Genomic DNA, 72,089 nt, shown 5'->3' on the forward strand with positions numbered 1-72,089 from the left:
GGACCTCCCAGCCTAAAAATAGCAGCCCACAGCCTCTCCAAAAGTGGCAAATCCTTTAGATGTGCCAATTCTAGCACTTTGCATGGCTTTTTCTAATTGCTCTGGTGTGGTGGCAATCGGGGTGATACTTTTGGGGTTGATATCAGCTGTGAATTGATAACACTACTCTTAAGACATCAGGGGGTTAATGAAATTAATCACATGTGTGGATAACATATATAAGAATAAGGCTGCACATCAAACTTAGATAATGGTATAATGCCTCAAGCATATGGAAAAATATTGGAATATACAATGAAAAATGCTACTTGCTAATTTGAACATGTGAATAATGAATTGCATACCTGCTATGAATATTAGGAAAAAGGAGATATTTAGCAATCGCATTGATCAATGTAACTGAGCCCCAAGGCCTCGTCAAGGCATATCTCTATATTGGGGTCCCTAGCTCTGTGACCCTAACTGTGTGTCATCTCATTGCAATTAAAAACTGCTATGGGTGGAGAGGGGTAACTAAGGACTTTCTTATATAGGAGATGGAAAAAACATGGCCGAAAGGGGCGGAGCTGTGTTCACATTCAGAAAAAAAACTACATATAACTGAATAGGATAACTGAAGTGAGCACTAATATATATATATGAGTGCAAGCCAAAAATACATACTATATATAAGAATAAGGCTGCACATCAAACTTAGATAATGGTATAATGCCTCAAGCATATGGAAAAATATTGGAATATACAATGAAAAATGCTACTTGCTAATTTGAACATGTGAATAATGAATTGCATACCTGCTATGAATATTAGGAAAAAGGAGATATTTAGCAATCGCATTGATCAATGTAACTGAGCCCCAAGGCCTCGTCAAGGCATATCTCTATATTGGGGTCCCTAGCTCTGTGACCCTAACTGTGTGTCATCTCATTGCAATTAAAAACTGCTATGGGTGGAGAGGGGTAACTAAGGACTTTCTTATATAGGAGATGGAAAAAACATGGCCGAAAGGGGCGGAGCTGTGTTCACATTCAGAAAAAAACTACATATAACTGAATAGGATAACCGAAGTGAGCACTAATATATATATATGAGTGCAAGCCAAAAATACATACTATATATAAGAATAAGGCTGCACATCAAACTTAGATAATGGTATAATGCCTCAAGCATATGGAAAAATATTGGAATATACAATGAAAAATGCTACTTGCTAATTTGAACATGTGAATAATGAATTGCATACCTGCTATGAATATTAGGAAAAAGGAGATATTTAGCAATCGCATTGATCAATGTAACTGAGCCCCAAGGCCTCGTCAAGGCATATCTCTATATTGGGGTCCCTAGCTCTGTGACCCTAACTGTGTGTCATCTCATTGCAATTAAAAACTGCTATGGGTGGAGAGGGGTAACTAAGGACTTTCTTATATAGGAGATGGAAAAAACATGGCCGAAAGGGGCGGAGCTGTGTTCACATTCAGAAAAAAAACTACATATAACTGAATAGGATAACTGAAATGAGCACTAATATATATATATGAGTGCAAGCCAAAAATACATACTATATATAAGAATAAGGCTGCACATCAAACTTAGATAATGGTATAATGCCTCAAGCATATGGAAAAATATTGGAATATACAATGAAAAATGCTACTTGCTAATTTGAACATGTGAATAATGAATTGAATACCTGCTATGAATATTAGGAAAAAGGAGATATTTAGCAATCGCATTGATCAATGTAACTGAGCCCCAAGGCCTCGTCAAGGCATATCTCTATATTGGGGTCCCTAGCTCTGTGACCCTAACTGTGTGTCATCTCATTGCAATTAAAAACTGCTATGGGTGGAGAGGGGTAACTAAGGACTTTCTTATATAGGAGATGGAAAAAACATGGCCGAAAGGGGCGGAGCTGTGTTCACATTCAGAAAAAAAACTACATATAACTGAATAGGATAACTGAAGTGAGCACTAATATATATATATGAGTGCAAGCCAAAAATACATACTATATATAAGAATAAGGCTGCACATCAAACTTAGATAATGGTATAATGCCTCAAGCATATGGAAAAATATTGGAATATACAATGAAAAATGCTACTTGCTAATTTGAACATGTGAATAATGAATTGCATACCTGCTATGAATATTAGGAAAAAGGAGATATTTAGCAATCGCATTGATCAATGTAACTGAGCCCCAAGGCCTCGTCAAGGCATATCTCTATATTGGGGTCCCTAGCTCTGTGACCCTAACTGTGTGTCATCTCATTGCAATTAAAAACTGCTATGGGTGGAGAGGGGTAACTAAGGACTTTCTTATATAGGAGATGGAAAAAACATGGCCGAAAGGGGCGGAGCTGTGTTCACATTCAGAAAAAAAACTACATATAACTGAATAGGATAACTGAAGTGAGCACTAATATATATATATGAGTGCAAGCCAAAAATACATACTATATATAAGAATAAGGCTGCACATCAAACTTAGATAATGGTATAATGCCTCAAGCATATGGAAAAATATTGGAATATACAATGAAAAATGCTACTTGCTAATTTGAACATGTGAATAATGAATTGCATACCTGCTATGAATATTAGGAAAAAGGAGATATTTAGCAATCGCATTGATCAATGTAACTGTGACCCTAACTGTGTGTCATCTCATCCTATATAAGAAAGTCCTTAGTTACCCCTCTCCACCCATAGCAGTTTTTAATTGCAATGAGATGACACACAGTTAGGGTCACAGAGCTAGGGACCCCAATATAGAGATATGCCTTGACGAGGCCTTGGGGCTCAGTTACATTGATCAATGCGATTGCTAAATATCTCCTTTTTCCTAATATTCATAGCAGGTATGCAATTCATTATTCACATGTTCAAATTAGCAAGTAGCATTTTTCATTGTATATTCCAATATTTTTCCATATGCTTGAGGCATTATACCATTATCTAAGTTTGATGTGCAGCCTTATTCTTATATATAGTATGTATTTTTGGCTTGCACTCATATATATATATTAGTGCTCACTTCAGTTATCCTATTCAGTTATATGTGTGGATAACAAACCTCAATGACAAAAAGCAGCCAAGTGATTGATGGACAGTTACTGGTAAATATAGAGTTACAAAAAGGTTTCAGTAAACAGGAATTGTATATTACCTAGTGGCATCTCCTCCTGCAGGTGCTGGCGCCTGTACCCTACACGTGTTTCGGCTTTCAGGCCTCTGTGTGTGCCCCTGCAGCCGCCCAGGCCACTGTGTGTGCCCCTGTATTCTGCCTGGGCCTCTGTGTATGCCCCTGCAGTCTCTACAAGCCTCTGCATGTGCCCTGGCAGCCTCCCCAGGCCACTGTGGGTGTGCCCCTGCAGATTCCCAGGCCTCTGTTTGTGCCCAAGTGTGACGCCCCTTGACTATCGGGTCGTCACAGGATATTGCACAATCTGCCCTCCCATGCAGTATTCACCTCCTTCTTGGTTTTGGGTCCCTAACTATATGGTGTTGCCTATATCAGCCAATCAAATCCTAGATACACCCTGCACCACACCCACCAAACACACCAGTGGATGGCTTGAGTGAAATAGAGCCGCCTACTTGGGGGTTAGGAAGGGGAGGTGAGGAGTGAGTAGTGAGATAGTAGTGAGTAGTTTGGAGTAGAGGAGTGAGGAAGTAACCCTCGAGCTGTGAGGAGCTTAGAAGAGGTTGGGAGCGGGGCTCCTTAAAAGCTGTCTAGGTTGCAGACCTAGGTTTCACACTACCGGGACCACCAGAGAAGTAAACTTAGTGCCAGGAGGCAGGTCACTGATCACCAGGCAGCTCCATTCGGGATGGGACCCGAACTAGCTCCCCTCAGCGGCAGCGGTGTCCAGAGACTTGGTTTACCAGTTGTCGGCTTTCTGCTTTCTGCTTAATGGACTGAGTGAATACCAAAGTTACTCCCCTTGCACCCAACGGCATCCCCCTCAACTACCGAGTCCCGGTGTATTTCCCCCTACCCGTGGAGGGTTCTAACACCTGGCTCCCCCTTCCATCACCCCGGGTTCTCCAAACTGCAGCGGTGGTACTCCTAATTACCACACACCATGGGTGGCGTCACAAACTTTATACTATCCCTTGTAAATAACACCCCTTCATTTCAGAGGCCGCATGACCCCCAGATCCGGAGACCCTTGAGCCACTGAGAACCCGGATCCGAGCAGCTCGAATTCTGTCATGAGGGCGGTACACCCTCAAGTTACTTGGTGTCACAAACAGGATACGAGCAGGACCCACTGACCTGGGTGACGTGCGCCTTAGAAGTCGAAACCGCAAGTCAAAATTCCCGTTTCCCGCCTTTTTCGCCATCTTTTGGCACCAAAAAGCCGTCTTCTCCATCGAAAGCGCGCAAGGCCGAAGCCCCGCCCTTCATCCTGAGAGTCAGCCCGGAACCGGAAATTCTCAGAGAGCCACAGCACCGACGTGAGTGGTGGACGAACACCAAGGGGGAAGGTAAAGATGTCCGTGCCGGATGATGGAAGTGTCGCAGCGCTACCCTCCCCAGATGCGGGCGATGCAGAGGCCACGAGCGCTGCTCCGGTCACAAAGGCAGCGGCACCGGGAGCCGAGGCACTCATCTTGCCCTATGTGCCTGGTGCCGCCTGGCTCCCGCAGTATGATGGCCGACCAGATGCACTGCAGGGGTTCAAGAGGAAGATCTGTACAGTCCTCGACATGTACGCACTGACCGGACGGCAGCGGGCGTCTGTAGTACTTAGGCAGCTGATAGGCGCTGCTGAATTAGAAGTAGAAACATGGACTGAGGAGGATCGGGTCTCGGTATCTGCCATCTTTAAGAGACTGGTAGCTGCATTTTAGACCCGCACTGAAGCTGAGCTGAGGATGAGGTTCTATAGATGCAAACAGCGCCCCCAAGACAGCATTAGGGATTATGCCCTGAGACTACAAGCGGCGCTACGGACTCTGAGGCTGATCAACGACATCAGTGAGCCAGAGGGGAACAAGATGCTTGTGGAGCAGTTCCTCCAGGGCCTGGGATTGGTGGATGACCGTAAGCAGCTCCAGCTGTGGGCCCTGGAACATCCTACCTTGGACTTCACTATCCTGAAAGAGCGGGCAATCAAAGCACTGCAGCCCCCAGAGGCTCCTGATTCTACCCACCCATCCTGGCAAGCCGGCACCTCTCCGCTGCATGTTAAGCCCCCAGCCTTAGCGCTGCCTGAGCAGACCCCCCCAATAGTACCCGGGAGCGGAGCAAGTGATTTGTCTGCCCAAGTACAGCAACTGAGTAGCGACGTCGCAAGGATCTTGGAGGCGATGCAGCTCAAGTCAAAGACCACCCTGTCGAGGGAAATCCAGCTAGCCGACTGCCCTGAAAATGTCCCATGAATGAGGAAGAGGACCCCGGCGTATAAAGGACGGAACAGTGACCAGTATGCACAACCTGTCTGTTAAAGTTTAACAAGACTGGCCATTACGCACGGAGCTGTCCTGTAAACGGGCAACCCCTGGGGCCAAGGGCCAATCCCCAGAAAAAACTTTCAGGGCCCAGCAGACTGGCAAGAGCAGTATGTAGGGGGACGGCCCATCGTTTCCATCACCTTGGATGGGATCCCGACTTCTGCACTCCTTGATACCGGCTCCCAGGTAACGACTATTCCCTATGTACTGTATAACAAGTTTTGGCTGGATGATGAACTCACCCCACCAGATGATAGCATTACCATCTATGCTGTCAACGGGTTACCAGTGATTCAAATTGGGTTCAAGGAGGTGATCGTTAAGGTGGGCCGGTTAGATATGACGAGGCAAGGCCTCATAGTCATACAGAATGACCCTAGTGATCGGAACTATAAGATTATTTTAGGCACAAATGTCATTGAAAACTGTATGGGAGAAGTGTTGTTTTTGCTTAAACAGCTGTCTGAGACTGCAGGAGCAGGGCGGCAGAGAGTCCTGCAACGTGAAATCTAGGCCCTCCTGCAGCGGCACCAGGTAAATCTCTCCGGAGGTGAAATTGGTGGTGTACGGGTGATGGATGTGGCCCCTCTTATAGTACCCCCGCAAAGTGAAATGATGATATGGTGCAGGGAAGCTGTAGTTTCCCGTGGACAGGATTACCAGGCAGTGGTAGAGCCCCTACCCTCAGAGCATTGGCCCACAGTGTTGACGGCCAGGGGGGTGGTTGATGTCTGGAAGGGGAGAGTGCCCGTGCGAGTGTTGAATTGTGGGGAGGAGGAGATTACGTTACCCAGGTATGCCACTATTGCCGAGCTGTTTGTAGTAAATGCAGATGCCATCCATGCAGCGAGTCCCCCAAGCCAGTCCAATCAGTTCCCCAGTGACAGCCCCCAGGGACCGTTAGAAAAGTGGTGTCAGGAGCTACATGTGGGCACCGACTCTACACCTGCACATCATAAACAAGGGGTCTACAGGGTTATCCAAGAGTATGAGCAGGTCTTTAGTAAGCACCCACTGGATTTTGGGCGGATAAAGGGAGTACAACATCACATACCCACGGACACCCACCCACCTATTAAAGAGAGGTATAGGCCCATACCACCTGCTCATTACCAGTGTGCTAAAGACATGCTCAGGAGCATGAAGGAGGCTGGAGTAATCCGTGACAGTTGCAGTCCCTGGGCCACCCCACTAGTACTGGTGATGAAGAAGGCCGGTACTATGAGAATGTGTGTGGATACCGACAAATCAATGAAATCACGCACAAAGATGCTTACTCCTTACCCCGCATTGAGGAATCGTTGGCTGCCCTGAAATCTGCCACTTACTTACTTTTCAACCCTTGATCTCACTAGCGGATACTGGCAGGTGGCTGTTGCTGAAGAGGACCAGGAGAAGATTTCATTTGCTACCCCGATGGGACTATGTGAATTCAATAGCATGCCATTTGGGCTGTGCAATGCACCAGGAACGTTTCAGAGGCTCATGGAGTGCTGCTTGGGCCACTACAATTTTGAAACTGTCTTGCTGTACCTGGACGACGTCATTGTGTACTCTAAAACGTACGAGGCGCATCTAGAACACCTGGCGGAGGTATTTGAGGCACTATCCAAGCACGGGATGAAGCTCGAGCCATCCAAGTGCCACCTACTAAAGCCGAAGGTACAGTACCTGGGACATGTGGTCAGTGCTGAAGGTCTGGCACCAGATCCTGAGAAGATCACAGCCATCCAGAACTGACCGAGCCCCAACACCGTCAGAGAGGTGCGGCAGTTCCTGGGACTGATGGGGTACTATTGAAGGTTTGTCAAGGGGTACACGCAGATGGCGGCCCCCTTACAAGATCTTCTAGTGGGACAACCCATGCACGGCAAGTCCTCCGGCCCTCCTTTCCAATGGGGCAAGGAACAGGAAGATTCCTTTGAGCAGATGAAGTCAGTCCTGATGGTGGACGAAATTCTGGCGTATCCCGACTGCGGTCTCCCGTTTATATTGTATATGGATGCTAGTAACGTAGGACTGGGAGCCATCCTGTCGCAGGTGCAGAAGGGCAAAGAGAAGGTGATAACCTACGCTAGCCGGAGGCCCATGGAGAGAAACCCATAGAACTATAGTTCTTTCAAGCTGGAGTTCCTGGTACTTGTATGGACTGTGACAGAAAGGTTCAAACATTACCTCACTGCCACAAAGTTTACCAAGTACACGGATAACAAGCCGTTGACCCACCTGGACACGGCGAAGCTGGGAGCATTGGAACAACGCTTGGTCGCAAGGTTGGCGAATTATGATTTTGTCACAAAATACAGGGCAGGCCGCAAGAACACTAACGCGGATGCACTGTCTAGGATGCCCCATCTGCTTGACGATGAGAAGGATGAAGATGAACTGGAAGAGATTGAATTGCCTACGCTCCATCGGTCCACTCATATAGAATAGTCTCAACTGTGACGCCCTGGCAAAACCAGTCACAAAAGTGTACATCCTCCTTGTTACCACCAGAAACCCACACTCAGGTACAACACACAGCCATTAAAGCCTAGCCACCCAATCGCGATAATAGGGACACACCAGTGGGCGGGCTCAGGCAAATGAGATCGCCCACCTAGGGGTCCTGAGGTGTCAGAGGCGGGAACACGACAGTTTAAGTGTGGAGTTCAGTGGAGTCAGTTGAAGTTGAAGTTCAAGTGTGGAGTTCAGAAGGGAAGCGGAGACTGTGCAGTGTAGTCAGGGGTAGGGGCACTTGGACTACCCGGCTAGGTGAGAGACAGTGAGCAGGGCCACAGGCGATGGAGATCCGGTCGCGGGAGACCTAAAGTGGACCGGGTCAGGGTTGTAGCCCGCCGGCGCCGACAGCGGGAATCCGGTCCGGAGGCCGTGCACAGTCGGGGTACCTGGACCCTAGGGTGAGGAAGGTTGCATCCCCCTTGTCAATTGACCAGCCGGGGACAAGGTTTCAGGCCTTGTTCCATAGAAGCCCAGAGATCGAAACAGATGCCCAATGTGGGGGATAGGGTGTCCGTCAGAACCCACAGAGATCCCAAGGGTCAGATTTCGCTGGCCACAGCTCCCAAATATATACAGAACCGAGAGTGGACTTCTCCGTTCCATGCAAAGTCATCCAAAAGGAGAGACAAACACAGCGTGCAGGAGGAAGGGGCACCTGTTCACTAACCAGGGTGTGGGATCCGAATACACCCTCCAACGGCAGCCGGTCACTGGCAACTTGGTTTACTACTGGACTTGTGTGAAATTACTGAACTGTGAGTACAACGTTGATCCCCGGTCCAATCTGGCGCGCCACCTCCAGCAGCCATCATTCCTGTGTACAGACACAGGGCCCGGGACTAGACCTCCCCTACCCGTGAAGGGGATCCCATCAAGCTGCCCCGTTCCACCAGCCCCGGGCACCCCATCACCAGGCAGCGGCGGTGTCACCATCTCTCACCGCAACCCACGGGTGGCATCACAGACAATTCCCCTGTACATAATCCCCTTTTCCGACAGTTGTGAGGACGGGCGGACGTGCAAGCCCGGGTCCGGACACCACTCGAGCTGCAGCAGCGAACCCGGATCTGAGCAGGGCCCCCCTGCCCGCAACACGACCATATACCCATTAGCAAGAAATGACCTGTGATCCATTGCCCCATCACGGTTGGCAAGAAGCCCAGGATGGGGACCCTGCAATCAGATTAGTTAAAGCGTTGCTGGCCAGAGCTGGTGCCCATCTTGAGCCAGGCGCCTCAGAGGAAGCGAGAAAGTTGTGGCAGGACAGAAGTTGGCTTCATCTTCACCATGGCAAACTGTGCAGAAGCTTAACCAGCCCCAAGACACACGAGAGAATCTGCCAGATTGTGATACCTCAAGCGTATGTCCCGGTGGTGCTGGAAGCGTACCATGATGGGGCCGGACACTTTGGATGGAAGAAGTTGGAGATGCTGCTGAGAAGTCGCTTCTATTGGATAGGAATGAGAGACTCCATAGAGGCCTGGTGTAGGAATTGCGGTCCCTGTGCCTTGAGGAGGCAAGATGGCACCAGTCAGCGAGCACCACTCCAGCCTATAGTCACCAAGCAACCCCTAGGGATTGTGGCTTTGGATCATGTTAAGTTAACCCCCAGCAGAAGTGGGTATACGTAAGCGCTCACGATGGTGGACCGCTACTCTCGATTCCTGGTAGTGGTACCCGTAAAAGATTTAACTGCCAGCACAGTGGCGAAGGCGTTTGTAACGCCTGCCTGGATCCACAAACTCAGATGGGATGTAATGGACAGGCTAGAGGGAAGTCACTCACCAAGCAGGACCCCCAGAACCCTGAAACCCTTTAACCCCTATACAGGGATTTGGAATTACACAGGGCCCTGGTGATCACTACCTGTGGAAGGCTGCAGTCCGATGAGAGTAGTCGTCAGGAAGGGTCAAACCAGGAATAGCAGAACAGAGACAGAATCGGCAGGCAAGGACGTAATCAGAAAACGTAGCAGAGGTCAAATCCGGATCGGGCAGCGAGGTACAAAAACAGCAGGCAGGAGAGTAGTCAGAAAACATGCAGAAGTCAGCACACAGGAATCACTAAACAAAATAGAGCGGACCAGGAGCCAGGAAATCAGAACTATCTCTGGCAGAGGTCAGCAGACAGGAGGGGAATTAAGAAGGGTGGGGTGTCTTCCCATTGGCTGTAGCTGAATGATGGCAACTTCAGCTGGAAGACACACGCCACCTATAGTCAGCCAGTGGTACTGCAGATCCCAAGATAACCCAGCCCAGTGGATGATCGGAGCCTGCGCCCACCGGTGACGCTGGCATTGACTCCTCTCCCATTACCAGCACCATCCACGGCAGGAGCACGGCGTCGCTTGGTGATCGGAGTAGAAGTCGCTGGAGAGGACTCCTGTGGTGAGGTAACAGCGTTCCAAGCGCACTTCTGTAGGCCGCATGGATATCCCGATCGAGTCCTTACCGACAAAGGTCCGGCATTTAAGGCTGAAATCTTCCATGAGTTCTGTAGTCTGCACGGGTGCAAGAAGATACGTACAACACCCTATCATGCACAGACGAATGGAATGTGGGAAAAGATGAACCATCTGGTGATCAATCTGCTGAAGACACTCCCTCTAGAGGAGCGGAACCAGTGGCCTGAAAAGCTACCAGACCTTGTAGATATCTATAACAACATTCCTGTGAGATCCACTAAGTGCACTCCAGCTTACCTGATGAGAGCCAGACCTGGAAGACTCCAAATGGACTTGGAGATGGAGGTCGAGTTACCTGAAACCTACTTGCTCGGGGTGGATTGGGACTCACGTCGCCAGATCCAGTATAAGCAGATTCAAAAATGTGTTGAAGAGAGTTTGAATCAAAGCAGGGAAAGGCAAGAGAGGAACTTTAACAAACAGGCAAAAGCAACACCTTTCTCACCAGGTGAAATTGTGCTAAAGAGGAAGAGAAAGCTGCTGAAATTGGATGACCAATGGGAAAAAGAGCCGTATGTGGTACAACCATCCAACTTCGACAATCAAAAGACTTGCCTAGTCAGCAAGGATCAGGGAAGAACCATGGCTACTTTCTCCCAAGACCATCTAAAAAAATGTCCAGAGCCCTTAAGAGTAGAGATGAGCCACCCCCTAGTGTTCGAGTTTGGTTTGGTTCATCGAACGGCAGGTGTGCTCGTCGAACATTTGACGAACGTTCGACGAACACCTTCGAACCCCATTGAAAACAATGGCAGGCAAACACAAACACATACAAACACGTTATACATATACACATAAAGTTAATAATAAAAATTGCCATTATACTTACAGGTCCAGCGTTGCATCCTGCAGACTCTGTCTCCGGCCAATTCTCCTTCCGATCATCACTGTGTTCTCCCGGTAACCAGCATTGATTATAGGACCTTTCCGTGATGTCACAGCATGTGACCAGTCACGTGTGTATTATCTCATTGGCTACAGACTGGTCACATGGCTATGACGTCATGCTAGGTCCTGTGAGTGTATGCCGCCAGTATGCGGTGCTCGCCCGAGCATCTCCGTACTCAGTATACTCGGCGAGTACCGGCGAGATACTCGGACACATGCTTGGCTACCCATTCCTGCATGTCGGCGCTCTTTACAGAGTCAGCCCACATGCACAGACTGGATGCCACAGCCGGTGAATAGCGGCACCGGGAATCGGGTGAGGAGATCACCATTGCTTTAGTAACCTGCCTGTCAGATTACTATTGCAACGGTGGCAGCGGTGACATCACTGCTTACCAACCCGCAGCCTCTGCTCACTCACTGAGAATCTCTGGCTTAATACTAGCTAGTAAAACAAAGCTAGTATTAACCCCTTATTACCCAGCGAGCCACCCGGCATCAGGGCCGCTCAAAGAGTTGGATACAGCGCCAGAAGATGGCGCTTCTATGAAAGCGCCATTTTCTGGGGCGACTGTGGACTGCAATTTGCAGCGGAGGGGCCCAGAAAGCTGGGGCCAACTTGTGCTGAGGATTCCAATCCCCATCTGCCAAGTTGTACCTGGCTGGACACAAAAATGGGGCGAAGCCCATGTTGGGTTTTTTTTTTTTTTAATTATTTTATGAAATTCATGAAATAATTAAAAAAAGGGTTCCCTATATTTTTAGTTCCCAGCCGGGTACAAATAGGCACCTGGGGGTTGGGGGCAGCCGTACCTGCCTGCTGTACCTGGTTAACATACAAAAATATGGCAAAGCCCACGTCATTTCTTTTTTTTTTTTTAGTTTTTTGGCAAAAAACTTAAAAAAAATAAAAAATGCTTCCCTGGATTTTCCATTGCCAGTGAAGGTAATACAAAGCAGTGGGGGTTAGCAGCCAGTAGCTGCTTGGATTACCCTTAGCTACCAATACAAAAAAATGCAGCTGGAGCCCACGTATTTTTTTTTTATTATTTATTTAAATAACTAAAAAAAAATGGGCTTCCCTGTATTTTAATTGCCTGATATCACAGTACTGTAAAAATAAATCATTAAAAAAATGACATTGCGCTCCGCGGTATTTTTGATTCTCAGCGTAGATAAAGCAGACAGCTATGGGTTGCCACCCACATCTGCCTGGCGTTACCTTGGCTGGCAATCAAAATACAGGGAAGCCCATTAATTTTAAATTTAAAAAAATAGTTACAAAAAAAAATGCCTGGGCTTCCGTCGTATTTTGATCGCCAGTCAGGTAAAGCCAGGCATCTGGGGGCTGGGATTCTTCAGCCCACAGCCACCGCTGGAAATGGCACATTGTTTCTTAGTGACATTTCCAGGCACTTTATCCGGCTTGTCCAGCGGCCGTGATGGTGGTGGCTCGCTGGGCAATAAAAGGGTTAATACCAGCTTTGTATTCTCAGATGGTAGTCAGCCCCAAATTCATGGTGTCAAGCCAAAATAGACATGGCCACCATGAATTTCTAGTAAAGATAAAAAAAAACCAACACACAGAAAAATATTTTTATTAGAAATAAAACACAACACAATTAGTGACTCCATCTTTATTGAACTAAAGAACCCCCCCACTTCACTGTAGTCCTGGGTCGAGGGTCTCGTGATGTCCAAACCCAATATCATCTGATCGGTTTGATGTGTCAGGTGTTCAAGGACCTGAATCACATGACACATCAGCTAATTGTATAACAGCCATTTATACAATCAGCTGATGCATCAGTAGAAAAAAAAACCTACATACTTCTCTGCAGACTCCCATCCGATCGCTGCAGGACTCGGCAGTAATCAGCTGATGCGGTCACCTGACAGCATCAGCTGATAGTTTAAGCCGGCCGGGCGGTAAAAAGCCGGCTTCACCGCTGGACTTACACGATCAGCTGATGCCGTCAGGTGACCACATCAGCTGATCACCGCCAGGTCCTGCAGCCATCGGTCGTGTATCGGGAGTCTGCAGACAGGTGAATATGATTTTTTTTTCTACTGTTAACTTTTGATTTCGCAGCTGCTTCCACCTCCTGTCTAGACATGGCGCCGGACAGGAAAAGGAAGCAGGGGTCGCGGTACCGGAGGATCCACTCTTCTGTGTTTACCAACACAAGGAATCCTCTTCCTGTACACTTGATTGTACTACCCACCCCTTGCGTTTATAGCTGTGTTTATAGTCATAAGCTTAGGGTAAGCCATAGCTTAGGGTAAGTTCACACACTGCGTTTTTTTTGACGCTACGTTTTTGTGCGTTTCTTCCCAAAAAAAAACTAACAAAAATGTAGCATCTTAAAAAACGCATCAAAAAATGCGTTTTTGTGCGTTTTTGGCTGCTTTTTGCTGCGTTTTTGCTCACTGCGTTTTTATGCGTTTTTAAAGATTGTTGAAAAAAAAAAGAAAAAAGTCTGATGTCATTTCCTTCTTCAATATGTTCTTCATTCTCCACTAGTGTATGCAGGAGAGCAGACAGCTGCAGAACTACAAGGCTCAGCATGCTCCATCCAGGGCTGTATGCTGGAGGGAGAGGCAGGGAAAGCAGAACTACAAGGCTTAGCATAATTCATCCACTAGTGTATGGAGGAGAGCAGACAGTAGCTGCAGAACTACAAGGCTCAGCATACTCCATCCAGGACTTTATGCTGGAAGGAGAGGCAGGGGGAGCAGAACTGCAAGGCTCAGCATACTTCATCCACTAGTGTATGCAGGAGAGCAGACAGCAGCTGCAGAACTACAAGGCTCAGCATGCTGCATCCAGGACCGTATGCTGGAGGGAGAGGCAGGGGGAGCAGAACTACAAGGGTCAGCATACTTCATCCACTAGTGTATGCAGGAGAGCAGACAGCAGCTGCAGAACTACAAGGCTCAGCATACTCCATCCAGGACTGTATGAAGGAGTTTTTTGCCCCCCCCCAAAAATTATGTGGGCTTCGCCATATTTTTGTATGCTAGCCAGGTACAGCAGGCAGCTACGGGCTGCCCCCAACCCCCAGCTGCCTATTTGTACTCGGCTGTGAACTAAAAATATAGGGAAGTCCCTTTTTTTTTAATTATTTCACGAAGTTCATGAAATAATTAAAAAAAAAATGACGTGGGCTTCGCCCAGTTTTTGTGTCCAGCCAGGTACAACTAGGCAGCTGAGGATTGGAATCCGCAGCACAGGGTGCCCAAGTTTTCTGGGTACCCCCGCTGAAAATTGCAGTCTGCAGCCACCCCAGAAAATGGCGATTTCATAGAAGCGCTATCTTCTGGCTCTGTATCCAACTCTTACAGCTGCCCTGTTGACGGGTGGCTCGCTGGGTAATAATGGGGTTAGGGCTAGCTGTATATTATCAACTGTCCCTAAGCGCGAAATTCATGGTGTCACGCCAATATTATACATGGCCACCATGAATTTCTACTACAGGTAAAAAATAACACAACACACAGAAAAATATTTTTATGAGAAATAAAAAACAACACAATTAGTGACTCCATCTTTATTGAAATAAAGACCCCCCCTCCGCAGTAATCCTGGGTCAAGGGTCCCGCACCGTCCAATCCAGATCCAATATCATCTGATTGGTTTGCGGGAACGTCAGGTTCAAGGGCCTGAATCACATAACCCATCAGCTGATTGTACAAATGGCTTTTATACAATCAGCTTATGCATCAGTGCAAAAAAAAAACACTACTCACTTCTGTCTCACTTCTGTGCAGACTCCGATCGCTGCAGGACCCAGCAGTAATCAGCTGATGAAGTCTCCTGACGGCGTCAGCTGATAGTTTAGCCGGCCGGCGTTAAAAAGCCGGCCTCACCGCTGGACTTATACTGTCAGCTGATTCCGTCAGGTGACCGCATCAGCTGATCATCGCTAGGTCCTGCAGCTATCGGACGCGTCCATTGAGTCTGCACACAGCCGGAACAGGGGTGGCGGTACCAGGCGGGAAAAGGAGCTGGGAGTGGACATGTCTTGGGAGTCTGCAGACATGAATATGATATTTTTTTTTCTACTGTACACTTTTGAATTTGCAGCTGCTTCCGCCTCCCGTCTGGACATGGCGCCAGACGGGAGGTGGAAGCAGTGGTGGCGGTACCGGGAGGATCCACTCTTCTGTGTTTACCAACACAAGGATTCCTCTTCCTGTACACGTGATTGTACTAGCCACCCCATGCATTTATAGCTGTGTCTATAGTCATAGAAACGCTTAGGGTCCTATCACATATAGTGATGAACAAACTATCCGACCAGCGATCCGACCTGGTAGGGATCGTTGGTACGTCGCTACATGGTCGCTGGTGAGCTGTCAATCAGGCAGATCACCATAGCGACCAGCGACCAGCCACCAGCGACCAGTGTAACGACACTGTGCTTGGTAATCAGGGTACAAATCGGGTTACTAAGCAAAGTGCTTTGCTTGGATACCCGATATGTACCCTGGTTAACCAGCTTACCACAGGCTGCCAGCGCTGGCTCCCTGCATACGTAGCTGTAAAAAGCTACAACTACACTTTTGGTGATCGAACCGTTATTGAACATAACCTCGAACTCTCGAACGTTAAGCAAATCGTTCGAGTTCGTCGAACAACTCAAACATCGCCAAAAACAACTCGAACTTGAAATTGGCGAACGGTTCGATTCGAACAACGCTCATCTCTACTTAAGAGTAAGGGGTACTTTGCACACTACGATATCGCAGGTGCAATGTCGGTGGTGTCAAATCGAAAGTGACGCAAATCTGGCGTCGCTGTCGACATCGCAGTATGTGAATCCTTTTACATATGATTAACGAGCGCAAAAGTGTCGTTATCGGATGATCGGTGTAGGGTCCGACATTTCCATAATTTCGTAGCAGCTTTGGTACGATGTTGTTCCTCGTTCCAGCAGGCAGCACACATCACTGTGTGTGAAGCCGTAGGAGCGAGGAACATCACCTTACCTGCGTCCCGGCTGCAATGAGGAAGGAAGGAGGTGGGCGGGATGTTTACATCCCGTTCATCTCCGCCCCTCCGCTCCTATTGGCTGCCTGCCGTGTGACGTCGCTGTGACGCCGCACGACCCGCCCTCTTAGGAAGGAGGCGGGTCGCCGGCCAGAGCAACGTTGCAGGGCAGGTAAGTGCATGTGAAGCTGCCGTAGCGATAATGTTTGCTACGGCAGCAATCTCAAGATATCGCTGCTGCGACGGGGGCGGGAATTATCATGCTTGGCATCGCAGCATCGGCTTGCGATGTCATAGTGTGCAAAGTACCCCTAACAGGAGAACTTCAGCCCCAATCTCGAGTGGTGGAAGGAAAGAAGAGAATGATCTGTACCATTCTAGGTGACTTTCCAGAAGATTGACCTATGCAGAATAGAGCAGTAATAGTCCCTGTGTTAACATTCCCCCAACCCGTGGAAGAACCAGAACAGGAAGGGCTTACAGACATTGCACCCACTTCAGCACCTAGAGTAGCACCTGTACCCTCACCACGCACATGTAGAGTCCTACCAGCTACACCTGTCACTGAGGGCGACGAACCTGTAGAAAGTATTGCCATGTCACAAGTGGGGGAAAGGGGGTCTATAGTTGAGAAGGTCGGCCCAGGTTAACTTTGGTCCGCCCCCATGGAGGTATAGGGAGGAATGTTGATGGTACCCTGCAATGTAAGAGTATAAACTGTTAGTAAATCTGTGTTTTGTTTTATTGTGTTTCAAAGTTTATTATTTTTCATATAGAGTGATGTTATAAAAAGGAAAGTTTTAATCAACCAGGTTTAATCAATGGAGAATGTCACCTGATCAAGAAGAAGTTAAAATAGTGTGTGCACCAGGTGCATGGACCCCATTGTTTATATTGTGCATGTTTACTAGTAAAAATGGACCATGGCCATGGGAATGGTTGTGGCCAACACAGACTTGTGTATTGTATATAGTTGCACCTCCTGTGCCTACCAGAGCCGTCTTTGCAACACTTGGGACCTTAACCTGGTCACGGATCCACAAGTAGGAATGCAGCGGGTCAGGTTGTTTGGGTGGCGGGTTGATGGGATCCGGACGTTGGGACTGGACTGTCGCAGGAAGAGGCTGCAACGGAGCAGGTTGAGCCTCCACTACTAATATAACTGGTAGCGTTCCATTGTTAATATGATGAACTTGAAAGTTACCGTAATGTTTAAGTATATGCCTCCTTAATGTAGGATGAAACCTGTAAATAAAAATGTTCTTCTTTACTATTCAACAGTTTGAAAAAAAATAAATAAATAAACCTCTGATGTCTTGTAGCTTGAGGACGAGCTACGTTTAACCAAGGGGGAATGTGACGCCTGTTATGATCCGGAACCATAAAAGACCACCATAAATCATTGGTAAAAGGTGACAAGAGCATTGGCAACTAATCTGGCCACCATCCCCTTACTAACCATCAACACTAGAAGTAGCCAAGGGGTGAACTAACATCCTGTGCACCGCGAACCGAGCCGGAGAACTAGCTATCCTAAAGGAAGGAAAGATGAATAACTCTCTGCCTCAGAAAATAGATAAAGAATAGCAAGCCCCCCACATTCAAAGACTGCGGTGATATAGGAAAACACAATACACAGATAGATGATAGGGTTAACAAAAGGTGAGGCCCCACTGACTAAATAGGACAGTAAAGGAAAGAGACTGATAGTGGCCAGAGAAAAACCCTGCAAAAATCCAAAAACCTGATAGTACAAAAAGCCCTCAGATCGCTAGATCTGAACTCCGTCCTATACCAGGCGCTCTTGTCATACCAATGAACAGAAAGCAGGAATCATTACAAATTCAAGAAGCAACAAACACATGACCTAATAGGAGCAATACTCCAAACATAGCTGCAGGGATCTTCCCAGCTAAGCAACTGAGAGGGAAGATCCCTGCATGCAAATAAACTGAAAACAACCACAGCAAATGACAAACTCAGATAAGAGCAAAAAGAACCAAACAACAAATAAAGAGCCAAGCACTTATCTGGGGTAGATGTGGTCTGGAGCAGGATGAAGCAGGCTGGTGTACAAAGAACAACTGACATCCGGCATAGCCTGCTATCAGACCAGGGTTTAAATAGGAAGAGAGTTAGCAATGGAAACGCCCATTGCTCAACACACCTGGTCTCTGACCAAACCATTCCTGGCCACAAGAGGGAGCCTCACAGCAGCAAAAGCATAACTGACATTCACAACAGACGCCCCTGGACTATTGGGTCATCACAGGATATTGCACAATCTGCCCTCCCGTGCAGTATTCACCTCCTTTTTGGTTTTGGGTCCCTAACTATATGGTGTTGCTTACATCAGCAAATCAAATCCTAGATACACCCTGCACCACACCCACCAAACACACCAGTGGACAGCTTAACTGGAATACAGTCGCCCACCTGGGGGGTTAGGGGGGGTTAGGGAGGGGAGGTGAATAATTATTAGTGAGTTAGTAGTGAGTAGTTTGGAGTAGAGGAGTGAGGAAGTAACCCTCAAGCTGTGAGGAGCTTAGAGGAGGTCAGGAGCGTGGCTCCAGAAAAGCTGTCTAGGTTGCAGACGGTGGTATGGGCCTAGAGGAGACGAACCCCCGGTCGCAGGGGATCGTGGCAATGGGCACGGATCTATCGAGGACAGCCGGCGGCCTTGAACCATCACCGGTCCAGTACCGAGGCACGACGGGTTACGTGGACCCTTGGTTGGGGAGTAGCATCAGGCAACCCGATAATTTTCCCAAGGAGAATGGAGCCTTCAAGATTCGTTCCCAACTGCTCCAAGATAGGGGCACTAGCACAATGGGGGGGATAGGACTTTCCAATTCAAAACGGTCCAGAAAATCCCAAGCGTGAGCCCTGAGAGCAAGCTTCCACACTTACACAAAATATACACAATCTATATAAAGTGAAAGATGCACACCAAATTCAGAGAAATATGAACAAGCATAACTGCTTTATAATACATAAGGAATGAAAAATACAATTAGCCATATGAAAAATTCCTTATGTATTATAAAGCAGTTATGCTTGCTCATATTTCTCTGAATTTGCTGTGCAGGTTTCACTTTTCAGATTGTGTATATTTTGGCTAGTCTCTGTGTGTGTCCCTGCAGCCTCCCCAGGCCTCTGTGTGTGTCCCTGCAGCCTCTTCAGGCCACTGTGTTTGCTCCTGCAGCCGCCCCAGGCCTCACTGTGTGCCCCTACAACATCCCTAGACCTCTGTCTGTGTCCCTGCAGCCTCTCCAGGCCTCTGTGTGAGCCCCTAGAGCCTCTCTAAGTTTCTGTGTGTGTCCCTGCAGCCTCCTCAGGCCACACTGTGTGCCCCTGCAGCTTCCCAGGCCTCACTGTGTACCCCTACAACCTCCCTAGGCCTCTGTCTGTTTCCCTACAGCCTCTCCAGGCCTCTGAGTGTGCCGCTACAGCCTCTTTAGGCCTCTGTGCATGTCCCTGCAGCCTCTCCATTCCTCTGTGCATGCCCCTGAACCTCCCTAGGCCACTGTGTGTGCCCTGCAGCCTCCTCAAACCTCTGTGTGTGCGCCCGCAGCCTCCCCAGTCCTCTGCATGTGCCATTGCAGCCTCCCCAGGGCTGTGTGCCCCTCCTGTGCTGTCTATACCACCAGCGATGTTTGTGACACCCTAACTATGTCTGTGCCCTCTAGTGATGCATAAACCCTAAGAGATGTCTGTTATCCCAGTGATGTTTATGCAACCCCGGCTTCCCTAGTGATGAATATTCCCCCCAGTCTTCCCCAGTGATGTATATGTGTGCCGCCCCCGCGTCAGCAGCCGGGCTGCTCGGATCCGGATCCGTGGTGGCTCGAGGGATCTTCGGACCCGGGGGAGTCAGGGTCGCGCGGCCACTCAGAATAAAAGGGGAATATTTACATGAGGAAGTATGTTTGAAGTTCGTGACTCCACCCGTGGTGTGTGGTAAGGTGAAGTACCACTGCTGCAGTTGCGAGTACCCGGTGACGGTGGTATGGGCAGCCAGATGTTTAACCCTTCCACAGGTAGGGGGGGATGCCCCGGGACTTGATGAGGGCGACGGGGTGGTGTCGTTGGGACGGTAAGGGTCACTTGTGTACTCACACAGTCTAATAACGCTGACTCCAACAACTGTGTTAAACCAAAGTTCTGGACACCGCTGCCGCTGAGAGGGAGCACGCCTGGATCCCGTGCCCATTGGTGTTTCCTGTTAGCCTGTGACCTTTGCCTTGGCACCTCATCCTCTATTTCGTCCCTACAGTGTGAAACTGGTTGAGTCCTGCTCACCAGTATGGCTAACTGGGTGAGCTTGCTCTCAGGGTTCACGCTCGAGATTTTCTGGACCGTGTGAGAGGTAAGTCCTATCCCCCTCGTTGCGCTAGTACCCCGATTTTGGAGCGGGTGGAGAATGGATTTTGAAGACTCCGTCTTCGTCGGGTAAATTGCCATGACGCCTGAAGCTTCTTCCTGACCTAGGATCCACGTACCCAGTCGTGCCCTGGCCCCTGCCCGGTGATGTCACAAGGCCGCCGGCTGTCCTCCTTGACAATCTGTGCCCCTTGGCACGATCCCCTGAGACCGGGGTACAGCTCCTACCAGGTCCAGACCAACGTCTGCCACCTAGTAGTCTCAAGGAGCCCAGCTCCTGACCTCCTCTCACTTTTACCTCAAACACTACATCACCCCGTGACCTCTCCTCTTGAGAGTCACTGCTCAGATGACTGTCTCCTGACACTCCTGACCTCCCCTTAACCAACCCCCCAAGTGGTCGACCCTATTCCACTCAGGCAGTCCACTGTCAGGCCATCTGGTGGGTGTGGTGCAGAGTGTTCCTAGGATTTTGATTAGCTTGTTCTTGGCAACACCAAAGGTCAGGGACCCGTAACCAAGGAGGAGGCGGAAACTGTGCAGAAGGGCAGATTGCACAATACCCTGTGATGACCTGACTGGCCAGGGCGTCGCATTCCCCCTTGATTTGATCGCCAGTCAGGTAAAGCCAGGCAGCTGGGCCACCATGAATTTCTAGTAAAGATAAAAAAAGCAACACAGAAAAATATTTTTATTAGAAATAAAACACAACACAATTAGTGACTCCATCTCTATTGAACTAAAGAACTCCCCCCACTCCACTGTAGTCCTGGGTCGAGAGTCCCACGATGTCCAATCCGGATCCAATATCATCTGATCGGTTTGCTTAAAGGCAAAGTGATCAGATGATGTGTCAGGTCTTCAAGGACCTGAATCACATGACACATCAGCTGATTGTATAAACTTCTTTTATACAATCAGCTGATGCATCAGTGCAAAAAAAAAAAAGAAAGAGAGAGCAAGAGAGAGAAGGAGAGAGAGAGAAGGAGAGAGAGAAGGAGAGAGAAGGAGAGAGAGAGAAGGAGAGAGAGAGAAGGAGAGAGAGAGAAGGAGAGAGAGAGAAGGAGAGAGAGAGAAGGAGAGAGAGAGAAGGAGAGAGAGAAAGAGAGAGAGAGAAGGAGAGAGAGAGAGAAAGAGAGAGAGAAAGAGAGAGAGAAAGAGAGAGAGAGAAGGAGAGAGAGGAGAGAGAGAAGGAGAGAGAGAAAGAAAGAGAGAAAGAGAAAGAGAGAGAGAGAGAAAGAAAGAGAGAGAAAGAGAGAGAAGGAGAGAGAGAAGGAGAGAGAGAAGGAGAGAGAGAAGGAGAGAGAGAAGGAGAGAGAGAAGGAGAGAGAGAAGGAGAGAGAGGAGAGAGAGAAGGAGAGAGAGAAAGAAAGAGAGAAAGAGAAAGAGAGAAAGAGAAAGAGAGAGAGAAAGAAAGAGAGAGAAAGAGAGAGAGAAAGCGAGAGAAAGAAAGAGAAAGAGAAAGAGAGAAAGAGAGAGAGAAAGAGAGAGAAAGAGAGAGAAAGAGAGAGAAAGAGAGAGAGACATGCAGGCACTACCACCCCCGTCATCATCACCACACACACCCCGGCACTACCGCACTCATCATCATCACCACACACCCCGACACTACCGCACACATCATCGTCCCCGCACACACCCCGGCAGTACCGACCCCATCATCATCCCCGCACACACGCAGGCACTACCGCACTCATCATCATCACCGCACACACCCCGGCACTACCGCACCCATCATCATCCCCGCATACACGCAGCACTACCGCACTCATCATCATCCCCGCACACACCGGCACTACCTGAGCGAAGTTTCCGGTGACAGCACAGCTCACTTCAGTTACTTTCACTTCAGATTAATCATGGAATGTATCTCGGGGAGACTGGGGCTGCTGGCTGATATTGGTAGGGTGGTGTGCTCCCCATAACGTAGCGCTTCCCATCCTGACAATACCAGCCTCCAGCCATGTGGCTTTATCTTGGCTGGTATAGATATTGGGGGAAACCGCAGGTTTTTTTTTTTTTAATTATTTATTTATTTTACTGCATGATATAGACCCGCCCTCCGGCGGCTGTGATTGGTTGCAGTGAGACAGCTGTCACTCAGCATGGGGGCGTGTCTAACTGCAACCAATCATAGGTGCCGGAGGGCGGGGAAAGCAGGGAATACCAGATTGAATAATGAGCGGCAGCCATTTTCAAAAGAGGAAAAGCCGTCGGAGCTTTGTGACAGCCGTGCAGCTGATCGGTGAGTAGGAAAGAGAGAGGGATTGTGCTGGGGATGCAGGACGCATGCAAATATGCAACGTGCGCACATAGCCTTACTCTGAAAAGCCACGCCTTTGGTGATCGAACCGTTATCGAACGGTAACTCGAACTGTTGAACGTGAAACAAATCATTCGAGTTTGTCGAACGACTCGAACATCGCCCAAAACAACTCGAATTTGAAATTGGCGAAGGGTTTGCTTCGAACACCGCTCATCTCTACTTAGAAGACACTTGTTTTCTCTCCCCTCTGCCTTCTGAACTCACCATCCACTATGAAAAATCAGCTATAATGCTTATAACTCAGATAAAACAGAATCTCCCTGTGGTGTCATGTGACACAGCCCATTATAATCAATGCAGAGAGTAGGGGGCAGGAGGAATGAGGAGCAGGGAGAGGAAGCAAGCAGAGGCAGACACAGAAGGATCATGCTGAGCTCTCTGACAAACTATTTACCTCACCCTAAAGCTTGAGACTACAGCATAATTTCATCCTTTCTGCTGCTGTTTATGTCTTTGTGATTGCATCCTTGTGTGCCATAGGGGGAGACATGATAGCAACTAGTTTCCTTTGCAAATAATAGAGCAAGTAAAGTGAAAAACTGGTAAAAATGGAGATTGAAAGTCATTTAATAGCCAGAAAAAGTATTATTCCTCACGTACACACCGGACAGCTTATTCTGAAAAGTTACTTGAAAGTACAGCTACGTTTTAGGTTTGTGTTATAAACTAATCATTAAAGAGGTTATCCAGTACCATAACTGTTTTTTTTTCCATAAACCTTGCTATTACGTGTCTCTCAGGACATCCATTATGTTATTTTAGCAATATTTATCATGCTCTAGCAGCACATCCTCAATGCTGGCTGCAGCTCTGATGGGGATAATCGACAATATTCTCTCTCCTGGCTTCTTGTGTTCTTTAACTACAAGTTCCATCATGCATTGCACTGACCTGTAATTTAGCAGATATTACACCCACTCCACACCCCACCCAAACGTCTCCCTCCTCTCCTTCCTCTAGCTTCAATATATTGCATCATATTGTGACACAGTGCAAGCACTGACTTTTGATGAGAGTGAGATCATATTAGTGCCACAATCTCAAAATATCAGCACCAAGTACTGCACAACCATAGTAACAGGAGCATAGCTAAAATAGGTGTAGGGGTTGCCATAGCACCAGGGCAACAAAGGCCCAAAAAATCCCTTTGGCCTATATGAAAGATTAATGCTATTAACCCGATAATGACCAAGGGTATACTGGTACGTCCTAAATCATCAAGGGGTAATTACCTCCGGCTGCTGCAGGCAGCTGGCGGTGATTCCTGCACATGTCAGCTAATTTGAACAGCTGACATGTGTGCCTTGCAGGCAGGGGTGGATCTGCGATCAACCCATCACTGTTAACCTCTTAAATCCCGCTGTCAAACTGTGACAGCGCAATTTAAATGCCTCCAGCGGTAAACATGCACTCACTGCATCCATTGGCAGCGCCGTGAAGTGAATATGGGGAGCCGATGGTTGCCATAGTAACACAAGGTCATGTGATGACTCCTGTAGCTCCCAGAACTTACTTCCTGTAACAGCTGGCAGAGCAGTCTCTGTTAAAAGAGATGAGCATTTCTCCTTTTCTGAGCCGTGCAGCTCTGATTGGGAGAAATGAATGAGCAATCAGACTGCTCATCCTTATAGTCCCGTATGAGGACTAGTAAACTAAAAAAAAAGTATAAAAGAAACCTTACTATTTCAAATTAACCCCCCTTTTGCCCCATTGAAAGTTAAAGGGTTAAAAAAATAAAAAAAAATACGCACACATTTGGTATCGCCGTGTTCAGAAATGCCTGATCTATCAAAATATAAAATCAATTAATCTGATTGCAAGCGACGTAGCAGCAAAAAATTCCAAACGCCAAAATTACATTTTCGGTCGCTGCAAATTTGGCGAAAAATACAATAACAGGCAATCAAAACGTAGTATGTGCAAAAAAATTGGAACCATTAACAATGTGAGCTCGAGATGCAAAAAATAAAACATCACTGAGCCATAGATCCTGAAAAATGAGAAAGCTACAAGTAGCGGAAAAAAGTGCAAAAAGTGCACTATTTTTTTGGGAGAAATTTCTGAATTTTTTAAACCTCTTAGATAAAAGTAAAACTATACATATTTGTTATCTACAAACTCAAAATAACATGAGGCACCACAACAACACATCAGTTTTACCATATAGTGAACACATTGAATAAAATATCCCAAAAACAATCATGCAATCACACCTATTTTTGCAATTTTTCTGCTCTTGGAATTTTTTTGCCATTTTCCAGTACACTATATGGTAAAACGTATGGTTTCATTTAAAAGTACAACTAATTCTGCAAAAAACAAGCCCTTAAAAGGTCAAATTAACGGGAAAAATAAAAAAGGTACGGCTCTCAGTAAAAGGAGAGCAAAAGAAAAACAAAAAATTAAAAAAGAAAAATAGCCTGGGGGTGAAGCGGTTAAAGATTTACAATAACTGGGGGCACCATTGAAGTTTTTTCATTGGTGCCCATGAGCTTCAAGTTATGCCACTGCATAATAATAAAGATTTAATACTTTCCTCTTTCAAATGTACAAGTGAAACCAAAAGTTTCCATACACTATCTATAGAGACACATCTGCAAGCTTTTCTCACTATCTGACATAAAGTCAGAATAAACCTTTCCCATTTAGGTCAATTAGGAACCAAAATTATTTATATTTGCCAAATGCCAGAATAATGAAAGAGAGAGAGGGGGAGAGAGAGAGAGAGAGAGAGAGAGAGAGAATGTTCTGAGGTATTTTTATTATTTTCTGCAAAGTCAAATGTTTACATTCACTAAGAGTATTATGCATTTAACAATATGGAACAGCCCATATGATGATGTTATGTCTTTGGAAGCTTCTGATAGGTTTACTGGTAACATCTGAGTCAATTAGAGACACACCTGTGGATGTATTTTAATATACACCTGAAACACACTGCTTTTTTGTGTAGTATCATGAGAAAGTAAAAAAAAATATGCCAAGATCTCAGGAAGATAATTGTGGACTTGCACAAGTCTGGTTCATCCTTGGATGCAATCTCCAGATTTCTGAAGGTGCCTTGTTCATCTGTACAAACAATTATACGTTAGTACAAACAAGATGGGAATATCCAGCCATTTTACTGCTCAGACACCAGACATGAACGTGCTACGATCAGACCAGACATGTGCATATCAACCCAAGAAGAAAAGCCTAAGACCTTTAGAAGATGCTGGTGGAAGCTGGTAAGATTGTGTCATTATCCACACAGTTACACGAGTTCTGTATTAACATGGTCTGAAAGTACACCCTACCAGGAAGAAGCCATTACTCCAAAAGAAATGTTAAAAAGCCAGATTAATGTTTGCAAATGTACACAGAAAAAAAGACCTTATTTTTTGGAGACATGTCCTGTGGTCTGACGAAACTAAAATTTAACTGTTTGGCCATAATGACCATTGTTAAGTATGGATGAAAAATTGAGAAGATTTGAAGCTTAAAAACACTATCACAACTAGAGATGAGCGAACCGGTCGCGGTTCGGCTTGAGTTCGGTTCGCCGAACGGAGGTCTCGTTCGAGTTTGGTTCGGCGAACCGGTTCGGCGAACCACTCGAACCGCATAGGAAACAATGGGAGGCAATCACAAACACATAAAACCTAGAAAACACCCTCAAAGGTGTCCAAAAGGTGACAAACAACTCACAACACAAACACATGGGAAAGTGACAAGAACAAATTCTCATGCGAAAACAAAACAGCGTTACAAGGAAAAGAGGATGAGACACAGATATAGGCATGGCATGCCCTTCTAAAATCATGTAAAACACCGCAAGGTGACTCCAAGCGGAGTCTCCCTTTTTTCCAAAAATTGGGCCCCACACACACCCACCCCTTCAGTGGCAGCACTTGTGCCCCAGTTGTACACTTCACAGCTAGATTTGCATCAAGCACATTCAAAAATATGCCATACTTAACCGTCCCCAGGATGACCCCAGGGTAGGTAGCAAAGTCTTTGCTGAACCATGACATGTTCATCTTGGCTCCTTTTAAAAAACACAGCAAGCAAGGGTTACTCCAAGCAACAAGCACATTCAAAATCCACAAGCATTTACTCTCCCCAGGATGACACAAGGGTAGTAAATTCCTTGTGGATCCATGACTTGTTCATTTTGATGAACGTTAGTCTGTCCACATTGTCACTGGACAGACGCGTGCACTTATCTGTCAGCACACACCCAGCAGCACTGAAGACACATTCAGAGACAATGCTGGCAGCTGGACACGACAAAATCTCCAAGGCGTAAGTGGAGAGCTCTGGCCATTTTTCAAAATTTGAAGCCCAAAATGAGCAAGGCTCCATTTGCAAAGTCATGGCATCGATGTTCATTTGGAGATACTCCTGTATCATCCTCTCCAGCCGTTGACTATGTGTCAGACTTGTTGTCTCAGGTGACCTTACAAAGGATGGTCTAAAAAAATTATGAAAAGATTCAAAAAATTTGCTGTTACCACCACCAGATACGGTGCTACTGGTACGGGTAGACTGTTGAAGATGACGAGACCGTCCCATGTTTGTCAAGTTACAACTGGGAGATTCAATCCCTGCACCATGGTTGTTTGGTGGAAAAGCCGAGCTAAGATCGAGTAACAGCTTCTGCTGATACTCCTGCATACGTACGTCCCTTTCTATGGCTGGAATTATGTCACAAAATTTGGACTTGTACCGGGGATCTAATAGTGTGACAAGCCAGTAGTCATCATCACTTCTAATTTTGACAATACGAGGGTCATGTTGGAGGTAGTGCAGCAAGAAGGCGCTCATGTGTCTTGCACAGCCATGCGGACCAAGTCCACGCTGTGTTTGTGGCATAGAGGTGCTAACCGTTCTTTCTTCCTCTGACATCTCCCCCCAACCTCTTTCAACAGAAATTTGACCAAGGTCTCCCTCGTCCGCTGAGTCTTCCATGTCCATGGACAGTTTGTCCTCCATTTCTTCATGTTCTCCTGCACCTTCCTCAACATTTCGCCTGCTACTATGCGCCCTTATTGATCCCTGTCCACCATGGTCCCATGCCTGCCGCATTAGTGATGATGAACGTCTGGACCTTGGTGATGTTGTTGTGTCTTGCGCATATGAATCCTCCTGTAGTTCCTCCCCTTCCTGTTTTCCCACCCCCTGACTCCGAATAGTGTTTAGCGTTTGCTCCAGCATGTAAATGACTGGAATTGTCATGCTGATAATGGCATTGTCAGCGCTAAACATATTCGTCGCCATGTCGAAACTGTGCAGAAGGGTGCATAGGTCCTTGATCTGAGACCACTCCATCAGGGTGATCTGCCCCACCTCTGCATCTCGTTGGCCCAGGCTATACGTCATGACGTATTGCACCAGGGCTCGACGGTGCTGCCACAGTCACTGTAACATGTGGAGAGTCGAATTCCAGCGTGTCGGCACATCGCATTTCAGGCGATGAACCGGCAGGCCGAAAGACTTCTGGAGCGATGCAAGTCGCTCAGCAGCGGTGGTTGAACGGCAGAAGTGAGCAGACAGTTTTCGTGCCCTGTTCAGAAGGCCATCTAGGCCGGGATAGTGTGTTAAAAATTGCTGGACAACAAGGTTCAACACATGAGCCATACAAGGCACGTGTGTCACCTTGCCCAGGCGAAGGGCCGCACCCAGGTTTGCAGTATTGTCACACACGGCCTTACCAGGCTGCAGGTTGAGTGGAGACAACCATTTATTAAACTCAGTCTGCAGAGCTGCCCACAACTCAGCCGCTGTGTGACTCTTATTTCCAAGACATTTCAAGCTAAAGACCGCCTGATGCCGTTGCGCTCTGCTGCCAGCATAGTAATGAGGGGTGCGTGATTCCTTCTGCTCAGTTAGAAAGCTGGTGGCTTGACCAGGCAAGCTTGGGGCGGAGGTGGAGGACCCAGACGAGGTGGAGGAGGAAGAAGCAGTGGCGGAACTTGGACAGACAGAGGATTGAAACACAAGTCGTGGGGACGGCAAGACTTGTGCAGCAGACCCTTCACCATCTATCACCATAGTTACCCAGTGCCCAGTCAGCGACATGTAACGTCCCTGTCCATGCTTACTGGTCCAAGTATCGGTGGTGAAATGCACCCGTTCATACACAGAGTTTCTCAAGGAAGCGGTGATGTTGTGGCGACATGCTGGTGTAGCGCAGGCACACCTTTCTTAGAGAAGTAGTGGCAACTGGGCATCTGGTACTGGGGCACAGCGACAGACATAAGGTCTCTAAAATCCTGTGTGTCCACCAGGTGGAAAGGCAGCATTTCGGTCGCCAATAGCTTACAGAGGGATAAAGTCAACCTCTTAGCTTTGTCATGGGTTGCAGGAAATGGCCTTTTATTTATCCACATCTGAGGGACAGAGATCTGGCTGCTGTGTGTAGACGGTGTTGAGTAGGGTGTCCCTGGAAAAATGCAGGTTTGTGAGGAAAGTGCAGGCGTAGACATGATGTTGCCTTCATCCAACGTTGGTGCTAACGATGTCTGAGAGAGCTGTACACACGCACTTGTTTCCCCTTCCAAACCAACTGACGACCTACCAAGCAAACTGCCTGTTGCGGTTACAGTGGTGGAAGTTGTGCGTGGAAAACCAGGTGTGACAGCTGTCCCCACAGTCCTAGAAGATGAAGAGTGCGCGGATGCACTGGAAGGGGCAGGCAGTGGATGGTTCACTCCACTAGGCCGCATTGCAGCACGGTGAGCTTCCCACTGGGACATATGATATTTATTCATGTGACAATTCATGGAAGAAGTTGTCAAACTGCTGAGGTTTTGTCCTCTACTAAAAAATCACGACAAATTTTACAGATCACATAATTTGAGCGATCTATTGCTATGTCAAAAAAGGACCAGGCTAGGCAAGGCTTAGAGGGCATGCGACCTGCTGATCCACCCCGACTAGTGCTCAGAGGCACAGTGGTAATCTATAGAAATCACTGCACTCTCCTAGAATAAGAAGGTATCAACAGATTCGTTTTTGTGCCAAAAATCTTTACATGGTCCGGAGAGTTATTAGCAATGCCATAGGTATTGTGGTAAGCTGAGTTTCCTTGAAATAATGGGTAGCCACAGTCTGGGAAGACGGCGATGAGAGGAACTGACCACTCTCTACCCATTATTTCAAGGAAACTCAGCTTACCACAATACCTATGGCATTGCTAATAACTCTCCGGACCATGTAACATCTGACACACACCTTGGTTTGAAGAGTGTACAAGCCAGAATATTTACCCAAGTATCTATGCACAGAAGTGAAACAGGACCCTATAGCAGCTTTATTGAGACCACTCGCTCCAGGTCTGTGCCTGCCAATTCAAGTACTACTAGACTGAACTTTATAAACGATAAGGATTCACAAGGTGAACATAATTGGTCATTGGCCCGGTGTCCAGAGTATCTAATAATTCACTCTAGGAGTGTGTACGTAAATGCCATTAAGGTTCTGGTCTCTAAGACGTCCAGTACAGGAGCTAACAAACTAGAGTGGTGGTCCTTTCTAGATACTCCTTTCTTACAAGATACTCCCTTCTTACAAAAATCTCCTTTCATGCACTGAACCTGAAATAATCACCTCATAGCTACTGAGTGTTTTTTGGCGTGAAGAAGGCCCGTTATTGGGCCGAAACGTCCCATCTTCACTTAGACTATCTAATGATTGAAAGAAATTCTTTTTGAATAATAATAAAAATAAAAAAGATTTTTGGCACAAAAACGAATCTGTTGATACCTTCTTATTCTAGGAGAGTGCAGTGATTTCTATAGATTGTTACTCGGACCTCGGTCCTTTCACTAGCACCTCGATTTTCCCTTTATTAGGGCAGAGTGCACACCAATTTCCCTATATCAGAGGCACAGTGGTGGCTGAGGATGCAGTTGTAGACGTGCTACCAGTACTCCGACTCTGTCCAGGAAGGCGCAAGGTAACTTCGTCGAGTGCCTGACTGTGGGTTGACAGTAGGTGGGACGTAGAACTTCCTCATCAATTGTTGTGTTTGCACTCCCCTCACTCTCAGACCGAGCCTCTTCCTGATGTGAACCAATATTTAAGTTGTCATCCCAATCTGGTATCTGCGTCTCATCGTCATCAGTATGTTCCTCATTGTCTATTACAACAGGTGTTTCAGTTTGTGAATAAGGGTCAACATTATGCTCAGAAACTTGTTCATCATGGCCTGAATCTGTGTCACAAAGGTTCTGGGCATCACTGCAGAACATTTCCTGGTCTGTACTCACTGTAACTTGGGAGCAGACCTCTGATTCCCAGGCTATAGTGTGACTGAACAGCTCTGCAGACTCAGCCATCTCAGTTCCACCATACTGTGCGGGGCGGATGGCGACTTCAGAGCTGGGAGAAAGCAAGTGTGATTGGGATGACAACTCAGAGGACTGGTGTTTTTTGGATGCGGCAGTTGAGGTGGCGGAGAGGGCACTTGTTGGACCACTTGAGATCCATTCAAGCATTTTCTTTTTTTGGCCATCATCTACCTTTGTTCCAGTTGTTCGTGTCCGTAAAAAAGGGAGCACATCGGATTGTCCACGGTAAGTAGTAGACATCTTACTTTTGCTGGAAGATGGTCTATCTTCAGCAGATGTTAATGGAGCTTTGCCACCTTCCCCATGGACAAACCCTTTTTTTCCTTTTCCAACACGCCTCTTCCCCTTTCCACCAGCATCTGTCATTTTGCCACTCCTTTTGATTGCGACAAGATTGTGCACTTAAAATGTGGTAGTAGAAATTGAGAGGTGGTGTAGGTTGCAGTGGTGGTCTACCTTTATTAACAGCAGAATAAATAACAATAACTATCCCTGACAATGCAACTACGGCCCTTAAACTGGCAGCATAGTTTGCTAGTATAATGGCTTAGTAACAATGAGCTTGAGTGTGCAATGCAGAGGTGCTGCAAATAGATTTGCACTAGTGGGACACTAATGGAAGTCCAACAGCCACTTTTAGGATGCCACTAAGTTTCCTCAGTGTTTGCTAGCATAATAGCTTAGTAACAATGAGTTTGAGTGTGCAATGCAGAGGTGCTGCAAATAGATTTGCACTAGTGGGACACTAATGGAAGTCCAACAGCCACTTTTAGGATGCCACTAAGTTTCCTCAGTGTTTGCTAGTATAATGGCTTAGTAACAATGAGTTTGAGTGTGCAATGCAGTGGTGCTGCAAATAGCTTTGCACCAGTGGGACACTAATGGAAGTCCAACAGCCACTTTTAGGATGCCACTAGGTTTACTCAGTGTTTGGTATTATAATGGCTTAGTAACAATGAGTTTGAGTGTGCAATGCAGAGGTACTGCAAATAGCTTTGCACCAGTGGGACAATAATGGAAGTCCAACAGCCACTTTTAGGATGCCACTAAGTTTACTCAGTGTTTGCTAGTATAATGGCTTAGTAACAATGAGTTTGAGTGTGCAATGCAGAGGTGCTGCAAATAGATTTGCACCAGTGGGACACTACTGGAAGTCCAACAGCCACTTTTAGGATGCCACTAAGTTTACTCAGTGTTTGCTAGTATAATGGCTTAGTAACAATGAGCTTGAGTGTGCAAAGGGCAGGAGGGTACAGTGGCAGGGTTGTGGGTCAGTGTACAGGAAAGTAAGCCTCACTTTCTATCCCTCCTAATGGGGAAATGCAGCGATGAAGTCCCTGAGCTTAGCTACACAGACGCTGTTATCTTCTGTAGCTGTTAAAATCTGTTTCCACAGATCTGACTGTCACCTATGGCTCTGAGCCTGCTGTTATTAGCCCTTACAAGGGCTAATAGAAACTTCTATCCCTATTCTGTATAGCGCTGTGTGTAGAGCGTACACAGCAGTATCGTAGACAGGAGCTGCGCCAGCGGTGACTGACACCCAGACGCAGAAGAGATAATGGCGTCCGGACGGGCAGATACCTGTTTTTATAATGCAGGGACATGTGACATGGACATCCTATCACACATGCCGTTGCTCTCTGGCTAAAAGTCCACTTAGCTGTGTGTGTGTCTGGGATTGGCTGACATGCTGGCCCGCCCCACTACACGCGTGCGCTTAGGGAAGGAAGACAACGAAAAAAAAAAATGGCGATCGCCATTATCCCAGCAGCAGTGATCTGAATGCGCTGTTCCCGCACACTATACGCTGAAATTTCATAATAGTGGGAGTCGGAGTGACTTACACTATTACAGCGGAAAGCCAGCTAGTAATTAGCTTGGCTTTTTGCTGCTAGAACCGTTCTCAAACGTAACTAGAACTATCGAGCTTTAGCAAAAAGCTCGAGTTCTAGTTCGATCTAGAACAGCCCCCAAAATCACTCGAACCGCGAACTGGAGAACCACGAACCGCTCTCAACTTTAATCACAACGGTAGCAGCATCATGTTGTGGGATTGTTTTGCTGAAGGAGGGACTGGGGCACTTCACAAAATAGATGGAATCATGGGGAAAGAAGATTATGTGGCAATACTGAAGAAACATCTCAAGACATCAGCCAGGAACTTAGAGCTTGAGCAGATATGGGATTTCCAAATGGACAATGACCTGAAGCATACTGCAAAACTGGTTACAAAGTGGCTTAAGGATAACAAAGTCAATGTTTTGGAGTGGCGATCACAAAGACCTGATCTCAATCCTATTGAAAATATATGGGCAAAGCTGAAAAGGCAGGTGCGAGCAAGGCTACCTACAAACATGGCTCAGTTACGCCAGTTTTGTCAGGAGGAATAGGCCCAAATTCCTACCAACTATTGTGAGAAGATTGTGGAAAGATATCCAAAACATTTGATCCAAGTCATACAGTTTAATGGCAATGGCACCAAATACTAATGAAATTTATGTAAATGTTTGACTTTGCAGAAAGTAATAAAAATGCCTAAATAACATTCTCTCTCTCGCTCATTATTTTGGCATTTGGGAAATATAAATAATGTTGGTTCCTAATTGACCTAAAACAGGAAAGGTTTATTCTGGTTTCATGTCAGATAGTAAGAAAAACATGCAGATGTGTCTCTTTAGATAGTGTATGTAAACTTCTGGTTTCAACTGTATATGCGCCCAATTCACTGACATCACGGCAACACCCCACAAGGCTGCACAATGCTGCTCTCTGTTATCTGGCAATATACACCCACTCATACACAAACACTGCTGTTCTCTGTTAAATGCCACTAAACACACACAAACTCTCACAAACACACTCATACACACACATATGCAGCAAATTCACTAACATCACTGTGCCAAGCACAATGGTGTGTGCTGCTGCTCAATGTTATCTGCCAATACACACACACTCATACACAAACACCCATACACAAACACCCATACACATACACTTATACATATGCAAATGTAAGGGGTGGAGGGACCCCTAGTGTGGAGAAGACGTTTTTCCCCCCCTGAAGACGCCACAGGAGTATGGTGGCACATTGTACCTTGTTATGTGTTATGTACGGTTCTCCCCCCCCAGGTGCCAGTGTAGTGAGTGGTTCCCCTGGTAACAGTGACAGGGAAGGAAGGGGCAGGGCAGCCTAGGAGGGAAGAGAAGGGGGGTTGGGCTCTGAGTGCAGAGCAGTGTGCTGTGAGATGTAACATGGGAGAGAGCTGAGGAGAAGTGCCGGGGCAGAGTGCAGGAGTGGGTGCTGTGGCAGTGGAGCGAAGAAGTTGGAGCTAATCCGGAGCCGGTAGTGAGTACTGGAGCCGTCCCCTAGTTCAATACAAATCCCTGGGAAAGGGCTGGACTAAAATCGGGATAGGAGTACCACTGCTAGGGGGATAACAATTGGCCCCTGCAGGCAAAGGAAAGTGCCCGTAGAGAAAAAGGAAACCGTTTTCGTAGAAAAGGACTTGTAACTTGTAACGTACTAAAGTAAGCCTGCTGCAAACAGAAAGATGGAAGCTTTGTTTAATAAAACGGTGTTTGGTTTACCCGCTGCCTGCAATTGTCTCTTTCCTGAAAGTGAAGAAGGAGCTGGAGAGCACAGAAAGAACGCTGTCATGAATGGGCCCCATGCATCCACACTCTGCCCCAACAACACACCTGCTTTGCAAGTGACGGCCGGGCCGGGTTCAGCCTGCGGCCCACAAGGCGAGGGGACTCGACTACACCCCCTGAGGCGCCCCCTGCCCCCGTTACATTTTGGCGTAGTCGGCAGAACCCGACCCGGTACAGGAGAGGCTGCTGGCCGAGACCGTGGCCCGGGAAATGATGGCCGGTCCCCGGAGTGAAGAATTCGAACGCCAGTGCACCGTCGGGACTGTGGTGAAGTTTAACCAAAAAGAAGGATACGGCTTCATCGAGGACGAAGAGACTGGCAACCACTACTTCTATAATCGGGTGAACCTTAATACCGAGGGCTTACCACAGCGCCTCCACACGTTATACCCGGGAGAGAAGGTCCGGTTCATGAGAGAGGTGGGATGCCGAGGCCTCTTTGCGGTCGGAGTGACCCGGATGCCGACTACGCCAAAATGTAACGGGGGCAGGGGGCGCCTCAGGGGGTGTAGTCGAGTCCCCTCGCCTTGTGGGCCGCAGGCTGAACCCCGGCCCGGCCGTCACTTGCAAAGCAGGTGTGTTGTTGGGGCAGAGTGTGGATGCATGGGGCCCATTCATGACAGCGTTCTTTCTGTGCTCTCCAGCTCCTTCTTCACTTTCAGGAAAGAGACAATTGCAGGCAGCGGGTAAACCAAACACCGTTTTATTAAACAAAGCTTCCATCTTTCTGTTTGCAGCAGGCTTACTTTAGTACATTACAAGTTACAAGTCCTTTTCTACGAAAACGGTTTCCTTTTTCTCTACGGGCACTTTCCTTTGCCTGCAAGGGCCAATTGTTATCCCCCTAGCAGTGGTACTCCTATCCCGATTTTAGTCCAGCCCTTTCCCAGGGATTTGGATTGAACTAGGGGATGGCTCCAGTACTCACTACCGGCTCCGGATTAGCTCCAACTTCTTCGCTCCACTGCCACAGCACCCACTCCTGCACTCTGCCCCGGCACTTCTCCTCAGCTCTCTCCCATGTTACATCTCACAGCACACTGCTCTGCATTCAGAGCCCAACTCCCCTTCTCTTCCCTCCTAGGCTGCCCTGCCCCTTCCTTCCCTGTCACTGTTACCAGGGGAACCACTCACTACACTGGCACCTGGGGGGGGAGAACCGTACATAACACATAACAAGGTACAATGTGCCACCATACTCCTGTGGCGTCTTCAGGGGGGGAAAAACGTCTTCTCCACACTAGGGGTCCCTCCACCCCTTACATTACACACACAGACACACACACGTACTATATATATTGTCAATTCACTGATGTCACTATTGACCACAAGGGTGCATGCGGCTGCTCAATACATACATACAGTCATAAACAAACACAAACACACACTCATGCACACATATGCAGCCAATTTACTGACGTCACTGCACCGACCACAAGGGTGCATGCTGTGGTTCTCTGTTCTCTGCCAATACACACACACACACACACACACGCAAACACACACGCACACACACACGCACACACACAAACATTCTCATATGTATGGCTAATTCACTGATGTCACTGCACTGACCACAAGGGTGCATGCAGTTGCTCTCTGATTTTTTCCAGTACACGCACACATATATTTGGTCAATTTACTGACATCACTGCACCGAGCACATGGGTGCGCGCTGCTGCTCTATTATTTGCCAGTACATACACACTCACACACACTCATACACACAAACACACACACACACACACACACACACATATATTCAGCCAATTCAGTCACATCACCGTGCCGACCATAAGGGTGTGCGCTGCTGCTCACTGTTATCTACCCATACACACTCATATACAAATACTCATACACATACACACACACACACACACACTCACATATGTGGCAATTCACTGACGTCACTGCACTGACCACAAGGATGTGCACTGTTGCTCTCTGTTACCTGCCCATACACACACTCATATATGCAGCTAATGCACTGACATTAATGCGCTGAACACAAGGGTGCATGGTGCTGCTCTCTGTTATCTGCTAACAACACACACTCATACAAACACACACAAACATATATGTAGCCAATTCCCTGATGTGACTGTGACACCTCACGGAGCTCAAGATAGGAGCTTCAGTCCGTACTTTGTATACCCGTCGCCGGGCCAGTGGTTTGTAGAAGTCGTAGACTGACCCAGTTCTGTGACCCTGTGGTGCACAGTAAAGTGAGGCTAGCAAAGATTGCTCCTGGAGAGGTAGTCACCAGTTACGATGGTGACTGGGGTCCTGGCCTCCTCCGCTGCGGACCCTTCCTCTGACCTTTCCTCCTACAGGAGTGGAACGGATGATGTCGACTATGCCACCTGTGGTGTGCAGCCAGGGATAAAGGCCGCCGCTACAGGGTACCTCGCCAGGGGAGATGTTGGGGTGCAGCCGGGATGATATTGCCCCCCACAGGCGGAGTGACCCCCGGGAGGGGGAACGGGGAGCTGGGAATTGCTGGATCACAAGGTGACGATAAACAGAGTCAGAGTCACTGGGTTGCGGGTTTCAGATTTATTTACTCACAAGTTTTGGTGTCGCACCCAGGATGCTGGTCTTTACTGTACTGACTCCGGTCGTTCCCAGGCAGGGCAGAGGTCAAAGTCTGGTACAGCAGCCTGTGGGCTTTCTCCTTCTGTGTTCTCGTGTGGTGGTCCCCTCCTGGTCTCTGGCGCTCTTGGGACCCGCTACTCTGCCACCCGAAGCTGCGGTGGTTTCAAGGGGGCAACAAAATCCTCCACTCTGTAACCCTCTTCTCCTCTATTCCACACGACTACCGGCACTGTGCACTGACCACCGCCGCAGCGACAAAGCACCAGCAGGGCGGGCGACCTGGTGCCTCACAGCACCCATGCTGCGAGGCGAAGCCCCCAAGGCTCCAGGCCGCGCCGCCCCACCGACACGACACCACCACAACAGCAGCCACCACCACACAGCACCAGCACACAGTGAGAGGAGCTGTGCACTCACCTCCCACTGGCTCCCATATGTAGACTGGGAGCAAAAAGAAGGCTGACCCCTCTTGCAGTCTCCTGCTGATTAAAATCACCTGTGCCAAATGGGGAGAGTGCAGATCCAAGCAAAAAAAGAGGGGGATAGAATGTTTTTTAACACACTATGAAGAAAAAGACATGGATCGCACATCCCAAAAATACAATGATCTAAAGCCGCTAGGCAAAAAATTAAATAGAACATGAGGTTCTTTTGTTACCATTCTGATCAGATTGTATTAAGCCCACTGCCACATCACGGCAAACCTCTTGAGTGGGTCCCTAACCTGAACCTTTTTGTGCGGCACTGTGCACTGACCACCGCCGCAGCGACAAAGTGCCAGCAGGGCGGGCGACATGGTGCCTCACAGCACCCATGCTGCAAGGCAAAGCCCCCAAGGATCCAGGCCACGCCGCCCCACCGACACGACACCACCACAACAGCAGCCACCACCACACAGCACCAGCACACAGTGAGAGGAGCTGTGCACTCACCTCCCACTGGCTGCCATATGTAGACTGGGAGCAAAAAGAAGGCTGACCCCTCTTGCAGTCTCCTGCTGATTAAAATCACCTGTGCCAAATGGGGAGAGTGCAGATCCAAGCAAAAAAGAGGGGGATAGATGATAGGGTTAACAAAAGGTGAGGCCCTACTGACTAAATAGGACAGGAAAGGAAAGAGACTGATGGTGGCCAGAGAAAAACCCTACAAAAACCCAAATACCTGATAGTACAAAAAAGTCCTCAGATCGCACGATCTGCACTCCGTCCTATATCAGGCGCTCTTGTCAAACCAATGAACAGAAAACAGGAACAATTACAAATTTAAGAAGCAACAAACACATGGACTTATATGAGCAAAACTCCAAACATAGCTGCAGGGAGCTTCTCAGCAAAGCAACAGAGAGGGAAAATTCCTGCATGCAAATAAACTGAAATCAACCACAATAATTGACAACCCAGATAAGAACAAAAGAACAAAAAACAACATAAGAAATAACCAAGCACTTATCTGGGGTAGATGTGGTCAGAAGCAAGATGAAAAGGCTTGAGAGCTACAGGACAATGATAACCAGCTCAGCCTGCCAGGAGGCCAGGGTTTAAATAGGCAGAGAGTTAGCAATGGAAACGCCCATTGCTCCAGCACACCTGGTCTCTATCCAAACCATTCCTGGCCATAAAAGAGAGCCTCACAGCAGCAAAAGCATAACTGACATTCACAACACACAGCTCTGCTATACACTCATCTCTAACACACATTCACAGCTATGATATACACTCAACTCTAACCCACACAGCTATGCTATACACTCAGCTCTACTACACACACAGTCTGCTATACACTCAGCTCTAAAACACACACACGGCTCTGCTATACACTCAGCTCTAACACACACACACACACCTGTGCTATACACTCAGCTCTAACTCACACACAGCTCTACTATACACTCAGCTCTAACACACACAGCTCTGCTATACACAGCTCAAATCCACTCCAATCAAGATGCACCCATGTTGCTCACAGGACCTGTGGGATGTCACTGTCATGTGATCAGTCACATGATCAAAAGCTGCTTCTCCAGGGAACTCTGCTCTGTGTCTGCAGGACTCTGCTGTGCGGGAGTATGAAGCAGAGCCTTGGGTGTAATGTGCAAGGGGTGGAGATGAGCGTGTAATGTGCAGGGGGGGCAGAGCCGCGCGCGTAATGTGAGGGGGCATAGCTGCGTGTGTAATGTGGGGGGGTGGAGCCGCGCATGTAATGTGGAGGGGTCTATGCCGCGTGTGTAATTTGGAGGGGGCGGTGCCGCGTGTGGAAGCTGCAGTGACGTTTGAACTGTGCCTGCGAAACTGACAGTGGCACGGTGCATGACGGAATAGGGTTACAGAAACTGGAGATTATGTATGTAGATTTTTTTTTTTATTCATTCATTACAAAATGCTTAACGCGTCCTATGGAAAGCTGGGCCAGCACGTGCCCAGTACTATGTTCACGTTGTAGTCGAGTTCTTCAATAAAATGGCACCAGAGTGCGAACATGCAAATTCCATCAACTCTGACGCCATTTTATTGAAAACACTGTGTCTGTGAATATCATCAGTCGCCAGTTTTTTTCAGATTATATGTATAAGAGGAAGATAGAGGGGTATAGATTTAGCTAAAATTGTTAGGCTATGTGCGCACGTGTGCATTTTGCATGCTCTTCCGCAACGTTTTAAACTGCAGCGTAAATGCATGCGTTGTGCGAAGTCTATGAGAATTAAGCAAATTCCATGCGCACGTTGCTTTTTTAAACGCAGTGTTTTGGATGCCAAATATTTGACAAAATCGATGCGTTTAAAAAAGCAACATGTCACTTCTTTTGTGTGTTTTGGATGCCTTTCCCTCTCTGTGGGAGAGCACGCATTCAGAACGCATCCAAACTGCATTCAAAATGCATCCAAAATGCCTCCCAAATGCACTTTTAAACGCACTCGCAGTGTCAAAAGTAAATGCTGCTTTTTATTTGACAACCAGAACGCAAACGTGCGCACATAGCCTTAATTGGTGTGCTGGTCCAGAGACAGGTCCTTATTACACTCGGTGATCTACATGGCCTAATTTCTCTCTGGTGTCTTTCTGCTAGGCAAATTGTGTTCCAGTAGTTCCTGACTAGTGATGAGCGAGTATGCTTGTTACTACTCGGTACTCGCACGAGTATCAATGTACTCGGGCTACTCGGCGGGGACCGAGTAATCTCGCGATACTCGTGCTGTACTCGGGGTCTTCATGTTGGCGCTCTTTTTACAGCCATCCCTTATGCAGGGATTGGCTGGCAGACCACTGCAATGCCACAGCCCTGTTGTGGAATTGCAGTGATTGGCCAGCCCGCACAGCGTGACCGTGCCTTTAGCCCGACACTTCCCCGCTCGGCTACGGCCCCTCCCGCACTCCACTCCGCGTGTATATATATATGCACACTTACACACACACGCACGTTTTTTTTTTTAATTTACAGTTTTATGGTTTCTACATGCTGCCGGGGGTCATTTCAGAATAATACTCGGGTCTCCCATAGGATAACATTGGGCTCGGTGCTCGGGCCGAGTACACGAGTATTTTGAGATGCTCGGCCCGAGCCTCGAGCTCCCGAGCATTTTAGTACTCGCTCATCACTATTCCTGACCTATTGGATAATGGTCCCTAGACCAGCACACTGATCCTGGTTCAGAACCGGGTGTATGTACATTTATTGGTGCTAGTCCTTACTTTTCATCCCAAGTTCCATTTCCCGTTTTCCCTATCGGGTTATAAAGATTTTGCACTTAACCCTAGTCTGGTCTCGTTCCTCGCTCGTAATCCGCTGTATTCTGAAAATAAACTCTCGGCTTCACAGTCTTACAAAATGCCTATTGTAAAAAAAAAAGAGAAAACAAATACGATCCAGCACTATAAAACCTTACTTTTATTGAAGATCCATTAAAAGAGATCTGGAAACAGATCATAGACAAAGGCCACAATGCTTTACCTGTTTAATTTATGTTTTTTACAGTATATGCATAAAGTCCTGTTCCATTGTTTCTTCATTGAACAGTACAGGGTATTATACTCCTCAGTGTCTGAGAATATAGATAGAGATTTTTGAAAATCTGTAATAGCAGCTTGCAGATCTGCTAGTTTGGATTCCTCCTGTGAAACAATCGGTTCCATAAGCTGAATGGAGCATTCGTTAGAATCTCTTTCCATTTGATCTCAAAGGAATCTGAAAACTGCGTAGTAGCAAAGTTTTTTTGATCCTTAATCCACTAGGGATTATTCTCTTCTTTATATACTTTTTCAGAGAGTGATGATCCCACCATGTTTTTAGATCTTGTTTGACAACTTTTTCCAATTTAGACGGAGCTGTTTGCACGTAGCTTCCCCAAGTTTCAAAGGACAATCGGTATCAAATGCCTGTGCTAATCTAGCCAGACGTGCAGCTTCCATATCCCACAAGGAGAAAGAGGAAAACAATGATGTCAGACTAATGGGAGGGGCTTATTGTTGTTAATGTTGGGACACAGATCAGTTTGTTTTGTTATGACTAAGACTTCACGGTCAAAACCGGTCAACGGTATTTGAGCCCACACTGACGGTTTATTTTATGGACTGATATTCAATAAAAAAATATATATATATTTCATGGAACCAGTGAAAAATATTTTCTTTTTCAACATTACCACCATATTTAAGGGAAACTGTAAGCAGATTTTCGATATGTAATCTGAAGACAGGATGAGGTAGGGGTTAAAATACAGAATGCAGTGATGCCTTTCTCATCAACATTTGTGCTGTTGTTTACCTGCAATATTTATTTAGGAGATTATCATTGCTCAGACTGTATTGCTTCATCACAGGTAGACCAACATGCACCCTGATATGATAAGCAGCTCACTGTTAATAGACATTATACATATAGAGCCTAGTATGGGCGAGGCAGCTTTCTCAGCACTGCTGCTTTGCTAAATCTAATCTCATTGTGTCAGAACCGCTGCACCCAGTAAACTAAGGGATACATTGTTCAAATCTCTTTGCCTACAGCATGCTGCTGTCAGATGAGCTAGCAAAAACCTGCTGACAGATTGCCTTTAATGTTAATTGTCAGAAACCTCATTGGTTTCCATATAGGTCAAGTTTCTTTTTGTTTTGCTGCTCAGTCTTCTTAATATTCTAGTAACCTTGCATTCTCTATTGACCCAACATTTCTGGCATATGTTAAAAACGCTACTGTCATGATCCAGGCCATCTTTTCCCTGCTGCTGGTTACACCCAGCACTGGCCTGGTCATGCCATGGGTTAACTTCCCTTACCTCGTTCTGGATCCAAGGACGCTATATGTTGCCTCTTTACCTATGGCTCAGTGCCAGTGATATTTCTGCTTTGCAGCTCATATACTGGTTCTGGTGAGTGTTCCCGATCTGTTCTGCCTTCCTGCTATTGTGTCCTGACTTTGACCCTCCCCCATTTGTCTGCCTGTCTCGGTCCCTGACTTCCCTTTCCTGTCTGTTGTTTGTGTTACCCTCTGTATATCTGATCTCGCAGCTTCTGACTGTGTTCTGTTTTCTGACTTTGATATTGATCCTCCCTGTCAGGTTTCCGGGATTTCCAGTTCTCTTTTGAAAGAGCTTGCCCTCGGTTAACATGGAGTTTACTGTTCTGTTGCCCTACTTCCTGTCCAGCTGCTTAAAAGGCCGCCTCTAAGCCTAGTCCAGTGCCTGAGTATAATGTAATACTATTGTATGTTCTGAGGATTTCGATAGCGTTAGGGCAATGACAACCAGAGACGAGTTCTTGGTACAAGGATGTTTATAATATGTAACCACGATAGGTACACAACGGAACAAACACAGTAGAACAATAACACACGAAATACCTTCCCGAAACGGAGCGAAGGGAATTCCCGGGGCCACGCACCGGACTCCCCCAGGGAGACCACCAAGAGCGAACCCCTATACAGGGACTGTCTGGCAATCACCCCGGAAGGCCTAAATGTGCAGCAGCTGGGACACAAGGGGCAAGTGGTAAAGTCCAGAAGTGTCCGTACGGGATGATAGTCCAGAGTGGCCACTCTGGACTATCATCCTGTACGGACACTTCTGGACTTTACCACTTGCCCCTTGTGTCCCGGCTGCTGCGCATTTAGGCCTTCCGGGGTGATTGCCAGACAGTCCCTGTATAGGGGTTCGCTCTTGGTGGTCTCCCTGGGGGAGTCCGGTGCGTGGCCCCGGGAATTCCCTTCGCTCCGTTTCGGGAAGGTATTTCGTGTGTTATTGTTCTACTGTGTTTGTTCCGTTGTGTACCTATCGTGGTTACATATTATAAACATCCTTGTACCAAGAACTCGTCTCTGGTTGTCATTGCCCTAACGCTATCGAAATCCTTAGAACATACAATAGTATTACATTATACTCAGGCACTGGACTAGGCTTAGAGGCGGCCTTTTAAGCAGCTGGAAAGGAAGTAGGGCAACAGAACAGTAAACTCCATGTTAACCGAGGGCAAGCTCTTTCAAAAGAGAACTGGAAATCCCGGAAACCTGACACACCCTTTGCAGTAACTCGACTTTCCTGGCTAGACCCTGACTGTTTTACTACTCTATTGCCCCCTAGTTGTTCGCCTGTTAACATTGCTGAAGTTACTCTGCTGTACTTCAGCTGCCTTTCTGTTACAGTGTTTCTTTGTCTCTCCTTCATTACTCTGCTGCCACCTAGTGGGGATTACGCTGTACTGCGTCTTACTAGCCTTTGTACAGCGTGACAGCTACCATCTCCTGTTCTATTGTGATACAAATTTCTGAATTCATTGATAAAACCTCATCATTGTCAAAGGCTTTGTTGCCAAGAAACAGCATTCTAACTTGTTGTTATGGCAGAGAGCAGAAAATAAGATCAGTTTTAAAACTCCACCGGTGGGAAATTCATTCAATGGGACCATTTCAAATTTTCAGCTCAACATGCATTTTTTGTTTGCATATAGTTCAATTAACCCCTTAGTGATGGAGCCAATTTTGACCATAATGCTCAGGTCAAAATTTACAATTCTGACCAGTGTCACTTTATGAGGTTATAACTCTGTAACTCTTTAACGGATCTCGGTGATTCTGAGACTGTTTTTTCCATCACATATTGTACTTCATGATAGTAGTAAATTTACAACAATATCTGGAAATTTTGCAAAAATGTTAGAGAATTTAACAATTTTCAAACTTTTATGCCCTTAAACCAAAGAGCTATGTCACAAAAAATAGTTAATAAATAAAATTTCCCACATGTCTACTTTTACATCAACGCAATTTTTGAAATATAATTTTTTTGTTGGGAAGTTAGAAGAGTTCAAAGTTTATCAGCAATTTCTCATTTTTCCAACAAAATTTACAAAACCATTTTTTTAGGGACCACGTCACATTGAAGTGACTTTGAGAGCCCTAGGTGACAGAAAATACCCAAAAGTGACCCCATTCTACATACAGCATACCTCACACTGCTCAAAACCATATCCAAGAAGTGTATTAACCCTTCAGCTGCTTCACAAGAATAATGCAAAGTGGAATGAAGAGTTAATTCAATTTACATTTTACCTATAAATATTGCTATAGCCTCAATTTATTCACTTTTACAATAGATAATATGACAAAATGGATCCCAAAATGTGTTATCCACTTTCTTCTGAGCACACTAATACCCCTAATACTACTAATATAATAATAAAATGTGGTCAGAAACCTCCGTTTGGACAAACGGGAAGGCTCGGAACAGGAGGAGCACAATTTGAGTTTTGGAACATAAATTTGGCTGAAATAGATTGCGGGCACCGTGTTTAATTTGCAGGGCCCCTAAGATATCTACACAGCAGAAACCCCCCACAAGTGACCCCATTCTGCAGCCTAGACCCCTCAAGGATTTTATCCAGGTGTGTTGTGAGCATTTTGAGACCACTGGTACTTCACACAATTTGATAACCTAAAGCGGGCTTTACACACTACAATATATCTTACGAGATGTCGGCGGGGTCACGTCATAAGTGACGCACATCCGGCATCGTTAGTGACGTCGTTGCATGTGACACCTACGTGCGACCCTGATTGTGCGCAAAAACGTTGATCGCATACACATCGTTCATTTTCTAAATATTGTTCTTTTTGTTGAACGAAACCGGTATATTGATACGTGTGACACCCTAACAATGACGAGCCTCATCGTTATTATGTACGTCATATGCAAGGCGGGCGTGTCTCTCCACGCCATGCCTCACGCCCACCGCTATGATTGGTGGTACCAACTGCGTAACGGATTGTCCTTCGTGCTTTATAAGGCGTACGCAACTCATGTAATGTTAATCATTTATCCCTGTCTGCGGTCCAGTAGATCTAACGAGATATTGATTGATATGGCATCGTATAGAATATGAACGTGTGATGGCTCAGAGACGACCTATGTACGATATCTTCAGGTCATATATACGACCAGGGCGTATCGCATCGCATACGAGATCGCATATGAAGTCGTAGCGTGTAAAGCAGCCTTTATATCGTTATATTTAAAATTTTCATTTTTTCAAAAAAATGTTGTTTTAGCTCCAAATTTTTCACTTTTACAAGAGGTAACACCAAATAGTGGACCATATAGTTTTAGATTTAATTTCTTATGAGTGCGCTGATATCCTACATGCTGTTCAAAAGTTCTGTTTGGACAAACAGGAGACCTTGGAACGGAAGGAGCAATATTTGAATTTTGGAAAAGGTGAAATAGATTGCGAGGACCATGTTGCATTTGCCGGGCCCCTAAAGTGCCTGTACAGCAGAAACCGCACACAAGTGACCCAATTTTGGAAACTAAACCTCTCAAGGAATGTGATGGGTATCATGAGCATTTTGAACTCACCCTGAATATGATAACAATTGGTCATCAGATTGAAAATGTTCTCTTTTTTCCCAAAAATGTTGCATTAGCACCAAATTTCTCACTTTTAGGCTATATGCCCACAATTCGGTGACACTGCATCTAGCACGCAATGTCAGCCCTTCTGCAGAGGTGCGAGTTTATCCGCAGAAGAACACAGCTATCCAGAACCGCGATCTGGGTTCGGGTCGCTGCTGACTTTAGCTCTGTTCTCCCTGCATAGAACACTCTCGTCTATGCAGCATAAATTGACATGCTGCAACTCGGAAACCCACGCCTCATGTTAGTTTTTGTTGCAGATAAAAAAAAAAGCACAGGATTTCTATAAATTCAATCTACTGTACAATGCAGCATTTTCTAAGCAGCGAGAATACGTTGCGATCAAAAAGCTGCAAACCCTGATAGTGGTCACGCAGCCTAAAAAGCTAAGAAAGCTTTATATATTGATTAATAGATAGATATGTGATAGAGGGCAAATACATATATAATGTCTCACCCCTTACATATTCTAAGCTGGAACCTCTTAGTGCCTTTCACTTGGCACGAAAGGGTGTTTAGCCTTGTATTCAGCCAAAAAATAAATAATTTAAAAAAATGTAATGTGGTGGTTAAGGGGTTAAACACCCTATTCAGCTATGCTTCAAAGGTGAAAACATGACATTTCACCCAAATGTATGCTAAAAAAACCCACTCTTTTGGCAAGTCTTAAAAGGAATCTGTCAGCGGGTTTTTGTTATCTCAATTAATCTGAGACCAGCATAATATAGGGCAAGAAAGCCTGATTCCAGTGATTTATCACTTACATGGCTGCTTGGTGTAGTTTTGATAGAATCCTTGTTAGGGCTTATGCGCACGTTGCATAGTTTCATGCATTTACGCTGCGTATTGCACTGCAGCGTAAATGCATGTGTCGCGGGCGGAGGAGGGAACGCTGCGCTCTCCCACTGCTCGGGTCCGGCCGCCGCTGCTGCTGCGGCCTGCTGCTGCTCGGTGGCTCGAGCGATGGGCCGGATCCCGGGGACTCGAGCGGCGCTCCTCGCCCGTGAGTGAAAGGGGTTTGGTTTTTGGGATAGTTTATTGCCGTGACGCCACCCACGGTTGTGGTGATGGTGTGGACACCACCGCTGCTCTGGACGGGGATCCCGGGAGTGGTGATATAGAGCAGCCAGATGTTAGTTCTCCACTCCGTGGGTAGGGGGTTGGTTGTCCCGGGGCCCGGTGAGGTAGGTGGATGGGCAGCAGGCGGGTTATGGGGCCTGGCGAGGTGCAGGGTCGCAGGGGCAGCACTGTGCCGCACGGCACGGGGTACTCACTCAGCCAGTAATCACGACACAGTCTACGGTAAACAAACGGCTGGTTGGACGGGTACCTCGGACGGCCACGGTGCTGATGTTCCCTGCAGTTAGCGGTGACGGTCTCTTCCCTGCACCTATGTATAGTCCTGTGGTAGCGATGGATTCCCACCGGTAACCCGCTCCCCGACTTGGATATGGGCCGGAGGAGCCCCTCTCTTGCCCGCAAGCGCTGGCCCTGGGAAACTGGTGCCTTGGCGGTGGCGGTGTCTCCCCTCAACGGTCGGACTGTTGCCTTCAATCGGGACTTGGTTGTTGGGAGACCCAGTGGTCCCCTTCACTGACGGATTTGGCAAATTAGGGCGACTCCTAGCCTTGCCGGGATCCGAAAGGCCCCTGCCAATGGTGCTGACTGTTCTTTGTATACCGCTCCGGTACCGCCGGGTCACCACCCGTCCACGGTCCTTTCGGCAACCTCCGAGCAGTCTCTCCTGCAGACGGTCACCGCCGTCTGTCAACCTTGCTGTCTTAGTCCGGGGCACACACCCGGACCAACTTCAGGCTTCTTGCTGTCACTTTTCTCTTTCTCTACTTTCCCTCCTTCTACTCCACTGTTTACTCCTCACACCTTCAACTCTAAAACTCATCTGCCTGGTTTTCCCGCCTCCAGGGCTGTGAACTCCTCGGTGGGTGGAGCCAACCGCCTGGCCCACCCCCTGGTGTGGACATCAGCCCCTGGAGGAAGGCAACAAGGGTTTCTGGTCTGACCTTGGTGTTCCTGCAGGGAATGTGGGGTGCGTGTGGTGTTGTGACCTGTGACCCCTGGCTTGCCCAGGGCGTCACATTCCCCCTTAGCAAAACGCAGACCGTCCTCGGGCTGCCCGTCCAACACCGGTTTTATTTTCATTTTGTTTTTTGGTTTTTTTTGAAAGATAAAAAACGGTAACAGACATACAAGTAAAAGAACATCATCCCACATCGGGAGGCACATTTCTTAAACGTTACGGTTTTAACGGTTAACGGTTACGGTCTCCGCTCTCTCCCACCCAAGCAACCTGACCCTGATGCTGCCCCTAGAAAACAGGCAGCACCCCTTGACCCCAGTCCTGCACCAAGTTACCCGAGCGGGATCTGTCCTTCCCCTCCAGAGGGTAGCCACCGGTTCCTGTGGTGGCTGGGCCCCAGCCGGCTCTACTGCGGGCCCTCCCTCCAACCTGCCTCTCCGGAGGTGGCAATTGCGGAAACGGTAACGGTAACTCAACTTATTTACAAGCCACTAACGTCTGTGGTTGCCCTGCAAGTTCACGGGCTTGTCCATGAGCAGTTCCTCATGCAAACAACCTTTTAAACGGTCCCCACGGGGACAACGGTGCCGGCAACGGCCGGTTTTCCAAATCACGGTAGGACAATCAGGTAACTGTTCGGTTCCTTTTACTTATCATTTTCATTTTCAACATTTGCAAACTTTCAAACGTTTTCAAACGCACACAGGCTTTCTGGTCCCCTTTTAAAGGACGGTTTCCCTGTACCTAAGTGGGGGTCTACCTAGGTTGGGACGGGTGGACCTCCGGGGCCCGGTGTAAGTAGGACTAGGCAGTGGGGTAGATGGAACAATCAGTTCCTCCTCCCTGCTATCGTGTGGGGCAGGCGGAGGCATAGGGGAGCTGGGTACAGGTTCATCCCTGGGCACTGGCACTGACTCACGGTTGACCGCTTCCATCACTTCTTCATCCACGGGTTGTGGGAACAGTATCACTGGAAGAATCTGTGTAGGCCAGTCCGCTGGGAAGTCTCCCATTACAGTGTGGATCACCTCTTTTGCCTTTTCTGTTGGTAGCGGAACCGGTACTTCAGCCGCCGCTCTTAAGGCTGGTGGGCACCTTTTCAGATGGTCCCGGGAAACCGTGGCCAAAGTGCCCCCTTAGTCACGACTGATTTGGTAGGCCTTCCCATCTTCCCATCCTGTGGGCTGTATGACGTACGGGTCTTGCTCCCATTGATCATCCAGCTTGTGGGCTCTTCTCTTCAGCTTCAGCACGACATCTCCGGGCTGAAAAGGGCCAGCAGACGCCTTTTGGTTGAAGCGCTGCTCCTGCAGTTCCCGACTCCGTCTCAAGTTCTTCTCAACATATTCTTGAATCTGCCGGTATTGTACCCTCCGCCGAGTTTCCCATTCAGCTGTCGAAGGGAGTGCTTCTGGGGCCTCCAGTCCCATTTCCAGGTCCACCGGCAGTTGGCCGGGGCGAGCCCTCATCAGATATGCTGGGGTGCACTTCGCTGAGCTGGACAGAATATTGTTGTACATATCAACCAAGTCGGGTAGCTTCTCTGGCCACAGGTTCCGCTCTTCCAGCGGTAACGTCTTGAGGAGTCCCAGGACCAAGTGGTTCATTTTCTCACACATGCCGTTGGTCTGGGCATGGTAAGGGGTGGTCCGGATCTTCTTACAGCCGTACAACTGGCAGAACTCATGGAACACCTCTGCTTCAAAAGCCGGGCCTTGGTCAGTAAGCACCTTTTCTGGGTATCCATGTGGTCGGCAGAAATAAGCCTGGAACGCTCTAGCGGCAGTACGACCAGTTAGGTCCTTGACTGGGACAACCACCATGAACCTTGAATAGTGGTCTACTATGGTCAACGCGTAGGCGTACCCACTTCGGCTGGGGGTGAGCTTGACATGGTCCAGGGCGACCAGCTCCAGCGGCTGATGTGTGATGATCGGGTGTAGGGGCGCCCTCTGGCTGGCCTCGTCCTTCCTCCTCAGCGTGCAAGGACCGCACTCTCGGCACCAGGCTTCTACAGACTCCCGCATCCCACTCCAATAGAACCGCTCTCTCAACAGCATCTCCAGCTTCTTCCATCCGAAGTGCCCGGCACCATCATGGTATGCCCGCAGAACAGTGGCCACATCAGCTTGGGGAATAACCAACTGGCAGATCTTCTCATGAGTCTTCGGGTTGATCAGCTCACGGTACAGCTTCCCTTGATGTAGATATAGCCGGTTCCGTTCCTTCCACAAGTGTTGGGCTTCAGCTGGGGCGGCAGGGTCCATTCCAACAGCGCCTTGTTCCACCAGGGTCTTGACGAGGCGGACAGCCGGCGCCTGGTTTTGAGCTTCCTGCCACTCCTGACTGGGCAGTGGATCCAGATTCACCCGTTGCTGGTGGACATGCACCTTCTCAGTTGGGGGCTGGTGAAATGCAGGCAACTCGATCTCTTCGAGGTCGTCATCCTCGCACCCTTCTTCTGACAAGTGGGGCATCCGAGAGAGTGCATCAGCATTAATGTTGACACGACCAGCCCTGTACTTGATTGTGAAGTCATAGTTGGCTAGCCTGGCCACCCACCGCTGCTCCAACGCGCCCAACTTGGCCGTGTCCAGGTGAGTCAACGGATTGTTATCCGTGAAAGCAGTGAATTTTGCTGCGGCCAAGTAGTGGCGGAACCGCTCGGTGATAGCCCATACCAGTGCCAGAAGCTCAAGTTTGAAGGAGCTGTAGTTCTCAGGGTTTCTTTCAGTTGGCCGGAGTTTTCGGCTAGCATAAGCGATCACTTTTTCCTTTCCATCCTGGACCTGGGACAGGACTGCCCCCAATCCCACATTGCTGGCGTCTTTGTATAGAATGAATGGGCAGCCATAGTCAGGGTACGCTAGGACCTCTTCTCCGGTCAAGGCCGCTTTCAGCTGGCAGAAGGACTCCTCATGCCTTTAATCGGTCTACCACCTTTGGTCTGTCCCACGAGGAGATCTTGCATGGGGGCAGCCATCTTCGTGTACCCCTTGATAAAGCGCCGGTAGTACCCCACCAGACCCAGAAACTGCCTTACTTCCCTCACGGTGGTTGGTCTCGGCCAGCCTTGGATGGCAGTGATCTTCTCAGGGTCGGGGGCGACACCTTCTGCACTCACTACATGCCCCAGGTACTGCACTCTGGGTTTCAGCAGGTGACACTTGGAGGGCTTCAACTTCGTCCCGTATTTAGCAAGGGACGCAAACACCTCGGCCAGGTGCTCCAGATGGGCTTCATACGTCTGGGAGTACACAATCACATCATCCAAGTATAACAGGACGGTCTCGAAGTTTAGATGTCCCAGACAGCACTCCATCAGCCGTTGGAAGGTTCCAGGGGCGTTGCACAGCCCGAACGGCATACTATTGAATTCACAGAGCCCCATTGGGGTGGTGAAGGCGGTTTTCTCCTGGTCCTCCGGTGCCACTGTCACTTGCCAGTACCCACTGGTGAGGTCAAGGGTAGAGAAGTCATTTGCAGTTCTCAGTGCGGCCAACGACTCTTCGATACGGGGCAGTGGATAAGCATCTTTATGCGTTATCTGGTTAATCTTCCGGTAGTCCACACACATCCGCATGGTGCCATCCTTCTTTTTGACCAGCACCAGCGGGGCGGCCCAGGGACTACAGCTGTCCCGAATAACCCCTGCCTCCTTCATGTTCCTCAACATATCTTTGGCGCATTGGTAATGCGCAGGGGGAATAGGCCTGTACCTCTCTTTGATAGGGGGGTGCTCACCGGTGGGGATGTGGTGTTGGACCCCTTTAATATGCCCAAAGTCTAATGGATGTTTGCTGAAAACTTGCTCATACTCCCGTACCACCCTGTACACCCCTTTTTTGTGATGTATAGGGGTATCGTCAGTGCCCACGTGTAGCTGTTGGTGCCACTCATTTGACTCCCCTTGGGGCGGGTGAGCGCTGGTAGTAGGTGGGGAGACTGGGGGAGCTGCCTCATGGATCATGTGGGGATCTAGGGTGAGCAGCTTGGCAAGGGTGGCATACCGGGGAAGCCTGACTTCTTCCTCCCCACAGTTCAGTACCCTCACGGGCACTCTCCCCTTCTTTACATCTACCACCCCTCGGGCAGCCATTACGGTGGGCCAGTGTTCGGAGGGCATGGGCTCTATCATGGCAGGGTAGTCACGCCCCTGAGGCCCTACTGCCGCTCTACACCAAATCATCATCTCACTCCTAGGGGGTACAATCAACGGAGCAGCATCCATCACTCTCACTCCACCAATCTCTCCTCCTGTTGAGTTTACATGCTGGCGGTACATCAAGGCTCGGATCTCACGCTGCACAGCTCTCTGTCGGCTCCCTGCCACCGTGGTGGCCAGCTGCTGCAGTAGGGCCAACACATCACCCATACAGTGCTCCATCACATTGGTTCCTAGCACTATCTTCAGGTTATGGTCACTGGGTTCATTCATGATCACAATCATACCCTGGTGTTGCAGTTCAGCTCGCCCCACCCACTGTCATAGCCACTTGTTTATACCCCACTTGGGTCAATGGGAGTCCATCAGCAGCAATCAGCATTATACTAGTATCCGGGGGTGCCAGCTCGTCTGTCCCCCAATACCGCTGGTATAATGTATATGGTATGGTGGTTACCTGTGATCCAGTGTCCAAGAGAGCCATCACCGGTATGCCGTCCACAGCCACGGGAATGATGGGCCGGGCACCGATATACCAGTCCCGCCAGTCTGGGGGGCCACGGGGTTCTACTCCTGAGGATTGGCCCGTGGCCCCAGGGGTTGCTCGTTTAACGGGCACTGTCGGAAGTAATGGCCAGGCTTGTTGCACTTGTAGCAGGTTGGAGGTCTGTTCCGTGAGTTGTTAGCACTTCTCCGCTGCATCCAGGGAACATCCTCAGGGCTGTCAGCTAGCTGTATCCTGGGTGGAGGCTGGGATCTGGTCAAAGGTTGGAGTGCAGCGAGAATCTTGGCGAGGTCTCCGTCCATGCGGCGGACCTGGGCTGTCCGTTCTTCCATTGTGCTGCTGGGAGCTGTAGGCATTGGGGAGGCTGGTGGAGCAGGGGCCACCACGACAAGGGCTGTCTCAATTGGCCACGGGGCTGGCTCCGAGGTTTCCGAAGCTGGGGGTTGCAGTGCTTTAATGGCCCGTTCCTTTAACACAGCAAAGTCCACATCAGGGTGTTCCAGGGCCCACAGCCGGAGCTGTTTGCGATCCTCAGAGGACCTCATCCCCTGCACAAATTGCTCTACTAGCATCTTGTTGCTGTCCGCCTCATTGATAGTGTCTACCCGCTTTAGGGTGCGAAGTGTGGTTTGCAGGCGTAAAGCGTAGTCCCGAATGCTATCCACAGGCCGTTGCCGGCACTGGTAAAACTGCATCCTCAGCTCAGCTTCGGTACGGGTCTCAAAGGCAGTCTGTAGCTTCTCAAATATGGTGGCTACAGAGAGCCGGTCCCCCTCGGCCCAGGTCTCCGCTTCCTGCTTAGCCGCGCCGGTTAGCTGGCCCAGCACTACCGCTGCACGTTGCTTATCAGTAAGGGGGTACAATTCCAGAAGCGGATTAAGCTTTTTCCGGAAGACCTGTAGAGCATCAGGTTTCCCGTCATACTGCGGTTGCCAGGTAGCTCCGGGCGCATAGGGCAAGGAGAACGGCATCACCTGAGCGAGAGCGGGGGCCGCGGCACCTCCCGCCAGCACGGCCGGGACCTGGGCAGGCCCATTCCCATCCACGGGTGCCACTGCGGCTGCGACCACCACTCCTCCAGCGGCTCCGTCGGGCGCAGACATCTTGTTTCCGTCCCCCTTAGCTTCTTTCCGGCCCCTCCTCTATCGGGGCGGGGTTTTGGCCTTCGCGCCTCTGCTACTTGAGAAGACGCTTGAGCGGGAACTCTTCGCGCCAAAGATGGCGGCTTCTGAAATTTTCCGGCCGGACGCCTCCGGCTGTCACAAGGCGCACCTCTACCCAACGGCAGAGCGGTAAGATCCTGTTCGTGACGCCAAGTTGTCGCGGGCGGAGGAGGGAACGCTGCGCTCTCCCACTGCTCGGGTCCGGCCGCCGCTGCTGCGGCCTGCTGCTGCTCGGTGGCTCGAGCGATGGGCCGGATCCCGGGGACTCGAGCTGCGCTCCTCGTCGGTGAGTGAAAGGGGTTTGGTTTTTGGGATAGTTTATTGTCCGGGACGCCACCCACGGTTGTGGTGATGGTGTGGACACCACCGCTGCTCTGGACGGGGATCCCGGGAGTGGTGATATAGAGCAGCCAGATGTTAGTTCTCCCCTCCGTGGGTAGGGCGTTGGTTGTCCCGGGGCCCGGTGAGGTAGGTGGATGGGCAGCAGGCGGGTTATGGGGCCTGGCGAGGTGCAGGGTCGCAGGGGCAGCACTGTGCCGCACGGCACGGGGTACTCACTCAGCCAGTAATCACGACACAGTCTACGGTAAACAAACGGCTGGTTGGACGGGTCCCTCGGACGGCCACGGTGCTGATGTTCCCTGCAGTTTGCGGTGACGGTCTCTTCCCTGCACCTATGTATAGTCCTGTGGTAACGATGGATTCCCACCGGTAACCCGCTCCCCGACTTGGATATGGGCCGGAGGAGCCCCTCTCTTGCCCGCAGGCGCTGGCCCTGGGAAACTGGTGCCTTGGCGGTGGCGGTGTCTCCCCTCAATGGTCGGACTGTTGCCTTCAATCGGGACTTGGTTGTTGGGAGACCCAGTGGTCCCCTTCACTGACGGATTTGGCAAATTATGGCGACTCCTAGCCTTGCCGGGATCCGAAAGGCCCCTGCCAATGGTGCTGACTGTTCTTTGTATACCGCTTCGGTACCGCCGGGTCACCACCCGTCCACGGTCCTTTCGGCAACCTCCGAGCAGTCTCTCCTGCAGACGGTCACCGCCGTCTGTCAACCTTGCTGTCTCAGTCCAGGGCACACACCCGGACCAACTTCAGGCTTCTTGCTGTCACTTTTCTCTTTCTCTACTTTCCCTCCTTCTACTCCTCTGTTTACTCCTCACACCTTCAACTCTAAAACTCATCTGCCTGGTTTTCCCGCCTCCAGGGCTGTGAACTCCTCGGTGGGTGGAGCCAACCGCCTGGCCCACCCCCTGGTGTGGACATCAGCCCCTGGAGGAAGGCAACAAGAGTTTCTGGTCTGACCTTGGTGTTCCTGCAGGGAATGTGGGGTGCGTGTGGTGTTGTGACCTGTGACCCCTGGCTTGCCCAGGGCGTCACACATGCGTCCTGCGTCCCCAGCACAATCTATGTAGATTGTGCATGAGAAGTGCGCACATTGCTTTTATGAACGCAGCGATTTAGGTGCTAAAATTTTGACCCATATCCGTGCGTTCAAAAAAACAGCATGTCAATTGATCCCCCTGATGAAATGATCACACTCACAGGATCGTGAAACGTATACGTCGGGGTCTCCAGGGGGACCTCTTTGCTGCCACTCACTGGCTGTGTGTGCCTTATGGGTATGCTTCCTATTTGGGTTTGCGCCCATTGTTTTTTCATTACATGCCTGATTTAGGCTCAATGTGATTGCCACCTGTTTTCTCTATGCATATGCAACTTTTATGCCTAAATACAGCATTTTGTCTGTGCTATTATGGTATATATGTGATGCCGACGCTGTGTTGTTTCACTGCATCTATAACCCATGACCTTGGTTTGACTCATACGTAATATTCTTATTATATCATCTATTTTGAATTTTCCATGTGCACATGTGGTTCCATTCTTGCATATGCTACATAGTGTGGGCATTATGCTTATGGCCCTGGTCATTTCTGATGCATGATTAAATGGGGGGCACATAATCTGTGCTCATGATAATAATTTTTTCCTCCGTTTTTTTGCATCTGTTTGTCCTTGCATATGTGTTTCTGTCACATATATATAACTGTTGTTACCATTTTTACAGCTACTCATGTCTATTTAAGGTGGCCCATTGAAATTACTTTGTATGTTGTAACATCTCCCATACATTCTTTGTCACACATATGTCTTTGATGTCGCCGCCTATCCTTTCTTGTGCCAGTCCTTGTCAATAAATCGTTTATTTTGCAACACACTCCGCCTTTGTTCTCCTTGTTCTCATATGTCAATTATTCCGTGCGCTTTGGATGCTGCTCCCACTCTGTCTATGGTGGGGGCAGCAGCCATAGCGCATGAAATCGGGATTTATTCTGCAGACACACTGCATCCATTATGCAGTGTTTCTGTAGCGATTTAAAGAGCACATGTGCTGCCAAATCATAGCAGAAATTTCAGCAGTTACGTGCGCATGAGCCCTAAGTCTGAAGAAGATGTAAGTGCAAAGACTTCTGGGCTGTGTACCACTTACTGTGTATGTGAAGCCCCACAGGTGTTGTGTCGGTGCATTACCTTCAGGGACTCCACGTGGGATGGTCTGGTCACAGGTAGGCAACTTTCTCTTTAGGATTTTCGTGACGCCACTCTCGATATTAAGCACAAAAGAAAAAAGGACTTGGCGTGCATAAAAATGATATAAATAGTCAGGACCACAACCTCAAATACTGCATATAAAAGGTATCTTTATTATAAGATCAGATAAAGGACAGGTTGGATTATCATTATTACAATTCAGTACAAAACATTATGTATAGGGATCATAGAAAAAAATGAGGGCAAGGATAAGTGGCACATTAACCCAATCATGGAAAGGGGCTGGTCATTGCATCACAAATGGGACATCAACATAACTCACCTAAAAATTAGAGCGATGTCCCATGGGGAGGGCAGGATAGACTAGGTGGTTCGGATGGGCCAGGAATGGAGTTACACTCATCCATATACAGTAGGTGGGAACACCATATATCAGATCATAAATCCAAAGTAATGGGCCCACCAAAAGAAAGCGGTATCAATGGAGTATATTTCAAATACATCCCACAAGCCTAGTCACACTTACCCATATATCAAATTATGCCAGCCAGATCGCAGAGTCGTGTGCCCCTACGCGTCTCGCCTAAAGCTTCATAAGGGGGGTGTGTAAAGGAAAAAAGTGCCAGGGGACCGCCACTGCAGGTTAAGGGATGCCTGGGGTTGTTGGTAGGTGCAGTTAGATGGTGTGGCCCCCCCGAGAGTAGGGCTGGCCCCAGGGCCCGTATTGAGTGGGGGGAACCACAAGGCGCAGAATGACTGAAACACAGTCCAGGCAGTCTTTCAGGGTTTTTACTCACAGTTGATGGTAGGGTGAGTAACCCGGGCGTAGCTGGGATGAACCAGGCTGGAACCAGGTAACCTTCTGGCTGGCTGATGAGGGTGACTACCAACTTGCCTTCCTAGCCATGTGTGTTTTGGGGTGACCCCTACTTGAAGCCCTGCTGGGGTCGCCCAGGGAAGTTGGTGATGCCGCTCTCCTCTTCTTTTGGCCCGTTTGCTTGTAGCCTAGGCAAGGTCACTCCGGCTGCTTGCCTCCTGTGAACTATGGGCCCTCTCTTCACTACGTGGCTCCGGACTCTGTGTGTGGTGGTGAGGGCATGAAGTACCCCCACCTGCCGGTTGAGCAGGACAACTGAATGGTCCCCTACTCTGAGAACCTGCACTTGTACGGGCCTGGTACCTCCCTGGCAGTCCCCTTACTCAGCCACCCCTTTGCTCTCTCTAGCCTTGGGTGGTTTTCGGGTAGCACTACCAGGTGACCGGTCTCCCCCGTTGGTAGTCACTGCGCAGATGCTGTCAGTGTTGTGTCAGCTTCCAGGGTCTGCTCCACACGTCTCCTCTCCCTGAGCTGCACTCCAGACTGGCTCACTACTCCCTCTCCACTGTGCCTGCCTATGCCACCTAGCAACCAGGCTCTCTACCACACCCCTTGAGTGGACATGGAGGCTACGCCCCCTCCTGGATTCCCCAGGGGTCCCTATCAAAGGTAGATGTGTGAGACCTGATTACTATGCGCCTGTGTAGTCACACCTCGGTCAGCCTTCTGGTTTACCTGTGTTGCACTGCCCCCAGCATTGGTGCAGTACTCAGTGGTGCATGACCAGGTCAGGGGCGCCACATGTACACTGTGCATGATAAGCATGCTGCCAATCGGTGATGGGGTACGGTTACACAGATTAGCCTTACTGACTGGCATGCAAGACAGTCCTGTAGTGATAATCTCCTGCTGATAAAATACTGATAATATTGAAGCTTCAACATACAGCTTAATAAGTGACACTTCACTGTTGGCTCTTCTGCTGCTCTAAATTAAAGAGCAAAAACCTGCTAACAAATTTCCTTTAAGGATAGTCTCATAGCATGCTAACTCTGTCCTATAAAAAATTAACTACTTTTTTGACAGCTGTACTGTCTTTAAACTGACTTGAGTATGCTAAAAAATATAATTATTATTATGTCTTAATGAAATGGCATGTACCTGTCAGGAATAAAACAACTGATGTGATATCTAAATCATTGTCATGGTAAATGCACTATGATTGTATTAACATGACGGATGTGAGCAGTGGTGGATTGTCTAAATAACCCTTTATTGAATATGATATTTTTTTCCATTCTACATAAACAGCTGTCATCCATATTCCATCATATTCATTAAGAGCCCCAATCAGAGCCTTGGGTACATGTTTGGGATTCAGACATTAATGAGTATTAGAACTACTTCATTTGTCAGAGTGCTAGCTTGTAAATCCAAATAGAATAAAACCACTTATAAACAATTAGTAGATGAGATAGTATTATTACTCCAAGATATACAGTGGAGTAAATGTTTTTTATTGAGAGTAAAGGGTGCTTTACACGCTGCGACATCGCTAACAATATATCGTCGGGGTCACGTCGCTAGTGACGCACATCCGGCGCCGTTAGCGACATCGCAGCGTTTGACACCAAGGAGCGACAATCAACAAGTGCAAAAACTTGAAAAATTGTTGCTCGTTGACACGTCGCTCCTTTTCCAAATATCGTTGGTGCTGCAGGTACGATGTTGTTCGTCATTCCTGCAGCAGCACACATCGCTATGTGTGACACCGCAGGAACGACGAACATCTCCTTACCTGCATCCACCGGCAATGAGGAAAAAAGGAGGTGGGCGGCATGTTCCGGCCGCTCATCTCCAGACCTCTTCTGCTATTGGACGGCTGCTGTGTGACGCCGCTGTGACGTTGCACAAACCGCACCGTTAGAAAGGAGGCGGATCGCCGGCCAGAGCGACGTCGCAGGGAAGGTAAGTCCATGTGACGGGTGTTAGCAATGTTGTGCGCCACGGGCAGCGATTTTGCCCGTGATGCACAACTGACAGGGGCGGGTACGCTCGCTCGCGATATTGGTACCGATATCGCAGCGTGAAAAGTACCCTTAAGTTTAGATATATACGACTGTGTACTGTATCCTATTACACATTAATTGTTTTTTAGCTTTTCTTTCATCTGTATTAATTTTTCAAGTTAAAAAATGTCTTGTTTTTGCAATGTGGTGACTTTATTTTGAAAGTTGAGAAGCAAGGTCCTGAACAAAGTCAACTAGATTTAAGAGTTAACAGGTGAGTCTGTAAAGTCTGCTAAGATTTTACTAAAGATTGTTGCCCTTAAGTGAAAGTAGCAAGTGCATCTCAATAAATTAGAATATCCTCAAAAAGTTAATTTATTTCAGTAATTCGATACAAAAAGGGAAACACCTATATTATATAGAGTCATTATAAACAGAGTGATCTATTTCATGTGTTTATTTCTGTTAATGTTGATGATTATGGCTTACAGCCAATGAAAACCCAAAGTGATTACCTCAGAAAATTAGAATAATTACAACAAAACACCTGCAAAGGCTTCCTAAGCATTTAAATTGGTCCCTTAGTCTGGTTCAGTAGGCTACACAATCATGGGGAAGAATGCTGATTTGACAGATTTCCAGAAGGCAGTCATTGACACACTCAACAAGGAGGTTAAGCCACAAATTGCCAGTGCTAAAGAAGCTGGCTGTTTATAGAGTGCTGTATCCAAGCATATTAATGGAAGGTTCAGTGGAAGGAAAAAGTGTGGTAGAAAAAGGTGCACAAGCAACTGGGATAACCGCAGCCTTGATAGGATTGTTAAGAAAAGGCCATTCAAAAATTTGGGGAGATTCACAAGGAGTGGACTGCTGCTGGAGTCAATGCTTCAAGAGCCACCACACACAGACGTATCCAGGACATGGGCTACAACTGTTGCCTCCCCATCCCAGGCCTTCATGTACAGTATCAAGCAGCCTCCCCACCCCAGGCCTTCATGTACAGTATCATGCAGCCTCCCCACTCCAGGCCTCCATGTACAGTATCATGCAGCCTCCCCACCCCAGGCCTCCATGTACAGTATCATGCAGCCTCCCCACCCCAGGCCTCCATGTACAGTATCATGCAGCCTCCCCACCCCAGGCCTCCATGTACAGTATCATGCAGCCTCTGCACCCCAGGCCTCTGACCACCGTGTACTCACTTATATAAAAAAAAAAAAAAACCAAGTACCGCTCTCCTCCTTCCACTGCTGCTCGTCCTCCCCTCTCCTCGCTCTCCCGGTGGGCGTCCTCCCTCCCTGCGTTCTGTGCACTCAGCACAGCAGTCACACAGGAGTGACGTCACCGTGCAGGCACAGGGGGAGAATGATGATGCAGAGCAGCGCCGGCCGCTCTATGCTTCATTATTACTGTGTGCAGTGACGGGGGAGGGGGGCCCCGGTGCCACCGCTGACATCGGGCAGGGGGGCCCGGTGTCGGGGGCGGCAGCGGGTCATATAGTGCGCGCGTGCACTGTGACAGATCAGCGCAGCTTCTCTCTCACTGACAGGAGCTGGCTGCTGATCTGCCGGGTGTCCGCGTGCCCCAAACCTCCCGGGCCCGGTTGCGATGGCGACCGCTGCGACCCTGGTACATTGTAACTCAAACAACTGTTTTGTTTCTCATACGCTCTTCTTAGCATTTTTTTTTTTAGGAAAGTCATTGTGATCCTAAGGGTATGACCGCACTTTGCGTCGTCCTAGTTGCATTTCTAAACGCACGTTTTGGAATGAATTGATTTAGCCAAAGTTGCCGTTTTCAGAAATTTAGCGCTAAAAACACATGCGTATTTACCGCGTTTTAGATGCGTTTTCAGCGCTATTTACATGCTTTTTCCCTTGCGTTTTGACAGATGCATTTTGAATATTAAGACACTGCTAAATAAAGATTAAATAGTCAAACAGAATGAAAAAAGAGAAAAAAAAGCAAAACATATAATTTTCAAATTATGTAAGAAAATAGTTATATTTCATGAAATTATAGCAGTTTTATAATATTTATTGCTAAAATAGCAATAAAATCATAATTTTCAAAAATTTAATTGTCGGACTATGTGTGTGTAAAGGGACATATTATTCCATTATTTTAATGTCTGAAAAGCATGCGTTTTTGAAGTCAAAAACGCAGTGTTTCTGCACCTAAAAAGCAGGTAAAACGCAGGAATTTTGATGTTTGTTGCTTTTTGATACTTCTCATTGACTTCAATGTTAGCAAAACGCAGCCCAAATGGCAAAAACAATTGACATGCTGCTTCTTTGAATGCATGGTTTTTGCCACAAATTATGCAAATTAAACGCAGCGTTTTAAAACGCAAAATGCGGACAGGAAATCTTCATTTTCCATAGACTATCATGGAAAATCAAAACGCATGCCTTTTGGCATGAAAACGCTGCAGTTCAAAACGGACCTAAAAAGCAGCTGAAACGCAAAGTGCGGTCATACCCTTAGTATATGTATCAGCTGTGCTAAAATTGCCTTGCTTGCTTTTTGATAACCTGAATTTTGAATAAAGCGATAGATTTTTCTATTCATAGAGGATACAAGAAAATTAAGCGTAAATTGACAATTTCCTCATTTTGTGTTTAAGATTGAATACCGCTACTAATGAGGCATTTTACATATAAATATAAATAGCAGATGCCATTGGATATTTCCATGTCGGTCACTAAAGCAAAATAGTTAATATAAAATGGTGCTTAATAGTTTGTTAACCCTTAAGATTTTTCCATATTTCTACATAAATCTGAGCTAAATATACATTTGATTTTCTTACAAGTATGGATCAGCGAACCCAAACTGTAAAGTTCAGGGTCCGTATCGAACACCTTGTGTTCAGTGCTGAACGCCGAACACAGATGTTTGACCATACTTCTGGTTCCTGTTCGGGTCTGCCACCCAAATAAAGCTTGTTGAAAGGTTGCAGAACAGCCAATCAGCAAGCTTTTAGGCTGTGGGCACTAACAGAGTTATCACAGCCATGCCAAGTATTGGCATGGCTGTGATTGGCCAGGGAAATCACTATAAAAAAAATATATAAATGACATGTCCTACAAATAGAAGTTATATGGTAGCACTAGTAAGAGCGGTATAGTTATAAATATCTTGTTTCCTGGATGATCACACTGCAGTCAGAGTGTCTACCAGGCCCGCTAATTAAGGTTCATGAATATTCACTGCTTCCTCTGCCCACCCTCAAAGGCCAGTGTCTGTGATTGGTTGCAGACTGCTACACATGTCCCTCACCCTGTGTCAGTATCTGTGATTGGTTGCAGTCAGTTTGCTGTATAGTAGTGTTAAAGAAAATAAATAAATAATTTAAAAAATGACATACAGTACAGACCAAAAGTTTGGACACACCGTCTCATTCAAAGAGTTTTCTTTATTTTCATGACTCTGAAAATTGTAGATTCACATTGAAGGCATCAAAACTATGAATTAACACATGTGGAATGAAATACTTAACAAAAAAGTGTGAAATAACTGAAAATATGTCTTATATTCTAGGTTCTTCAAAGTAGCCACATTTTGCTTTGATTAATGCTTGGCACACTCTTGGCATTCTCTTGATGAGCTTCAAGGGGTAGTCACCGGAAATGGTCTTCCAACAGTCTTGAAGGAGTCCCCAGAGATGCTTAGCACTTGTTGGCCCTTTTGCCTTCACTCTGCGGTCCAGCTCACCCCAAACCATCTCAATTGGGTTCAGGTCTAGTGACTGTGGCGGCTAGGTCATCTGGTGTAGCACCCCATCACTCTCCTTCTTAGTCAAATAGCCCTTACACAGCCTAGAAGTGTGTTTGGGGTCATTGTCCTGTTGAAAAATAAATGATGGTCCAACTAAACGCAAACTGGATGGAATAGCATGCCGCTGCAAGATGCTGTGGTAGCTATGCTGGTTCAGTATGCCTTCAATTTTTAATAAATCCCCAACAGTGTCACCAGCAAAGCACCCTCACACCATTACACCTCCTCCTCCATGCTTCACGGTGGGAACCAGGCATGTACAGTCCATCCATTCACTTTTTCTTCGTCGCACAAAGACAAGGTGGTTGGATCCAAAGATCTCAAATTTTGACTCCTCAGACCAAAGCACAGATTTCCACTGGTCTAATGTCAATTCCTTGTGTTCTTTAGCCCAAACAAGTCTCTTCTGCTTGTTGCCTGTCCTTAGCAGTGGTTTCCTAGCAGCTATTTTACCATGAAGGCCTGCTGCACAAAGTATCCTCTTAACAGTTGTTCTAGAGATGTGTCTGCTGCTAGAACTTTGTGTGGCATTGACCTGGTCTCTAATCTGAGCTGCTGTTGACCTGCAATTTCTGACGCTGGTGACTCGGATAAACTTATCCTCCACAGCAGAGGTGACTCTTGGTCTTCCTTTCCTGGGGCGGTCCTCATGTGAGTCAGTTTCTTTGTAGCGTTTGATGGTTTTTGCCACTGCACTTGGGGACACTTTCAAAGTTTTCCCAAATTTTCAGACTGACTGACCTTCATTTCTTAAAGTAATGATGGCCACTCGTTTTTCTTTGCTTAGCTGCTTTTTTCTTGCATATATACAAATTCTAACAGTCTATTCAATAGGACTATCAGCTGTGTATCCACCAGACTTCTGCATAACACAACTGATGGTCCCAACCTGATTTATAAGGCAAGAAATCCCACTTATTGAACCTGACAAGGCACACCTGTGAAGTGAGAACCATTTCCGGTAACTACCTCTTGAAGCTCATCAAGAGAATACCAAGAGTGTGCAAAGCAGTAATCAAACCAAAAGGTGGCTACTTTAAAGAACCTAAAATATAAGACATATTTTCAGTTGTTTCACACTTTTTTGTTAAGTAACTCTCTCATCTCGGGAAAAGTTTTGGAAAAGCCTATCCCGTCAGGCTGATGACTCCCCGGCCTAGTCTGCTGAGCACTGGCAGTGACATGCGAGTTAACGTCATATCTCAGAAACCAACAGACCTGAAACAACCGAAGCAGAAAGCGGCCGGATGCCTTCAATGTGAATCTACAATTTTCAGAGTCATGAAAATAAAGAAAACTCTTTGAATGAGAAGGTATGTCCAAACTTTTGGTCTGTACTGTAGATTCCTGCCATATTTTGATAGCCAGCTCAGGTAACACAACAGCTACAGGCTGGAGCCCCCATTTGAAAGCTTTACCATGGCTGGATATCAAACTAGAGGAAAAAAATAAACATAGGTTCCCCCCATTTTTTATATACAGCCATAGTAAAGTAAATAGGTGGGGGGAAGTATTACTAGGATGAGAGGCGCTTTGGATATTGCCCCTCAAGCCTAAAAATACCAGCCCTCAGCTGCTCAGAATTGTTGCATCCATTAGATGATGCCGGGGCAAACAGGGTAATAGGTGATTAATGACAGTTCACAGCTGACACTAAGCCCTAAATTAGTAATGGGAGGCATCTTTGAGACCCCCTCCCATTACTAATACTGTAAGTGAAAAGAAATAAAACACAAACACCGAAAAAATCCTTTATTTGAAATACACACACCCTCTTTCACCCCTTTATTAACCCTCAAAACACCCTTGAAGATCAGTCATAAACCCCCTCTATTTTGATATCCAGCCACGGTAAAGCTCACAAGTGGGGATTGCAGCCTGCCGCTGTTGCTTTACCCTGGCTGTCTATCAAAATATGGCAGGAACCTATTTATTTATACACAACTATACAGTAGAACTGACTGCAATCAATTACAGACGTGGACACAGGGTGGGGGTATGTATAACTGTCTGCAACCAGTCACAGACACTAGAGTCTGACAGCATGATCCTCCAGAAAACAAGGGATGTATAACTATCCTGCTCTTTCTACCATTTAACTTGCACTACAGCCCCCTAGCACTTACTACAGCCACTTTACATCCCCAAACGTCTTAACGTGGGGTTAGGTTCGACATCAAGTTTGCTCGCCAATCCCGAATTTTTTTTTTTTTTTTTTTACGGTGCTGGTTCGGTGAACCTTAATATCCATGGGTCTGCTCATTACTATGTACAAGTCCTAAATTAAGTAAATACAGCAAATAAAGGCTTCTCCCACATTAGTTATTGTTAATGTCCATTGCATGACAGGATTGCAAATAGAAATTTCTTGCACTCCAAAAATAATATTGCTGACCTTTTGCAGTTTGCCATCTATGAAAGAAAGTGGTGGTAGTATGGTTTGGGCCTGTTTTTCTGGACACTTTGCCATCATTGATGGAACTATGGATTCTGAATTATACCAGCAAATTCTAAAGGTTAATACCAGGTCATCTGTCCATGAACTTAATCTCAAGAGAATATGGGTCATGTAGCAAGACACTGACCCAAAGGACACAAGTCATTTTACAAAAGAATGGTTAAAGAAGAATGGAGTTAAAGTTGGAATGGCCAAGTCAAAGTCCTAACTTCAATCCTATGGAAATGTTGTGGAAAGGCGTGAAGTGAGCAATTCACGGGAGAAAACTCACCAACAGAGTTGAGCTTGTTTTGTAGGGAGGAATGGGTACAGTGAAAGCAAAGGTTCACATACTTTTGCCACTCACAAAGATATGACATTGGATTGTGTGAAAATCTAATGTAGTTTTAGGTCAAATTTACGCAAAAAATATGAATAATTTGGAAGAGTTCACAAACTTTCAAGCACCATTGTATTTGTATCGTCGTCTGAGCCCCTTTTTGTGGAGCAATGCACTCAGGTGAGACATTTATGTGTTTCTGACAGTATTTTCCTACAATGAACAATGCCTCCTTGCTGACAGCATACATCTGGTTACTTTCTGTAACGTGCTGTTACTGTTCTAGACTGCTGCTCAGTCGGATATGAAATGTGACTTCATTTTCTAGGTAATAATGGGTAAAATGTTTTATACCAGCTGTAATACAATAATACAGTGCACACTGACAAGTCTTGCTAATTACCTATGTCTTTGTGCTAAGTGGCCTTCACTTAACCGGTTATTGCAAATCTTTTTTCTAGCTTCATTAGTGGGCAGAAGAATCCCTTTGTTTAATAGAAATAGTAGGCGAGAACATCGAGGGATTAAACAAACTGGAACAGAAGAAAGAGAGAGAACATTTCATACTCACCTATAGGTCTATAAAGCCAGGATTGTTCACCACTGACCAAAGAAATAAAAAATGACACCACAATTAGGTATAAAGAAAAAGTATAGGGCCCACACGTTTAGATTAAAGATACAGAGAACATTTTGCAGCGTTCTTCATGGCATTTTTCAAGGTGTCTTTTTTCTGTTAAATGCTACAGTCAGATGTTAAAGTGATATATAATGAAATATTAACCCTTTCGTGACATATAAAGTTTGTATCACTGATGGGTTTTTCTCATATGGCATACTACAGATATATCATGGTTATCATGATAACATGGGATACAGGTGGGCAATTGCTGTAAGGGATGGGCTCAGAGATAACTAGCAAGTGCAAATGGAATACTATTGCTATTACTACCATCCAGCATACCTATTAAAGGCTACTTTATACACAGCGACATCGCTAGCAATGTCGCTGGTGAAAGCACCCGCCCCCGTCGGTTGTGCGTCACGTGCAAATCGCTGTCCGTGGCGCACATTGCTTACACCCGTCACACGTACTTACCTGCCCTGCGACGTTGCTGTGGCCAGCGAACCGCCTCCTTTCTAAGGGGGCGGTTCGTGCGGCATTATAGCAGCGTCACTAAGCGGCCGCCCAATAGAAGCGGAGGGGCAGAGATGAGTGGCCGTAACATCCCGCCCACCTTCCTCATTGCCGGCAGCCGCAGGTACGATGTAGTTCCTCGTTCTTGCGGCGTCACACATAGCGATGTGTGCTGCCGCAGGAACGCCGAACAACCTGCATCCTGCAACAGCAATGACATTTGGAATTAGAACAATGTGTCAACGATTAGGTGAGTAATATTAATCGTTAGTGATCGTTCGTGTGTTTCACATGCAACGTCATCGCTAACGAGGCCGGATGTGCGTCACGAATTCCGTGACCCCAACGACATCTCATTAGCGATGTAGTTGCGTTTAAAGCCCCCTTAAGTCCTGTTAGCAGCCATGTCTGATAAGTGTAAGGTTGCATGCCCACGAACAGGGTTCACAGCATTTTGGATGCAACGTGTTTTCACTGCTTTCAAAATGTTGCGTTGTACAGTACAAGCACAGTGGATAGGATTTTTAGAAATCTCATGCCCACTGTGCTTGTTTTTCAAAAGCAAAAACTGCCCTACGGTGCGACTTCCTGAGCATCAGCATGTCAATACTTTGCTGCGGAGACATGAGTGTTTTCCGTAGGGAGAACACAGCAAGAGACGCAACTGCACGAGCCCGGATCATGGGCATAACCAGTAACAGTCTCCTGCAGAGGAGACTCGTGGCCCCGCAGGTTGGACCCATCGTGACCGGGACGCAGCAGGTCCTGATCATGTCCACATACCCTAACAATGACAGACAATACCACACAGCAAGACTGAAGTCTCTAGCAGAATACTTATGGGGCATTTGAAATAAATTGTATTCCATGTGCCATTCCTAATCTATAACCCACCAGAGTAAGGTAGTGTAAATTTATTAAGAGCTACATATCTCTTAATAAATTTGCCATTTTTTACAGCCTGTGCACGCACAGGAAAATGAGCTTTTGTAGATGTCAGCTAAATGAATGTTCTCCAGTTTTCTAGTATCAATGACGACAGTAAGCCACGTCTTTTTTTTGGGGAAAAATATGCAAAATACCACTTGCAAATAATTTTGTCTTCTTGATGCCATTTTATTAGTGTAGAGGGGACGATAAATGTCCTCCTTAGTCTTTAGTAGGGAACTAAAATATAAAAAAATAAGGAGAATGATGAATGTATGTATTTATGTACCAACCCGGCAGCAGTCGGACTGCTCAGACCCGGGGTTTCCGTGGCTCGAGGGTCTCCGGACCTGGGGGCTTAGGGTCACCTGAAAATGAAAGGGGGCTATTTACAGGGAATTAATGTTCGTGACGTCACCCGTGGTTTGAGGTAAGAGGAGTACCGTCGCTGCCGATGGGAGTACCCGGGTGAGATGGAGCGGGGCAGTCAGATGACGTTCCCTCCACGGGTGGGGAAGGCCCCGGTACTCTGGATGGTGGAGACGTAGGGGAGCGTGGTGCAGGCCAGGCAGGGAGATTCAGGGGAGAGTGTACTCACTCAGGCCGTATGGATGTGGTGCGACCGTAATGCAGACTCTGACACAGAAGTAAACCAAGTCCCTGCTTCAGGGGGAGCTCATCCAGGAATCCGTCCCCGTGGGTATTGCTGATGGTTCTGGACCTGCTCCCTACGGTTAGTTAGAGGAGTTGTGCTCTGGATGGCTGACACTTGGGGTCTCAGTGGGCCGCATAAGCTGGAAAGCCCTATCTCCCTCGTTGTGTTGATGCCTTCGATCTCTGAGCTCTTGGGGAAAGTTCATAAAGAGACTATCCTCCACAGTTTAAATATCAGGTTGCGTGAAGCTACTCCGTGATCAAGAGTCCAGTACCCCGCATTGCTCGGTACTGGTTCGGTTACTAGATTTTCCGCTGCCGACCGTTCTCCCAAACTAAGGGGTACTTTGCACACTACGACATCGCAGGTGTGATGTCGGTGGGGTAAAATTGAAAGTGACACACATCCGGCGTTGCTGTCGATATCGTAGTGTGCAAATCATTTTACATACGATTAACGTCGTTATCGTATGATCGGTGTAGGGTCCGACATTTCCATAATTTAGCAGCAGCGACGGTACGATGTTGTTCCTCATTCCTGCGGCAGCACACATCGCTGTGTGTGAAGCCGCAGGAGCGAGGAACATCTCCTTATCTGCGGCCGCCTGCAATGAGGAAGGAAGAAGGTGGGCGGGATGTTTACGTCCCGTTCATCTCCGCCCCTCCGCTCCTATTGGCCGCCTGCTGTGTGACATCGCTGTGACGCTGCATGACCCGCCCCCTTAGGAAGGAGGTGGTTCGCCGGCCATAGCGACGTCGCAGGGCAGGTAAGTGCATGTGAAGCTGCCGTAGCGATAATGTTCACTACGGCAGCAATCACAAGATAGCGCAGCTGCGACGGGGGAGGGTACTATCGCACTCGGCATCGCAAGCATCGGCTTGCGATGTCGTAGTGTAGAGCCTGGTCCCGCCAGAGTCCGAGGGGGGAAGCTCTTCCTCACATCTGCCCAGCCCCAGCATGGCCCCCACCTGCACCCCCGGGCCCAGCCTCCGGCAGCGACGTTCCTCCTCTTACCGGTCTCATTATTCTGCTCCTGCTCACTCCCGGGTCGGACATCATGCTCCTGGGGCTGCTTCAGCCTCTTCCTGTCTACAGAGCACACACAGTTCTGCAGTGTCTGATTCTAGGCTGCGCGCAAGGCCACGCCCCCTTTCTTAAAGTGGTAGCGCCCAATTACCTGGAAGTGACCTCAAAGGTCACCTGTCGCCATATAGTATTTAAGTTCACCTCCCCTGGCAACAGGCGCCCTAGCAACGCCTCTATTAGTGCATTGCCAGTGTCCAGATCCGTTTGTGCTATTATTTGATATCCGTGCATTTGATACCTGGTTCTAATCCTCTGTCTCACCTTAGTGCTATCTATACATTCCCGCAGTGGACGTCACCGGCCATACCCGCAGTGGACGTCACCGACCATACCAGCAGTGAACATCTCCGGCGCTCCTGCTGTGATCATCTCCGGTGCCACACCCGTGTCCTGCCTGCTGTGGACATTGTACCCGAGCTACGCCTAGCCGTACAGAGACTCCTACCACCGGTTCCTGGCTGCCGTGCATTTAGGCCTTCTGGGGAGGCGCCGCACAGTCCCTGTATAGGGGTTCACTGCTGGTCGCCTTCTCAGGGGAGTCCAGTGCACGGTCCAGTGGGTCCACCTCCGGACGCTCACCGCTCCTCGGTGAGCGTAACACGTAGTGTGCAAAGTACCCCTAAGTCTGGCACCCCTCTCTAAAACCCTGCGACCGGGTCTCCGACTCCTCCAGTCCCAGACCAACCGTCTGCGACCTAGCCAACGTCTCCCAGGGAGCTCCAACTCCCTCCAGCACCTCACTCTCTGAGGGCTACAACTCAACTGAGTCAGCCCCTCTCACCAGTCTGCCTCACCCCTAGGCAGGTGACCCTTTTCCAGCTAGACCACCCACTGGTGTGCCTGACAGGGTGTGGTGTGAGGTGTTGCTAGGATTTAAATGCTGATGGAGCAATACCAAAGGTTAGGATCCCAGAACCATGGGAGGTTGAGCTCTGCACCAAAAGGAAAAGGAGTGCAGTACCCTGTGACACCCTGACTAGTTCAGGGGCATCACATTATATATATATATATATATATATATATATATATATATATATATATATATAATTGCCTTGTTCTGTCTGTCTGTCTTGCTCCAAAAATGACATCATTACAGTGACAACCGTCGCATTGGCCGCTCGGCTCGGCCGGGCCACGCCCCCCGCACACATTGGCCGCACGGCTCAGCCCAGCCATGCCCTCGCACGCATTGGCCGGTTCGGCTCGGCCACGCCCCCGCACGCACACTGTGCCCGCTCGGCCACTCCCCTGCACGCACACTGTGCCCGCTCGGCCACTCCCCTGCACGCACACTGTGCCCGCTCGGCCATGCCCCCGCACGCACACTGTGCCCGCTCGACCATGCCCCCGCACGCACACTGTGCCCACTCGGCAACGCCCCCCTGCACACTTTGCCCACTTGGCAACGCCCCCCGTGCACATACACCTCCCCCAGGACTGCTCCACCTATTAGACACCTCCCCCAGGACTAATCCACCTATTAGACACCTCCCCCCGAGACTACTCCACCTATTAGACACCTCCCCCCCAGGACTACTCCACCTATTAGACTCCTCTCCCCCCAGGACTACTCCTCCTTTTATCCTCCTCTCCACCCAGGACTACTCCTCCTATTTTCCTCCTCTCTCCCCAGGACTACTCCTCCTATTAGACTCCTCTCCCCCCCCAGGACTACTCCTATTATCCTCCTCTCCCCTCAGGACTACTCCTCCTATTATCCTCCTCTCCCCCCAGGACTACTCCTCCTATTATCCTCCTCTCCCCCCAGGACTACTCCTCCTATTAGACTCCTCTCTCCCCAGGACTACTCCTCCTATTATACTCCTCTCTCCCCAGGACTACTCCTTCTATTAGACTCCTCTCTCCCCAGGACTATTCCTCCTAATATACTCTTCTTTCCCCAGGACTACTCCTCCAACACACACACACACACACACTGCACAAAACATACCTCTCCCGAAAACA

The sequence above is a fragment of the Anomaloglossus baeobatrachus genome, chromosome 2, assembly GCF_048569485.1.
Source record: "Anomaloglossus baeobatrachus isolate aAnoBae1 chromosome 2, aAnoBae1.hap1, whole genome shotgun sequence".
Taxonomy (NCBI): domain Eukaryota; kingdom Metazoa; phylum Chordata; class Amphibia; order Anura; family Aromobatidae; genus Anomaloglossus; species Anomaloglossus baeobatrachus.